General features: G+C 46.5%; 1 long non-coding RNA gene across 1 annotated transcript; it reads right to left on the reverse strand.

Annotated features, from left to right (window-relative positions):
* Window positions 1–4,430: 4,430 nt before the first annotated feature.
* Window positions 4,431–25,912, reverse strand: LOC140916838 (uncharacterized). The gene is made up of 3 exons (XR_012160667.2): window positions 25,771–25,912; window positions 5,756–6,131; window positions 4,431–4,632 (listed from the first exon to the last, which is right to left on the reverse strand). It is a non-coding gene; the product is annotated as an uncharacterized LOC140916838 (long non-coding RNA).
* Between the last annotated feature and the right edge of the window lie 46,177 nt (window positions 25,913–72,089).

Consider the following 72,089-nt stretch of genomic DNA (forward strand, 5'->3'; position numbering starts at 1 on the left):
AGAGGCCCCTGCAGCCTGGTCGCTGTGAGCTGTCCAGGCTGAGAGCCAGCTCTGAGGAGCTGGGGGAGCACGCCGGCACTGCGGGTTTGTCTGAGCGCGGCCCCTCACTGGCTTTACCAAGAGCGCAGCCATTCGCTTCCATAAAGAGCAGGTGAGTTCTCATTGTCCGTTATTCTGAGCTGTGCATCATCATCTCTCACAGGACTGGCCCCGTGTCAGCAAATAGAGACACAAGGTGGGGGAGGTAATATCTGTTACTGGGCCAACTTCAGGTCCCGACTGAAGAGGAGCTCGGTGTGGCTCGAAAGCTTGTCTCTCAGAAGTTGGTCTAATAAAAGCTATTACCTTCCTTACATTGCCTCTCTAATACCCTGGGGCCGACATGGCTACAACACTGCAAACAATATGTACGAGGAGTCGCATTAAGGCTACATAGCGTAAAAACCCCATATGGGAAAAAACCCTTGAGGAACAGAAATTACTGTACATCCCATTCCATCACCATAGGTAGTGTGTCTAGTGGTTAAAGCAGGGGACTGGGAGCAAGGACTCCAGTTGGGGGATGGGGGGGAAGAGGGTCTGTATCGAGTGGTGCTAGCAGTAATTCAGGAGTCCTAAGTTTTAACCTGAACTCTACCACTGATTTATGTGTGGCCATGGGTAAGTCACTTAACCACCTTTGCCTCAGTTTACCCATTTGCAAATGGCATATTATTATTTTTGTATGTATTATTGCAGGAGCCCTAGTTCCAGACCTGGACCCCACTGTGTTAGGTGCTGTACAAACACAGAATAAAGAGACAGGTTTCTGCCTAAAAAGAACTGCTTCTTTTCCTCACAGGCATGTTCTGACTATTCATAGAGAGCCCTGAGCTACTTCAATGAAAGGTGCAAATTGTGACTACCAAGTTTTATACTGAATTATTCACTCATTACTTGTAAAAATGCAAAAAGAATTTTTTTTTTTTAAAAAAAAGCATCTTAAACAGATGTTTAACCCCCCTGTTGAACTGAATATTTAAAAAGTAAAAGCTTGACTTCTCTGCTGAGGCCTGGCCTGCCAGAGCCCAGCCTGGAGTTTTATAGCCAATTTATAACACCCTGAAAATAGCGGTGGATAACAGAAATGCTGCCATAACCTGAAGCTGAAAGAGCAACTCACAGTATTCTTGCATTTTCACTGCTGCTCCCCCAGCCCCTGTGAGTCTCCCAGTAAAGAACCCATACGGCTGGCTCAGCATCCCCGGGAAATGGCAGGGGCCGAGGAGAGGTGAAAGAGGTTTGCACATATCGTATTACCTGCCCCCACACGCTCCCTAGGCTGTCATGGCCCCAGCGCATCCAGTGGTGTTTGCTGTCACAGACAGCCTGATAATGAGAGGAGGTCTGGTCACAGGGAGACCCCTATGTTCCAAATTGGCCGTCCTCCTCCACACGCCAAAAAAGAGGCAGAACTGTTCAGTTGGTTGTAAAAATTAATGAGTTCAGATACAGACTTGCTTTATTCCGGTCCAGCTGCGTAACCACGGCGATGCTGTCCGGCACACTAGACAGTGACATCAGCTCCACACCCCTGTACAATGCGACTCTGTTTGATCTCAGAAACAAGATCAGACTCCTGGGCTTTTGCACATCCTGCTTCCTACATATGTAAAATCATTTTGTTACCAGCCAGGAGAGTTCATGTGAACCCGTCTCGCTGTGCAGCTGAAGCAAACAGAACATGCCCCCGTCGGCACTTCTTTTACCAGATGGAGGTCTGGGGAGAGAATTCTGAGCTGCTACTTTGGCACAGACGGCGAACTCTTCAGGGCAGGAAGGAACTAGGTCTTCCTATGCATTTGTACAGCACCTAGTGCAATCGGGCCCTCAGCATGATGACTGGGGCCTCTGGGCACTACGGGAATATTAATGTTAAATAAGAATCATTGGTATTTCTTCATGCTTTATCCTCTGCTGCCCCTGGTGCTAACTGCTACAATGCCATGCCAGTCTCCCTTCAGATCCCTCTTTAGAGCTTCCCTCCGCTGGGAGGCCCACGAAACAGGAGCTAATAGCCGGTGTCTGGTGTGCGGCGACGGTTGCCGCAGATGCTGATCTGTTCACACATGAGCCGTGAGCAGCCCCACAGCCAGTGGGATAAAGTGGAGCCCGCTAAGTCTTGGCAGAATCGGGGCCTCAGCTCATAGGTCAGGGACAGTCATTCCATGCTCATAGAGTACCGAGCTCACCAGGGCCATGAGGATCTACACAACAGCAATAGCAATAATTACAGTTAATTAGCCCCAGTGACTGGCACGTTGCCAGCAGCCCAGCAGACTGTAATGTTTTTCTTTATGCCCAGGACACACCCTGCCCCCTGCTCATGTCTCTGTTGGTCTCCCAGAGGGAGCCCGGAAGGGTCAGAAAAAATTTAACCTCCCACCTCCAATAAATAACACACATATTTCAGTTCAAGTTTCCTCCATAGAGACTTCAGCAAGGGGAGTGGGTGAGGAATTACGGCCACACAGGTGCTGGACTGAGAACACCAGCTCATTTCCCATAGGACACCTACAGCTGTCACATGGTAACTGCTGGTTACTCTTCAACTGCAGCTGGATTTAAAGCAGCAATGCGGAGGGAAAAAGCTCCCCCCATCCCATCCCCAATCCCTTGAGTCATCCCAGCTCACTTGAGCCGTTATTTAGAATATATCACAGTGCTGACCAGGAGCATCATCCCTTTGAGTCCCTTCTCTCAGATTCCATTCTCCCCTTTTTTGATTAACCTCCTACAATGCAGGTTTATTGATTTTTTTTTATGTATGTATGGAAGTGTTGTTTACTACTTATCATAACACAGGAACTAGGGGTCACCAAATGAAATTAATAGGCAGCAGGTTTAAAACAAATAAAAGGAAGTATTTCTTCACACAACACACAGTCAACCTGTGGAACTCCTTGCCAGAGGATATGGTGAAGGCCAAGACCATAATAGGGTTGAAAAAGAACTAGATAAATTAATGGAGGATGGGCAGGGTTGGTGTCTCTAGCCCCTGTTTGCCAGAAGCTGGGACATGAGCGACAGGGGATGGATCACTTGATGATTACCTGTTCTGTTCATTCCCTCTGGGTCACCTGGCACAGGCCACTGTCGGAAGACAGGATACTGGGGCGAGATGGATCCTTGATCTGACCCAGTAGGGCCATTCTTATGTTCTTATGTTTAAAGTTTAACTAACCCCCCCCACCATCTAACTGTGCTGTCCCCACTACACCATTCACCCCTCTTCTTCTACCATAGTATTCAGGCTCAGAACCTGACAAACTGCAGGCGCTGCCATGTGAAACAATCTCAAAGTTCTGCAGCCATGCTATGTCTGTAAAGAAAGGAAACGGTACCTTGGCTGCTTTGTTCCAAACACTACAAAGCTGTGTGGGCACAGGGGCTGCCCTCATCCATTCCAGATTTCCAGGCCTTTTACATAGACCCCATGTGGGGCTCTTTCTTCTTTCCAAGGCACCCAACAGGAGTCTTAGTTACAAACCTAAAAGATGGATCCAAATATCTCCAGCAATTTGGGACATTAGACATTCAGATCCAGAACCAAATTGTGCAGTGCGAGCCCGTGTCTATGTGAATGGCAAGCCCAAGGAATTCTCACTCATACAGGGTTTGTTACTGTTATGAAAACCAGCCCAAGTCAGTAGGGAGCTTTTCTGAGGTGCCACAGAGCTCCCATGGGAATGTCATTGATGAACCTGCCAGGACGCATTGGTTCTCAATGAATTATTGTGAGACTTTGGGTGTTGTTGGAAATTGACCTGCAGGACAGTGACATGTGAACGTGCCTGAACCGAAACTGAATAAATGGTGCTGTTGGGCCCTGTCTCCGGAAACTAGTTGAGTTTGGTGCAATGCTGAAAACATGCTCTGGCTCAGAGTTCGGGGCAGTCTCCTGTGGGAAGTCCCTTCAAGACACACTCTGGCTGGATCCTATGGTACATCTTTAATGGGCTGTCTCATCCCCCTCAACTGCACAGACCCACACTGCAGCGGAATGCAATTTCAGACATAAACTTTGCATCTTGAGCTCCTTCATTAGGACTGGATGGGGCATCCATTGCACACATAGGTGAGCACATTCTCACGGTAATCAGTGGGACTGTTACCCGCACAAAATTCTCTGTCACTTGCACACTCTAGGGCACGCACCTCTACCTAGTTCCTAGGGCTCAAGGTGTAACCCTCTTAATTTAGACACTCTAACTTTACCTGGAGCCTGGAGGAGTAGAGCCCGGAGCCAACGGAGGGGTAAACCCCCATTCTTTCTGGACTCAGAGCAAACACCCATTCCCTCTGGACTCAGGTCTTAATCTTTTGAGGGTTTACAGGGTCTTTTACCAGTGAAAGAGCCTTACACAGTAATATCCTTAATATCCGTTTATTAACAATCACCAGAACAGAATGCACAGGTTACACATACAATGCTCACCACTCCCAATAAGGCAGATGAACTTTTCTTGATGGCCAGTCAGAATCAGGTCCATCTGGGGGACTCCAGGTTCTGCACGGTGTCATTGGCAGAGTGTTGAGGTCTGGCAGCTCTGATCTTGGGGCTGTGTCCTGGAGTTGGTTCCAAAGAACTTCCTTAAATTTGGACCCCAATTTATAAAGTGAAACTCGAGTCTTGCTTAGCGGTACTTTAACCAATCATTTTACTAAAATATTACTAACCAGTCCTAACATTGCAACAAAATTCTCTAACCAATCATACCCCACCACCTTAATTAATTTACACCCAGCAAAATTAATGATGTAACAGACAGAAACAATTGAGGAACCAGGGATCATACAGACAAACAATAGAGAAGTGAGGACCATAAAGATAAAACATTAAAGAAATGAGGATTTCACAATCACAACTATTGATAAGTGATTTCTTGTCAGACAGATGCTATCAAACTAAGTTTTCTTTAACCATCTTAAGATCTGTTTACTTATCTGGTGATGGCAGGTGCTATTAGGACGGGGTCTCCTTCTTAGCAGCCTGATATGAGATTTTAATGTAATTTAGATGGACTGTGAGGATGTGACTTCCTGCTTCTTGGTTTATGGCTGGTGCTCTCCCAATCTGGCTGCAGACAAAGGCCGTAGGCCTTACCATATGGCTACAGGAAAAGGCCTCATCCTTACAGGACTCCTTGTACAGGTAAATGCTTACCTCTGAGAGTGACAGTTGTATGATTCTGGCCTATCTGTATCGCTCCCAGGACTAGAGGGAGAAATGTACCAGACAGTTTTATTCTGTTCTAAACTACTTATTTAACTCATAGCTGCTAGGAGAATTACCCATAATGTTGCCCATAGAAATGACTATGACACTCTGTTGCTTGCTGTCAGCTCTGTTCATAGATTCATTATGGGTAGGGAACCACTTACAGAAACGGCAAATGTTTCCGTGCTGCAGGCCGCTCTGACTTCTCTAAAATCTGTTTTCTTTTGAAGCAAATTTTGACTTGGGTTTTGTGTTTTCTTAAAAAAAACAAACAAACCTCCAAAGTAACCACCCTCCAGACATTTGACTGTGAACAAGGCAAGCTGCCTTCCATTTTGAATGGATTTTCCGTTTGTTGGTTAGTAATGACCACAGCATTCCATTCTCTGGATTACTTTGAGAACAGGGATTTAAGGCCTAGCAAAGAAAACAGCCTCCCACGTCACAATTTTCCAATCCTGCCAAGTTTACAGCTAGCACACAAGGCGATCTTACCATCCATCATTTTGTGTCAGATCGGCCACCGGACCTGCAGCACCAATAATCCAAATGAGCATATCTGAGGAGAGCCCTTCGCTGCTCCGCCCTCACTTGTTTGAAAACCTCGCCTGAATAAACAAAATCTGAAAGGGCCAAGGCTGCCCAAAAGGAAACTGTAAACGATCCCATCTGTGAGTCTTGGCTAATATCTCCTCAGACGGAGAGACAAGGAGATTACAGGAAGAAGAGTCTCTCTTCGCTCAGGAGGAAATACTACTGCATTCTAGCATCCACGCTGCTCCACCTTCCATTCCTCCAGCGCCGAGCTTTCTTCAAGGAAGGTTCATTACGGGGGAACTGCAACATGAGCCTTCAAAGAGAGGGACACCATCTGAAAGGAGAAAAAACAACAACAACAAAAAATGACGCCAAACCAAACTGAACAAATTCAAGCTGAGGATACAAACATGGAGGCATCCAAAATTAGAGGCTAGTTTTGAAATTTTGGCTTAAAGGGAGTTGGCCAACTCGACAGTCAGGAATAGCAGCACTCAGGCCTCCAGACTCACCTTCCCTCACCCTTGCCCATTTCTAGAACAGCCCCTCCCTGGTGGTTCTGAGATGTGCATTGATCATCCCTCGCAGTGACATTTCAGAGCCAGAGCTGCCGTCGCACTTCCACCTTCCAGTTGCGGTGGCAAGAAATCTTGGCGCACGGTGACAGAGATGCTCTGGTGCTAATTACAGCTGTGCCAGACGTCAGAAGCAGTGGAAATTGTGAGGGCGCTTGTTCCTGTTAGATTTCCAGTTACATTCTACAGACATCAAAACTGGGGCTAATTAGTCATAGCACTTCAAAGAGCTTTAATGGCCTCAGGATGGGCCCCGCAACCCGACGCTGGAACTGAACAACAGACCTCTGGGCAGTTCGAAACACAGATCTGAGTTTTGGAGCTTGAGTCCAGCTATGTAATAACCAGAGCTGGATGAGCATCAGAAAATGTATTAATCAAATAAATTATCCTGGGACTAATTCTGTCAGCCAGTTAATTTATTCAGTGAATAATATTCAGCCAGCAATCTGCAGATGGGACACATACTGTACGTGACAGAAGCAACATTCATTGAAGAATTATTCTCTCAATGATTTTTAGCTAGCTCCAGTTACAATGAATTAAACTCCCACATGCCCTAGAGAAAGTATAGTGTTAGTATTTACAGTATTTTTCTACAGATGGGGAAACTGAGGCACAGCGGGGGGAAATAACTTGCCTAAGGACATAGAGAGACACAGCTGCTGGGATTGGAATTCAGGAACTCCTGGCTTCTGCTCCCTAACCTACTCTCAGCAAAACCACTGGTGAAATCCTGGCCCCATTGAACTCTATGGGAATTCTGTCATTGACGTCAATGGGGTCAGAATTTCACTCATTGTTTTTCGCTGGTTATAGTAAATTCCAGGGAGACACAGTATAACAAGTCACACCTCCACAAGTGTGTGTGAAATGGTGGAGCAGGGCTAAAGTTCTTTGTGGGGTGCCCATCACTAACTTTCATGGCTGGGATTTTCAAAAGGGAGTTAGGCCCCTGAGATTTGAGCACCTTGACTCCCCTAGGCTCCTTTGGAAATCACTTCCTACAGCTCTTAAGGTCAGAAGTGAACTGTGCTTGAACCAGCCCCTTGCTATGAAACGGGGCTACGGACGTTCGCTAGGACACTCTTTTTGTACCATTTGGAGTTCCGTGGAGGAAAAGCTGCTACTGTAAATAAGTTGAAGTATTTTTTACCATAATCATCACCACCACAAACTGGAGATGAAGAGACTTAGGGCCAGATTCGGCTGTTGACTTCACCAGTGTAAAACCAGAATAACTCCACTGAAGTCAGTGGAGTGACTGGATTTACACTCCTGTAACTCAGAAAAGAATTTGTTTCCTACAATCTTAATCTAGTACAACCACTGTCCAACATGGGACTGACCCCCCAGTGTTACCTCTTGCGTTCTGTCTAGTTCAGGCCATGGTTTGCAGGGCTAAGGACAATAAGAAGGCATTTTTAAAGTATATTAGGAACAAAAGAAATCCTAGCAATGGATAGGTCCATTATTGGACAGAGGTAGAAAATTGTTAATAATGACGCAGCAAAGGAAGAAATATTCAATAAATATTTCTGTTCTATATTTGGAAAGAATCAGGACGTGAAGTATTTCCAGCTTATTAGTAACTAAGGAGGATGTCAAACAACATCTACAAGGGATAAATATTTTTAAATCAGCATGTCTAGATAACTTGCACCCAAAGGTCTAAAAGAGTTGGCTGAGGAGATCCCTTGTCCACTGATGTTAATTTTGAATATATCTTAGAATACCAGGGAAATTGCAGAAGACTGGAAGAATGTTATTGTTGTGATAATATTCAGAAAGGGAAAGCAGGATGACACAGGTAACAATTGGTGCCAGGAAAAATAGAAAAGCTGATATGAGACTCAATTAATAACGAATTAAAGGATAGGAATATAATTTTTGCCAGTCAACATGGTTTTAATGAAAATAGTTCTTGTCAAACAAGCCTGATTTCAGTCCATGATGAGATTTGATGTCACTGACAAAGGAAACTGAATAGATGTAATAGACTTAGTCGAATGCCTTACAAAAGTCTAAGTACTGCAGGACATTCTGGTTAAAAAGGCAGCACTGTGCAATATCAACAGACCCCATTAAATGGATTAAGACCTGCTAATTTACAGATCTCAAAAAGTAGTCGTCAATGGGGATCAGCCTGGAACGGGGGTGTTTCGAGGAGAGTTCTGCAGGTTCATCAGGTCTAGGAGTAAATATCAAATCACAATGGAAGTTTGTGCATGACCCAAAGATTGGCTGATGGGTAAACAATGATGAGGACAGGGCAGTGATGCAGAATGAGGGTGATTAACTATTGGAGCAAACTCTTCAGGGAACTGGTGGATTCTACATCTCTTGATGTCTTCAAATCAGGCCTGGATGCCTTTTTTGGAAGATATTCTTTAGCCAGTCACAAGTTATTGGGCTCAATATTGGGGCACTGATGCAACCGATGCTGGGATACTGTGTCCAGTTGTGGCATCTGTAATTCAAGAAGGATGTTGATAAATTGGAGATGGTTCAGAGAAGAGCCCGAGAGTGATTAAAGCATTAGAAAGCCTGCTTTACAGTGATAGATGGAAGCAGCTCAATCTATTAGTGAGAAGGTTAAAGGGTGACTTGTTCACAGTCTGTAAGTACCTATGTGGGGACCAAATATTTAATAACGGGCTCTTCAGTCTAGCAGAGGAAAGTCTAACAAGATCCAATGGCTGGAAGTGGAAGCTAAATACATTCTGACTGGAAATACGATGTAAAATGTTAACAGGGAGGATAATTAACCCTTGGAACAAACTTACCAAGGGTCATGGTGGATTTTCCATCATTGAGCATTTTTCTATCAGGACTGGCTGTTTGTCTAAAAGATCTGCTGTGGGAATTTTTGGGGAAAGTTCCATGCCTTGTGATGCACAGAATGCCAGACTAGATCTAACGGTCCCTTCTGGCCTTAGACTTTATGAATTATGAGCTGCTAGTACCAGTGCACTCTCCTCAGTGGTAGGACAGCAAAAGCAGGGGATCTTCCCGTGTTAATTACAGTGCATAACAGAAGCTGGTCTCAAGGTCAAGCAGAAGGAAACGAGCGCTACTAATGGTCACTGGACAGCATTGGCTGTATGATGGCATTGGAGCGGGGTTTTCTGCTCCGTGTGTTTAGCTTGAACTAGAATATATTTACACCCCCCACCCAAAAAAAAAAAAAAAAAGCCCCACAGCACACCACGCTATATCTGGTGGGGACACACAGGGGAAGTCCAGCAGCAGTGCAGACAACGAACAAACTTTTCTATGCAGTGGCCACACTAACTATCAAAGGGCTGCGAGGGAAGGCCGTGCCTGCTCTGTGCTGGAGAAAAGCCCTTTTGTGCCAGAGATAAAAGGGAGATTGTTTGAGATTGGCTCATCCTGTTGGCTTATATCCCCTAATCTCCATAATGTGCCCATGCCAGGACTAACGTGGGAGCTGGCTGTCCTAGTGTTAGTCATGTCAGGTGGAAGCAGATCTCACCAGATCGCAGCAGCCAACCCCTGACTCTTATCACAGTTCTTAGGGAATTGGGGCTTCCTCTGGGGCCTGGCCATCTCTCACCTACGCAGAGTGCTAAGAAAACTAGAGGAGGGCTTGGATCAAAATGCTGGGCCTCACCTTTTCCCCTCCTTGGCACACTGCTCCTGAGCCAAGACCTCCTTCACTGGAGTGTTACAAGAGTTCCCTTCCGTGTCTGCTTCCTACTTGCCTACAAATCAGAGCCAGGTTTAGCTTCCCTGGCTCCCTATGGAGCACAGCCACGTGATGCCCCCAAGTCAGCTGGCCCTGCAGAGCAAACCAGGTCAGACCTAAGCTCCTGAAAACATTTGGTAACAGTTGTGCCTTTTCCCATTAAAATTTCATTACAGTGGGGACCTGCTAACTCTGCAAAATTGCAGGGACAGCTTTCAAATGTTGCCAGCATCACACGTCTTCCTGTAACACAACTACGTTGCTGTTTCGCATGACACTTTCCTTCATCTCCCCAATAGCCTGGTGCCTGCTGTGGTCACATCTGCAGCGTGTGTCCAACATGCCCCTGCTGTACAATCTTACCTTTGTTTTGTTGTGTATATTTTTTCCCTTTTCACCACAGGTCATGCAGACTCTGCAATGATAGCGCCTTGGGCAGTGACCTCACATGCTCTCACATGTTAAGCAGGATCAGGATAGGGATAGGGTACAGAGGGCCCTAGACAAATTAGAGGATTGGGCCAAAAGAAATCTGATGAGCTTCAACAAGGACAAGTGCAGAGTCCTGCACTTAGGACGGAAGAATCCCATGTACTGCTGCAGACTAGAGACCGAGTGGCTAGGAAGCAGTTCTGCAGAAAAGGACCTAGGGGTGACAGTGGACGAGAAGCTGGATATGAGTCAACTGTGTGCCCTTGTTGCCAAGAAGGCCAATGGCATTTTGGGCTGTATAAGTAGGGGCATTGCCAGCAGATCGAGGGACGTGATCATTCCCCTCTATTCAACATTGGTGAGGCCTCATCTGGAGTACTGTGTCCAGTTTTGGGCCCCACACTACAAGAAGGATGTGAAAAAATTGGAAAGCATCCAGCGGAAGGCAACAAAAATGGTTAGGGGTCTGGAGCACATGACTTATGAGGAGAGGCTGAGGGAACTGGGATTGTTTTGTCTGCGGAAGAGAAGAATGAGGGGAGATTTGATAGCTGCTTTCAACTACCTGAAAGGGGGTTCCAAAGAGGATGGCTCTAGACTGTTCTCAGTGGTACCAGATGACAGAACAAGGAGTAATGGTCTCAAGTTGCAGTGTGGGAGGTTTAGGTTGGATATTAGGAAAAACTTTTTCACTAGGAGGGTGGTGAAACACTGGAACGCGTTACCTAGGGAGGTGGTGGAATTTCCTTCCTGAGAGGTTTTTAAGGTCAGACTTGACAAAGCCCTGGCTGGGATGATTTAGTTGGGGATTGGTCCTGCTTTGAGGAGGGGGTTGGACTAGATGACCTCCTGAGGTCCCTTCCAACCTGGATATTCCGTGATTCTGTGATCAGACCTGGTCAGCGTATGGGTGGGAGACGCTCATGGACCTTGGCCGCCAGGGTGCCGCAGGAAGCAGTAGTGCTGTTTCCGTAGGTGACTCCAAGGCCCCAGTGAGGTGCTGCAGGAAGTGGGGTGGAGGGGCCGCTCTCCCGTCCCCGTCACTGCTTTGATTCCAGTCCCCCAGCATGGTGCTAAGGACTCTCGTACTCTGGCCATCCTCGTGGATTGGATGTTAAATCAAGGTCCTTGTCACGTCTGATCACTAAAGATCCCATGGCCCTTTCCATAAGAGCAGTAATAAGTAACGAGAACTAGTAATGATAATAATTGGTCATTAATAAGGGGCTTAGCCCTGGTATCCTGGCCAAACACCAGCTTGAGTAGCTGCATTCTGCCTCTTTAAATCCCCCTCCCGAAGAGTCAAATGGACACAAGCTTCTTCCTCGCATTCCATCCTGAACTGTTGTGTAGACTGCTGTCCTGTCCATGCGTACTGCACAGTCTGTACTGATTCCTAGAGCCCTGCAAATCTGCGGCTGCCTGCTTGATATCTGCGGCTATCCGGGCACCATGTTTGCAGATGGCAGATCGGATGAGGATACACATTTTGTGTCGGCGCAGGGCTCTACTGATTCCATGCACAGAACTTCCACTGTGTCCCATGATGTGGAGCAAAGAGAAAGGTACCCCGTTGCAGCTACTCGCTAGGCAAAGCTGCTGTTAAATGTCATTTACTTTTTGCAAATCCAAACAGAACCTGCCGGTCTGTCTCTACAGCCATTTTAAAAGAAATGTTCATGAAGTCAGTAACCCTCACCCCCATGTTAACTGAGCAGCGAAGGAGCCGTGGGTGGAGTGGACAGGCGGCACGGCTAGGCCTTGAATAATGAAAGCTAACACAGTTGCTTCAATGCACCCTGAATTAAAATGAAACTGTGTGTCACACTTGTTAAATATTGGGAGAAGGGATGTTGGAAAGGGCACTTCGGACACAGGCACCAAGCTGAGGAAACAAACAGGGTTTTATCAGGACCCGTGGGTTGTTGTCCTATCTCTGGAACGAAGCCAACTTTTGTCCTTAACTTCACCAACCAAGTGTGAAGAAACCTGGGGAAGGAAGTTTCTCGTGGTAGCGAAATGTGATTTGGGAGATGGCACCATTTGGACTGCCACCTCTCTGGCAGTCACTGACGTGGCACCCTGCCCAGCAGGGATGTTCACAAGCACAAATACGACTGTCCTGACCTTTGCTTCCCACACTTATGTCATCCTATGGCAGGGGTTATCAATTATTTTTTTTGTCAAAGTCCAAATTTCTTGGTCAAGGCATAGTCAAGGTCCAGACTCCAGAGAGAATAATACAAAAATAAAACAATAGTGATCATAAGTAAATAAAAAGATGTTGTGGTCTGTTCAAAAGTGCCTGGGGCTCTGGATTTGGCCCACGGTCCGCCTATTGACTACCCTGGCCCTATGGCCTTTGGAGTCAGGGATTTCTAAAGACTGATTTCCAGAGGGGCTCAGTGCCTGCATTTCTCACGGACTTCAAGGGGAGTTGTGAAGGCTCAGTGCTCCTCCATTGCTGCAAGAGGGTTAAATCATGATGATCGTTAGGGACAGGAGAATTAGTCCTCATAAAATAAGCTATATATGCCCACCCAATCCATTGAGGACTACAGAGGTTTCTGTGTGGTTCATTGCTTGTGGGTAGCCAGGGTGGGTATGTTCACATGCGTATCACTGGTACGAAACCAAGCACAGAATGTATGCCACCCATACACGCCTTCTGCCTGGAGAGCAGTTAGGCAATCACAATGCCTTAGTATGCCAAGACAGCTCAAGGTGCTCAAAGACGAATCCACATGTCTAGCCTGCAATGCCAAGCAGCTAGCTCAAAGTGGGGAGAGAGCTTGGAGCTGGGGAGCAGAGCTGAGTGGGAAATGGTTTTCCCATCCCAGGAGGATTTTTGAGATTTGAAAAGTCTCCCCAGCCTAAACTGTGATGAAATCTCCTAATCTCAAAATTGTTTATTAACCAAAAAATCTGGAAAAAAACCCAAAATTTGGATCGGGTCAATTGAAACGTTTTGTTTTGATGTTGACCTGCTCCCCCTTACTCCCCCCCCCAACTATGAATTAACTTAAATTTCTAAATGAAAAGTTGTTTTGAACCAAAATGGGATGTTTGGACAACTTTGAAACCCCCCCCCCCCAATCTTTTTCAGAACAGGAGAAGTCAAGGACCCTCAATCCCTTCTCGCAAACAGTTTTGGTTTCAAGAAACTGGCATTTTCCAATTAAAAAATATTTTCGCTGGAAATTTCCTGACCAGCTCTACCAGGGAGTCATTAGTTTAGATTTGCCAATGCAGGAATTTCTCAGGAATGACAAAGCAACTTCCAAAAAAAAATATTTTTTTTAACAAAGTTTTTGGCTGAAGCATAGTGTTTGGAAGCAAAAGGAGGCTCCGATAATGGTACCAGTTGCTTCCAGCAGGTTGTTTTGCCCCTTTGCGCCCTCAGAGTTCCCAAAAAGCAAATTAACTATGATATCAATGAGTTAGGCTTAAACCTTTGATTTACGGTCCTCCTCTGCAGGGGAAAAAAGGAACCTATTTATCCTTTCTAGGTTAGCTCATTTTTAATAGCATGCATGCAGTATTCGTGATAGAGGCAATGTCCTTCCAGATGAGCTCACACACACATGCCCTGTATACAATATAAGAATATAAGAATGGCCATTTTGGGTCAGACCAAAGGTCCATCAAGCCCAGTATCCTGTCTTCCGACAGAGGCCAGTGCCGGGTGCCCCAGAGGGAATGAACAGAACAGGGAATCATCAAGTGATCCATCCCCTGTCGACCATTCCCAGCTTCTGGCAAACAGAGACTAGGGACACCATCCCTGCCCATCCTGGCTAATAGCCATTGATGGACCTATCCTCCATGAACGTATCTAGTTCTTTTTTGAACCCTGTTATAGTCTTGGCCTTCACAACATCCTCTGGCAAAGAGTTCCCCATCTGCAAACCTGCCTCAGAGTTTTTAGAAGCCAGCACCAACCAACCAACAACAAGAAACTGCTGAGGGATTACATGAGGTGAAGGCTGGAAATCTGGTGGACCTTTCCCAATATTGTTTGTGCTGGCCCCTGACCACAATTCCTTCTACACACCCCACTCTGGCACTCACCCAACCACCCCCTTCCCCTTGGAAGAGCGAATGAAGAGGTAAGGAAGGAACTGGAGCCTGGTTTATTCCCACTTGTGCTTTCTTGCATGAGTTTGTGTCAGGCTTTCTTAAATGCCAAATGCAAAGATAAAAACAAGTGATGAGATCTCCAGGGAGAACAAAGGGGTTATTCACGGGGGACGAGTGAATCTCAGAATCACTGGGCCAGATACTCAGCTGGTGCTAACTGGGGTCACTGCACTGAAGTCAATATTGCTACACTGATTTACACCAACTGCGGATCAACCAGATTATTTGTATTCCTGTAGCCCCTAAAAGCCTTGACTGAGGTTGGACTCAGTTGTGGTAGGCCCCCTGGAGACCAGGGTTTGGTCTGTGTTTGTACAGTGCCCAGCATAATGGGGTGTGGCCTCTAGACCGTACTGCGGTAGAAACTAATATCAAGCGCATCCACACTGGAGGGTTGGTCCTGGGAATGGGCGACAGGGGATGGATCACTTGATGATTCCCTGTCCTTTTCATTCCCTCTGGGGCACCTGGCATTGGCCACTGTTGGAAGGCAGGATACTGGGCTGGATGGACCTCTGGTCTGACCCAGGATGGCCGTTCTTATGCTTTAACTATGGCAGTGTGACTAAAGCAGTACCAGCTGCATGTGTAGACAAGCCCTTAGAAGGTGCCTCATGTTGGTATTGCTTATTCCCCTTTCTGTATCATCTGTTTCTGTCTGGGATGGGGGAAAAGCTACACGGCCACGGACACAGACACACACCTTTATACCGGCATAAACTGGATTCGCTCTAGAGCTTTTACTGGTATAACTATTTTGATTTTTTTAAAAAAATCATATCCCTAAGCAAAAGTGTGATAACAGTAAAACGTTCCAGTGTCCACTGGGCCTTCCTATCATGGATCCCATCTTGGCCCTACTTACCTCCTGCCTGAAAGGCTCACTGACTTCCAGACATGAGCTCCAGGTGGGAGGTGGAGCAGATGGGAAGACATTTGCTGAGTTGAGGAGAAAACCAGGTGCCAGAGTGGGCAGAGACAGGTGTGCACGTGCCCAGGAATCTGGGGGGAGTCTGCAGGGGAGTTGGCAGCTGAGGGTGTGTCACGACTCCTGCAGGCAGGAAGTAAGGACAGGTCAACAGCTGGAGAGCTGGGCTGGGGCATTTTGAGGGGAGTTGGTTACAGGAAAAGGTCACTGGGATTGTTGAGGACGGGAGAGATCAGCAGATGTGGGGAGAGTCTGGCTGCAGGCAAGAGCACTGTGTTTGTCTTCAGTGCAACAATTTGCTTGGCCAGGTTGAGAATTTTGAAGGGCTCCTGATTGGAGAAGACCTGAACTGAGTTGGGAAATTATTACCACATTCTATGTCTGAACAGCTACATCAGCGCTAGCAGTAAGAAGGGGCAGGCGAATCCTGTGACATGCAAAGTTCTGCAGAACTCTCAGGGCCAGATCCTGATCTGGTGTAAATCAGCATCTCTCTGCTGAAGTCAGGGGAGCTGCTCAGGATCTGGCCCTCACACTATTTTTGGGGGTTGTAAACCTTGTTCCGAGTTTGCAAACCTGTCTACGTTTTCCATGGGCACTCGGGCAACAAGGACAGGTGCAGTGCTAGCTGGGCAGCCAGACAAGACAGATGAGAGACACTCATCACCCCAGAAAGCCAGTCTGGCACAAAAGGGTACCTACCATTCTGCGTAGAGCTGGGCGGAGAACCAAAATTCTGTTTCATGGAGGGTTCTGAGATAGCGATGGATTTGGGTTTTTTTTCTGATTAGGGATGAAACCTGAACATTTCAAAGTTCTCTGCAAAAAGAACATTCCAGAATTTTTGAGTTTCTTTTTTGTTTAGATCAATCAAAGCGTTTCATTTTGATGAAATCTAAACATTTTTCTTTTGTTTTTGACTTTTTTTTATATTTTATAATACAGAATATTAAAGAATGAAACATTTTGTTCCCAAAAATGGTCATTCAACACTGTCAGAACTTATTTCTCCTTTGTTTCTCTGATACAGAATTCTGGGGAAACACGTGATTTTGCAGGATGTTGATTTTGCCAGAACTGCAGTCTCAGATGGAAAATGGTTCTGTTGACGTTGTTCTCCCCAGCTATAATTCAGTGTACATCCTAAGCCAAAAGCACCCGGTTAAATTCCATGTCTATATGCTGAGCCAAAGGCATTACACCAAGGAAGAATTTAGCCCTCAGCAGTTGTTTTTCATTATACTTTTCCCACCTCCTCCTTTCTGGTCCTTCTTCCCTTCTCTCTCGGATCATCACCTCGTCTGTATACACTTGTATTTCTCTCCGTCCGTCTCCTTCATCTTCCACCTGGGTATATTTCCTTCTTCCCCTCCCCCTGAGCAGGGCACCAGCCCAATATCCTCTGAGCTGAGGTTCTGAAAGGAGATGAGTTGCGTTTCCCCAGCGAACAGGTCTGGCTGTGGTTATCAAGGATTCCCTTCTGGGTGCAATGTATGAAAAATCACAGAACGTCCTCACCTCCACCTCCTCTCCTCGTGCTTCTCACCTTCAACAATGGCTTCAAAAGCCCCCTTGAGAAGGAGGTTGGCCAGTGAGCTCATTCACAGCGAGCCATTTTCCTTTCACACTGATTGAAATGTTACTCCTCCAACTCCCCCTGAGCACAACTGGCTTCTCAGGGGCGGGCGTCTTGACAATGCACCTGCACCTCCTGGAGGAAATGCAGACTGCTCCTCGGCTCGCTTTATGGACGTTCTAAAGCAACTGGAGGTAAAAGGGTCTCCATTTCCATACCTAGGCCTCTACTCATTAGCTAAAGTGGAATAAATTCCTTTTATCTGCATACTTGTTTTCAAGGATAATAATGTCCTTTTGTCTGCGCCTCCTTTTACTGTTCCCAAGCTAGGGTAATTGCTGATCGTGGTTGAGTTAATACATATTTACAGCCATGTAAAGGTAGTGAAGGGCTCCTGTAGTTTTATTTGGGCCATTTTATTTAACCAGCTATAAAGTCATTAACAAGTTGTTCAGTGGTAGCTGTCCCTGGTATTTATCTTGTCCCCACGTCTTGGGAGGAATTTAGGGCAGGCAGATGGCTCGGTGACGCCACCCTCCCGCACCGGAGACTCCCAAAATGGGAATGGAAGGGCTGGCAAGGGCCACACTGAGCACTCACTTGCCTTTCACACTATTTTTTTTAATTCAAAGACAAGGCGGATTTCTCCTGTGAAAGGGCCCAGTACTTAGCAGGAATTCGGCATCACTCCGTGGCCACGCTCCAAGGAACACATTGCTATGACAGCCCACACACGTGGCGGAAGTGGTGCTTTCGAAAGCACGGCCAGCGAATTAAGGCTGGTTACCTCCTGATTCAATGCTCGGCAGTAGCCAAACATTAGGCTAACCCCTCAAGAGCTGAGGCAAACAGGCTCAGCCCCAGCTGCGGGACGGGAGGGAGAGCGGTTCCAGGCAGCTGAGAGTCAAACAACATCCAGACTGGAACAAAGAGGAGGGACCCCAAGGCAGACTGGGACTTAGGCCTCGTCTGTGCTCTGGAGATAACCCATTCCGGTGCTGCCGCAGGCTCGTCTGACACAGCTACGGAAAACACAGCTCAGGGCAGTCCATCGTTCCTGGCCAAACTGCGTCTCAGCTGCATTGGGCCATCCACACTTGCTGCCACGCTGCATCACTGTCTGTGTGGCAAGGCATTTTGGGAAAGCCAGGGAAGCTCTCCCATACTGCCCCAGCGTGAATTCCGACAGGAAGAACTCTTCACCCTAGGGGGAAACGTTGAAAGGAAAAACCAGCTTTGGAAAGATTTCAGGCCCGGATTTCTGCAGTGCAGTCTCCAATCTGACCTATCCTCTTACCTAAAAATCAACCCTTCCTGCGCCTTGATACCAGTGCCTAAAAACTCTGAGTGAGATGGGGCAGAATTAGAGCCAGGCAGATAATTTATTACAGACATTATCTGATTAATTTTGCCTTGTTTTCCTGCCATCCCAACTCAGATTAGTTTCTGCAGATGATTCTTGGGCCCTAGCTGGTTTGCCCACAGTTTGTTACAAGTGTGTAAAATGCAAGCTGTTTTGATTGGACACGAAGCTCCCATGGCACGGTTCTGTGGCCTGGGACTAGGACAGTGTAGTGCTGAGAATCAGGTTTGCAGAGCAAAATCTGGCAGTCAGGAATCCCCAGGAATATTCTGCAATGTTCACTTTGACTTGGCTGTTATGGTGAATGCTCCCGATGGCAAACTCCCACTTGCTAGACTTGGGGCTCTTTGGATTCAGTTATTATGCTTTTTCCAGGTGTCCCAAATCACTGTGCAAAGAGTGTGTGCGCTGAGAGATTAGTATGTGTAATCGGGGGAGGGGGGGAAATCTCCTCTTCATACAGTGGGCTAATTAACTCCCAGTTTAGATGCAGAATCATGATGAGCTATTGGCTGCAGGAATGTTATTCCCAAAGGGAAGCAAATACCTTGTCGGAGTGGTTAGCCCCATTCCCTGGCAGTGAATTCTCAGAGAAAATTCCACTCCATTCTCCTGCTGCTGGCTCCAGCTTAGCGTCTGTTCAACCTACTTCTCCTCTGCATGCATCTGAAAGAGCCATTCAGACAAAAGCTCCACATCTGAGTCTATTTGCCAAGTGTGCAGCTGGGTCAATTTGCAAAGACAAAGGAAAGCTCCTCTGTCAACAGGTCTTAGAGCTCAGGTAGCCTCAGTGAAGAGAGGGCAACAAGTCAAAGTACTTTCAGAAACTATCAAACCACACTTAAATCCCATCCAGCAGAAGAGGCTGGGGCAGCAGGAGGGATAAAGAGAAGCTCAGAGCAATGGCCTCGGCAGCAGGATTTGTAAGCCCACCAATTAGTGCTATTAAAAAAGATAATTAGATCTGCTCCATGGAAATGGAGGGAGGAGGCAAAATGCATTTTCCATTTAGTTTTATTTTAATGACTCTAAGTAGTGTCAGGAGATGCCAAAAATGCATTATTGAAAATATTAGCGGCTCTCTTGGAGGATGTGAGTTCATGGCAGTTCAAATGGGAGGTCGGGAAGGCAGCTCTTTATTACACCGGAGACTGTGTTTTTCTGCTCTCTATCATCAGCCAAATGATACGTTACAAGTAAAATAAATTGGAAGGGGTCAGATCGGGACAGGGAAATTCCACCTCCTGAACACCACCCTTCCCCACCTCCAGAAAGCTTTTATTTCCAGCAATTATTAACTTTATGGGACTGGCTTGTAGAATTTAATAGAAATGTGTAAGCTTTATAGATGCATCCTATTGAATTGCGTAGAGGATGATGTTCTTTGTGAGGATTCTGTAGGATGGACCAATCAAGCCTATAGATAGGATAGAATTCTACAGGGTTTTCACATGAGAGATTCAAGGGCAGAAGGAGGCGTTTCCTTAGAGATAACCCTTGTCTAAAGGAACAAGCACAGGGGTAGGAAACCAGAGCTTCTCAATTCTCTTCCCACCTCTCTCACTTACTGACCTTACAAACACTGTGCATTTTATAACTGTTATGCAGCTAGGGACTGACTGCCCCAGTCAAGTCAAAGGGAGTTTTGCCATTCCTTTCAGTGGGAGCGGGGTCAGGCCCTTAAGACTCACATTACCCCTGTGAAGTAGGTAAATATAAGAAAGGACGATGACACGATAGATGCCAGGAGCAATTCCAGAACCTTTACCATCTCAGTAAGAATTGGCTAGATAACAGTAGTTAATGTGTGTAAACCACTGAATATAGATTGACCTTCTCCCCATTACCCATAGCTTATCACCTGGCTATGTACGTCAGTGATTTCCATAACCACCACGTGCTGTGGGGCCATCATAGGCTTCTTACGGATGCCCAAGTACCAGGGGACAAGTTTATGAAGCACAAAGCACTCAGAGAGCTCTGACAAATAGCTCTCTCTTCACATCCTCTGCCCATCACTGTCTTTCACTGTCGAGGAGGTAGGCAAGGCCCTCTCACTCAGGAGAGCAAGAAAAATCATAGGGCCTGATGGCATCTTTCCAGAATTTCTTAAAAACTTTGGAGCCAAGGGATGGAAATGACTGGCAGCACTGTTCTCTAACAGCCATTCCTCCTGGTCCTTCCCAAGGATCTGGTGTGAGGCTATGGTCATTGTCAAGCCTGGGAAGCCAACCGGTAATTCCCCACCATATTGGCCCGTATCATTCCTCTGAACATCATCACGCAAGCTCATGGAGAGATATATTACTGTCAAGGATCATGCCGCCTGTAGGAGTAATGTTATGGAGTGAACAAGCCAACCAGGCTGCCACTGCACTCACAAACTTAACAACACACTGAGGCAGGATTCCAGGGAAACCTCAGGCCTGGGGCAGCCTTCATCAACTTATCTGCTGCCTATGACACTGTATGGAGGAACAACCTTCTCCTGAAAGCCAGCAATATTATCCCACCCAATGCAATGATGACATTCTTCCGAGACATTCTGACCAATCTTAGCTTTCACATTTTCCTTGGTGACCAGGGCAGCAAGCCACACACTCTCAGCGCTGGCCTACCACAGAGCAATCCTGTGTAATATCCACCCTAGAAGCAATCCTGTGTAATATCCACCCTAGCAACCTTCCTCGAACATCACCATGGAAATTTGGCTATGCTGGTGACATTTCTCTGACTGTACAGGCACAGGATTTATCTATTATAGAACAAATCCTAACCAAGGACCTTAGAACCATGGAGGAATATTTCTTATACTGGTATCTAAAACCACGCCCCCCCTCCCCCCGCCACGGCTGTGGCGTCAATATTCCGTCCAAACAATCGAAAGGCTAGGGCAGAAACTCATGTGAACTCCTGTGGTCAGAAGATAAGACATGATCCTAGCCCCAAATATCTTGGTTTGATATTCGACGGACACCTCACATACCACTGGCACCTGACAAATATCCACAACAAAATAAAATATGTGTAAATCTCATCCAGAAATGGACAGGAAAGACCTGGAGGACTGATGCAAAAACTCTGCAGATCTCCTCACTGGTCTTTGTCTACTCCACAGCAGAATACTGCTTTGTGTCTGGACACACAGTTCCCACACAGGGCTTGCTGACTCTCAACACCACCATGCAGATCATTACAGGCACAGTAAAACCAATGCCACAAATGTGGTTTTCCATACTGGTGCACATCCATGCACTCCAAATCCACCATGACGTGAGACTTCTTTGGAAGTTCCATTGTATTCAACGGAACAAGGATCTTCCAGTACAGGAAGACCTAAATAATACATCGAGATTCTGACTCAAAACTAGAAAACCGTTTTGGCTTGCAGTGTGAGAGCCCAAACACCCAGGGTTCTCCCCCAGAGGTCAATGGTGAGCAAGATGCAAGGATGCCAACATTCCAAACACACACTTCCTCAAGGACTCAACCAAATTTTAAAGAATCCTTATTGTGGTTACAGGGACAAACCATCCCGATGTGTAGAAAGAATAGTAAATATAGCAGGTGACCAGCTTGGCTTAACAGTGAAATCCTTGCTGATCTTAAACACAAAAAAGAGGCTTACAAGAAGTGGAAGATTGGACAAATGACCAGGGATGAGTATATAAATATTGCTCAGGCATGTAAGAATGAAATCAGGAAGGCTAAATGACACCTGCAGTTGCAGCTAGCGAGGGATGTTAAGAGTAACAAGAAGGGGTTCTTCACAGGTATGTTGGCAACAAAAAGAAAGCCAAGGAACTTGTGGGCCCCTTAGTGAATGAGGGAGGCAACCTAGTGACAGAGGATGTGGAAAAAGCTAATGTACTCAATGCTTTTTTTGCCTCTGTCTTCACAAACAAGGTCAGCCCCCAGACTGCTGCGCTGGGCAACACAGCATGGGGAGGAGGTGGCCAGCCCTCCGTGAAGGAAGAAGTGGTTCGGGACTATTTAGAAAAACTGGACACACACAAGTCCATGAGGCCGGATGCGTTGCATCCGAGAGCGCTAAAGGAGTTGGCGGCTGTGATTGCAGAGACATTGGCCATTATCTTTGAAAACTCATGGCGATCGGGGGAAGTCCCGGACGACTGGAAAAAGGCTAATGTAGTGCCCATCTTTAAAAAAGGGAAGGAGGAGGATCCTGGGAACTACAGGTGGGTCAGCCTCACCTCAGTCCCCGGAAAAATCATGGAGCAGGTCCTCAACGAATCAATTCTGAAGCATTTAGAGGAGAGGAAAGTGATCAGGAACAGTCAGCATGGATTCACCAAGGGAAAGTCATGCCTGACTAACCTAATTGCCTTCTATGATGACATAACTAGTTCTGTGGATGAAGGGAAAGCAGTGGACGTGTTATTCCTCAACTTTAGCAAAGCTTTTGACACGGTCTCCCACAGTATTCTTGTCAGCAAGTTAAGGAAGTATGGGCTGGATGGATGCACTACAAGGTGGGTAGAAAGTTGGCTAGATTGTCGGGCTCAACGGGTAGTGATCAATGGCTCCATGTCTAGTTGGCAGCCGGTATCTAGCGGAGTGCCACAAGGGTTGGTCCTGGGGCCGGTTTTGTTCAATATCTTCATTAATGATCTGGAGGATGGTGTGGATTGCACCCTCAGCAAGTTTGTGGATGATACTAAACTGGGAGGAGTGGTAGATACGCTGTAGGGTAGGGATAGGATACAGAGGGCCCTAGACAAATTGGAGGATTGGGCCAAAAGAAATCTGATGAGGTTCAACAAGGACAAGTGCAGAGTCCTGCACTTAGGATGGAAGAATCCAATGCATTGCTACAGACTAGGGACTGAATGGCTAGGCAGCAGTTCTGCAGAGAAGGACCTAGGGGTGACAGTGGATGAGAAGCTGGATATGAGTCAACAGTGTGCCCTTGTTGCCAAGAAGGCCAATGGCATTTTAGGGTGTATCTGTAGGGGCATAGCCAGCAGATCGAGGGACGTGATCGTTCCCCTCTATTCGACATTGGTGAGGCCTCATCTGGAGTACTGTGTCCAGTTTTGAGCCCCACACTACAAGAAGGATGTGGAGAAATTGGAGAGAGTCCAGCAAAGGGCAACAAAAATGATGCGGGGTCTGGAGCACATGACTTATGAGGAGAGGTTGAGGGAACTGGGGATGTTTAGTCTGCAGAAGAGAAGAATGAGGGGGGATTTGATAGCTGCTTTTAACTACCTGAAAGGTGGATCCAAAGAGGATGGATCTAGACTATTCTCAGTAATAGCAGATGACAGAACAAGGAGTAATGGTCTCAAGTTGCAGTGTGGGAGGTTTAGGTTGGATATTAGGAAAAACTTTTTCACTAGGAGGGTGGTGAAACACTGGAATGCGTTACCTAGGGAGGTGGTGGAATCTCCTTCCTTAGAGGTTTTTAAGGTCAGGCTTGACAAAGCCGTGGCTGGGATGATTTAGTTGGGATTGGTCCTGCTCTGGGCAGGGGGTTGGACTAGATGACCTCCAGAGGTCCCTTTCAACTCTGATATTCTATGATTCTATGAAATAACCCAGAGGTTTTCATTCCCACAGAAAACATGGTCCGCTTTGATTCACATCCGCACGTCACGTGGCAGGTGCGCCTGCCTTCTCCATAAAAGGGGCCTGTGACACAGTCCTGTTTGTGACTGCAGAAATGGACTTCGAATTATGGAACACCTCATTGATCAATGTCCCAAACAATCCAAACCCAATGGTATCTCTGCCATCCACTGCAGGTCATCTGAAGTAATTAACTGGATTGCCCATCGAGACTGGAACATTTAACATGGCTATTTCTAATACAAAAAAGGAAGAAGAAAAAAAACAAACTATCTTCAGTTTCTACAGGAGGAAGCGGAGTCTCAGTCAAGCTAGGACCAACGTTTTCAAAAGAAGGAGAATCAATGTTTTCTGACTCCTGGTTTGGATTGATGCAGAGTATCTATATAATTCTATACGCTGGTTTAAGAACTCCATAGACAGGATCTCATTCTCTCTTAAATTCTATAGGTGTTTAAAGTCATTGCTACAGAACCCTCTTTGTTTCATACTTTTTAAATTCTATGGACTTTTTCCACAAGGGAATTTAACAAGATCTTGGTCTTGCTGATGTATTTATAAAGTTTTCTGTGTGCTTAATAGTGCCACCAACATTTGAAATTAGTGTAAAAACTGAACATCTGAATCCGCGGGCACCCTCAGCCTTCAAAGCTTTGGGCTGAGAAAAGAAAATAAAGGAAAATTTGAATGTGTGAAACTATTGCAACTTTGAGGATTTCTAAACTTCTGAATCACTTTCCTTGAAACTTGGCTTGTGACTTAGATATCAAAAGATTCTCAAAACAATCTATGTTTGAGCAAAACCTATGGTATGAGCAAAACAGACTGGGTTTGAACATTGTAAAGTTATGCTTGGGCAAAATTCCTTTCAGGAAAAAATGGGTATGGGTTTTTTGTGTGTTCGAGTTTTTACAAAGGAAAACACACACAGAACTCAGAAACAGCTAAAAAGATTTTGCTGAAATTGCACAAAAAATTGCCTCTGGGCAGAGACCAGAAAACAACATATTTGGATGAAATTTGGATATTTTGAGTTAGATAAGCATTCACAAATTGAAACAACAAAAACTATTATTCTAGCCATCAGGCATGTCTAGTAAAGACATACAATTCAAACATATTCTAAGTTTGGAGAGGCAGAGCAAAGATTTGGGGAAGGTGAAATACGAATAAGGGAAAACAAGTAACGTTAAATTTTTTTAAATTTCATTAAATTTGATCCAAAATAAAATTCTGTCTAGCCCCTTTCTTCTTTCTTATATGTACTGTCAGGACACAGATGTATAAATATATGATGTTCTTACCAAATGCCATATTTTTTCTTTTAAAGTTAATCATATTTATTTTTATACCTGTCTAGCAATATAGCACGTGTAACACTAATATATACAATCATACCATACATATGTATTTTATACATAATGTACATTTTTATTTTCAGATAATAAATCACATGTATAAATCTTATTAATCATTTAAACAGCCCCCTTATAATACCGCTGGAAAGATTTTCCAACTCAAACACCTTTTAAGCTGCAATGACATCATGTCTGTCAGGACATTGTTATATAATGAAGATTGTAAGATATTTTCCCCTATAAAATCACTGCAATAAAGTTTGTTGTTATAGTCATTAAATTCAAGTTTTCTCCTCTTACCTTTTCCCCACTCTGGAGCCATCCATCATCAGGTTGAAAAAACCCACTCTTGCCAAGGTGAAATAGTTCGGGTCCAATCATGAAGTCTCCACCCTGGCAAAATGCCCATCAAGTTCAGCTGGAGTTATGTACAAGTCCTTTCTAAGTAATCTTTTAGGGGCCTTGACCTCACCTAAGCTGTAAGAACTAGCAGGGAGAGCAGGAGGAAGAAGTAGTTCCAAGCTGCATCTCGGATCTTGAACCTGAAAAAGAAAAAGGTTTCATCTCATGGAAGTGAACACCTTACCAGGAGCCACACTGACAACCTTTGTGCATGCAACACCCCGTACCGCACCATACCTCCAAGGAAGACAAGGTAGAGAAAGCTTCACTCTCTCAGAGCAATAGCATCAATGGACGTTTTGCCTGCATGAGAGTGTCAGGGCTTGGTCAGGATTGGGACCCCTACAAAGAGCCACTGTTTATGAACTTTTGTTACAAGTAGACAGCAGATGCTAATGGTTGGACAGTGGAAACCTCTGGCCTACAGAAACAAAGACCAAAAAACTCAGGGCATTCAGAAAGTGCCCATTTCATTCTAAGAGCTTAGAGCAGAGCTTCTCCAAAATAGCTGTGCCCTGTGCTGAGAAATTCGGGGTATCCTTGCATGGCATTCAGCATCAGTAGTCCCATCTCCTACAAACTACACTTCCTAGCAGGGCACAGCAGCCTGAGAAATAACTCTTGAAAATTGGAAGTGGAAACACTAACAGGGTTCAAAAAAGAACTAGATAAGTTCATGGACGATAGGTCCATCAATGGCTTTTAATCAGAATGGGTAGGGATGGTGTCCCTAGCCTCTGTTTGCCAGAAGCTGGGAATGAGCGACAGGGGATGGATCACTCGATGATTCCCTGTTCTGTTCATTCCCTCTGGGGCACCTGGCATTAGCTACTGTCGGAAGGCAGGATACTGGGCTGGATGGACCTTTGGTCTGGCCGTTCTTATGTGTCATGAATGAAAACGCAGATGCTCGCTGTGCCGCTGCATCTTTCTGACAAGCCTGAATAGCAATCAAAATTATTTCCTCCATCTGTGCATGAGCCCAGATTCTGCCCTCCATTATACCACTGTAGATGCAGAATACCCCCACGGACTCCTATGGGGTTGGTCCAGCTTCATGCTAGGACCAAAAACTGTGAGCAGAATTTCAAGCAATGTATGCTTTCCAATCACGTGTGGAGTAGCTGAGCCAGTTCTCCGCAACAGTTCCATCTCCATGTGACAAAGGCCGGGATGATTGTCCTAGACATGGTGATAATGAAAATAATAAGCAACAACAACAACAAGAGCCTAATTCCCAAAGTTGCTTGTCAAGTGCAAGTGGAGCAATGCTGTCTTGGCATCTGCTGCTGCTGGGACATCCAGGTGCAGCCAAGGGTCTAGTATGTTCCTGTAGGTGTTTGCACACCCCAGGAGCAAATGGCAGGTGTCCTTCTACCCAGGGAGGCTTAATTCATCTCAGCTAATTTTAGCAGTTGCTGTCCCAAATCTACAGGTATCACAGCAGCCTTGTCTGGACTGAGCCTCAGCCAGCTAGGCCCCAGCCAAGCCCCAGTTTAATTCAGACACTAGGAAAATTGCTTAGCTGGGCCAGCAGGTTCATGGAGCTGGGTGTCTTCAGCGAACTCATCATGACAATCGCAGAAGAGGGGAGAAAGGAAAGATCCTTCCAACTCCTAGAGAGCCCTCAGGCTGGACATTTCCCCTGGGATCTCTCCACTGAAAGGCGTAAAGCTACCCCAAGGTGAGCCTTCCCAGCTAGGGACAGCCAATCCAGTTTGTCCAGATCATTTTGAATTTTAATCCTATCCTCCAAAGCACTTGCAACCCCTCCCAGCTTGGTATTGTCCGCAAACTTTATAAGTGTGCTCTCTATGCCATTATCTAAATCACTGATGAAGATATGAAGCATTAGGGCTTGCATCATACATGGACATGAACCCTGGAACTTTGGGAGAAAGTTACATCTGAGTCCAAGTTCCATAGCTGATCCTTATCTCTGCAACAGGCTGACACAAAGCCAAAGCTCTGAACTTCCCCAGTGTTTGGGGCTCAGAACCAGATTTTGTGGCTTGGGCCCACAGGTTCCTGCATAAGCCAAACGTGCAGCCTTATTTCAGAGTTGGCCAAGCTTGGCATCTGTCCAACAGTCACTTTGGGGTGAGAGACAGTTAGTTCTCTCACTCACTTTGGGGTGAGACACAAAGTTCTCTCCCCATTTCTCCCATGTCAAACAGTTAACTTTGCTGAAAAGTGAACTTCACAAGCTTGCTGGGTTTGTCCTTTGTTTGGGCAGGAGGAGGCCAGGGAAGGGGGATGGAAATGGTTTGAATTTTTGACTTACAATTGTCCTTCCAAATTAACACACAAAGTCTATGGCAGGCCCTGGCTTACCCCAGCTGCAGAGTCGCCAGTAGCTTTGTTTCTCAAAGATCCCCTCACTGACATGAAGCCAATTAACAGAGAGACAAACGCACCTGCCTGAGTCTAATTACAGCCCATCTAAGGCTCACTCAGAGATTAGGACCCCACAGGGGCGCCACTCTCTTCCCCACAGGCCAATTCTAATGATGGGATTATCCCAGCAGGCGCTGTTTGGGGACATTATCACCTCTTATTTAGTCACAGAGGATTCCTGGGTTTCTTCTTACCCTGATTTTCTTACCCTCACTAAAACTGATGCACTTTCCAACCCAGAGAGAAAAGAACACAGTACTTACTGCACACGGAACAATTAAGCTATTAAGCTAACTTGGTTGATGAGTTCAGTTTTCTCCCTAATACATTTCTAACGACTTCATCCAATAAATCCAAAGTGCCAGCAACTGGGGGAGAATGCTTGTCACCATAATGTAAAGACGAGTGATTTATGTTTCTGGAGAGGACACAGACAACCTTGGGTGATTTATTAGTATCATTCACTATATCGCCCATCTCTTTAATTATTTGCTCTACAGGGAGCCTCAGAGATGCTCGTAAAGGTGGCTGGTTGTCAAGTCCAGATACTTACTGTTTGGCTTGGAATGATTTTTCCCCCTCCTATCTGCAGCTTCAGTGTTCTTGAAGGAAGCTCCAGTTTGACTTGCTTATGTTGGACCTGCTTCACCAAATGACATCGAGTGAGTATGCAGACTCGAAGCCACAGAAGTTCTGACAAGGTTAAATCCAAAAATCTGGATGCCCATCTATCCATCGGTTTTTATACAGCATGCGTCACCATGGCTACCTAGCACTTGTTATCTTATTGGATCCAAATCTCTGAAATGCCTCAGGCTCTTGTCCATCGCTGATAATGATGCTTTCCAGTGGGAACAGACAGCAAGAATTACAGTGGGGATGACAGCACGAACAACCTTTCTATCAAGGTTTGCCCAGGGTGTCAGCACACACACAGAAGTTTGGGAGCCAGCTTGCTAGCAGCCGTAGGGCCAGGCATGAAAGCAGTTTCTAGCATGTCTGCCCCAAGGGGACAGCACAACCACGAACTGATGAGGAAGATGGAGCATAGTAATACAAATAATCATTTGTACAATACAATACAGTACAATACAATCCAACACAACACAATAGCCATTGAAGAAAATGGGGGAAGGAAAGAAACGCCAATAGCTAAGAAATGGACAATGAATGTGATCCTTCCCAGAGGGGATAGAAAGGCAAAAATGACAAACCTGAGTCAGTCCATCCCTAGGGTAAGGGCGTCCCACACATTCCTCTTGGAGAATGATTCAGGCTGGGGTTTTCAAAGGAGCCCATGGGAATTAGGCACTCAGACCCCCCAGTCTAAGCACTCCTGAATTTCTGGGAAAGTTCACATCCAAATGCTGCTTCTGGACCTCTATATCTATAAGGGCCAGGGGCAAAACCCCAGATATAAGGCACCCACTGGCCTTTACAGTTTGGACCCATTTCTAGCTGAACACACGTTACATGCCTGTCCAACAGTTACTAATCAGGGGATGGGCAGACCAGTTTGGAGAAAATAGGATCCCACCTGAACATTTGTCCTAAATTCAGATCAACCCTTTCTGGAGGTTTGAGAAAGATAATTCTGCCCAACCTCTGAACTTCTAGTTCCCAGCCAGGCCTGGAAGGACAATCATTGGAATATCACAAATAAAGCTCTCCTCTACTCTTTCCAGGTGGCTCCCATGGCAGGTATGGCTGGAAATTAAGCATTCTTCTGAGATTTCCTGCCTGGATTTGCAGGGCTACAAGGTTTGGAAAAGCTCCGAAGAAACTTCCAAAGTTTCAATACTTGAACTGAACTCAAATTCCAAACTTCCCGAGGCTCACCAATTCCTCTAGTAAAATGAATGAAAACTACCTACAACGCACCTCTGTTACAGCTGCCAAACTCTGGATTCCTTTAACTCGAGGTTGTATGTGTGACACTCTGTACCTCAAAGTAGCACCTTGGAACCCTCATATTCACCAGGGGGATACGATTACGATATATCTTGTACAAAGCATACCCTATGAAGTATCATTTTAAAAATCTTGATCTGTTGAACATTAATATCCTGTTGGATTGTATGTACTGTCCTTGTATGTGAAGTTGTGAAGTATTGCTAGATGTGCTACTGAAATACGTCATGAGGTTGGGAACTCCCACAACCAGCCTTTCAGGTTCAAAAAAGGAATAACCATCAGTAGCCAGACAGCATTAATGGCTCATCAGAAAATGAATCGACTATCCCAGAGGCTCCTTAGAGAAGGCCTGTGGGGACTGCCTGATCCCCTCATCACAGCAAGGATCTTTCCAGCAAACTGGAAGAAAATATAAAGAAGGGGAAATGACATCATCACCTGGCCCTTCTCCTGTCTCCCCATCTCAACACCTGGAAGAAGGTCTGGAAGAAAAAGACTTTGAACTGAAGTCCAGCCTGTGTATTGAGGAACTGTAACCTGCTTGTACCATCTGTTAGGGTGAGAAAAGCTGTATGATTCAACTCTTGCTTAGACTGAAAATGTAGGACTTAGAATGCATGTTTCTATTTTTATTTCTTAAGGTAACTAGCTTTGACTTTTATGCCTAGCACTTATAATCCTTTAAAATCTATCTTTCTGTAGTTAATAAACTTATTTTAATGTTTTATCCTTATCAGTGTGTTTGTCTAAAGCGCTTGGTAAATCTGCTCAGATTACAAAGGCTGGGTCTTAACCCCTTTCCTGTGAAGAAGTGGCAAACTAAGTAATGCACTTAACCGGCCAGGCTTCTGACCAGTGCAAGATTGTACAGTCCTAGGGTGCAAGATGAGGGAGCTGGGGGGAACTGGCTGGAGCCTCCCTATTGATGGTTCACGAGTGGCTGGGAGATCATTCATGGAACTCAGCTGGGTGTATCCCTGCCTGGGGATGTCTGTGTAAGTGCAGGGCCTGCCAGAGTTTTGTGCCTTGACTCAGCATCAGTGTGTGAGAGGGACACCCCTGATTGGTGGGACAGAGGGCTCAGTGGTCCCACAGTTCAGGTTACACCCTGGGGATCCTGTCACCGGGGGGGAAATCCAATTGTGAAACGAGTGAAAGGAAATTAGAAGCAGTTTGAGGGTCAAGAGTGTATCAAAGAGCTGCTGAAAATTCTAGGTTGCTTGAGAAACTGACAGTACAAGTGGAACTGCTAGAGCAGGGCGTGGCTGTAGGATTGCCACCTGACTATGCAAAGGACACTGCCTCATCGGGCTGTTCTTCCTCTTTCCTGCACCATCAGTGCTGTAGCAAGAAATCTGGAGGCCCACTGTGAGAGGACCTATGGGGGGCCCCCTTTCCATTAGTAATAGTCCATTCCCAATTTAATCAAAGTATGCAAATAATAACCTATAGAAATCCACACCTAGTAAACTGGCTGCAAATACCTTCAAAGCTAAACACAAACATAAATAAAATGTCTGTTGCATTTTACTCGTCAGTGGCTAACTACTGAAAAAAGTATAAGGAGTTTTTTCTTGCCTGAGTAATGGAATGCTCTGTTGACAAATTCTTTTATCACGACTTGAAAGTCCAGCGTCTTGCAATTGTCAGTGTCTATGGACACTGCAGCCCATCCTATCAAATGTTCTTGAGACTTGGTCAACCTCAAATAATAAGTTTTTATTAACTTAAACTTTGAGCAACTTCTTTCTGTAGGCACCACAGAGACTGGAGTTGTGAGAAGCACTTGCAGAGCAATACACATGTTTGGGTTCACTGTGGACAAACTGCTCCTGGAAATGAACTGAAGTGTCTCAACTGCATCTGCAGGCTTCAGCAAAACACCAGAAGGATTCTTGAGTTCATGTGCCAGGTCATGCCTGTTTACATGCACGATATTGACATCAGAACTCGTCAGAGCCCATTCCAGGTTACCGAACACATTTTCCAGTTCACTCGTCGGAAAAAAGTTTGCAGTGTTTTTCACATTGTGCAGGAATCCAAACATGTTCACATGCTCTCATGAGAATTCAGAATGTTCTGCCAGCTTCATGAGAGCAGTGTCCATAGCAATATTGATGAAGTCCATCAATGGCTACTAGCCAGGATAGACAGGGATGGTGTCCCTAGCCTCTTTTGCCAGAAGCTGGGAGTGGGTGACAAGGGATGGATCACTTGATTCCCTGTTCTGTTCACTCCCTCTGGGGCACCTGGCACTGGCCACTGTCGGAAGGCAGGATACTGGGCTGGACGGACCTTTGGTCTGACCCAGTCTGGCCGCTCTTATCTTGTCAAATTTAAATCTCTTTTCTGCATCTCCAATGATTTGAACCTCTGCTTTGTTGCAGAACAGTTTCTTCTTTCTGCGGACTCATGTTTCAGCTAGCTCCACAGGCCCTGACATTTCCTTTGTGATCCGTTTAGCAATTAAAGTCTCTTCAAATCTATTTTTATGATAATTCTGTATTTGTCTGAATAACTTCAATTAATTTGCTATCATCAAGACCAAGCACTAAGCTCTGCATTTTTTTGCTTACTATATGAATTTTAAACAGTAAGTTCTGCCAAGCCACAAGTGAGATGATGAACTGAAATGAGGAGAGATCATCTGCCAGTGATCCAGCTTCTGCATGCTATTATCTTTTGTTGTTTCTCTCAATTTCAACAGAGCTGACTGCACACTTCGTGTCTGAAACCGCCAGACTTTGACACTTTCCAGTTTGCTCTCCTATCTTGTCTCCAAGTGAGGCTTTAATGTTATTTTCACACAGGATTTCAAAACCATCCACTTACTTGTTGAAGCTGTAAATATAGTGTACATTTGTTGAAGAACACCAAGAAAAGTTTTTGGCCAGTTTGAGGAATTTGCTGTGTCACTCAACACTAGATTTAAGGAATGTCATCTGCAAGGAACAAAAAATGCCTTTTTGTTCTTTTGAATTAAACAAGCTTGCACACCTTGATGCCGTCCTCTCATGTTAGCTCCATTTTCATATCTCTGTCTCCTGCTATTATCAAATGTCATACCATGTCTGGATAGCACTTCATCTGACAAAGCCTGTCTGGAAATTTCCTGCATATTCAGAAATGATAGGAAATGCTCTTCAGTGATGACTTCTGTCTCTTGGATCTTAATGTATCTCAAATTGACAGACATTTGTTTCTTGTAACCGATATCGGATGTGCAATCCAAAATAATGGAGTAATAGTTCCTCTTGGTTTTGTTGTTAATAACTCTACCTGTTACCTTTTGAGATAACTTCAAAATGACATAATTTTATATAGTAGGGCTAAAGTGATGGTGTCTTTCTTCTCCAGAGAAGAACTGACATAACATGTTCCTTCACCACAGACTCAAATTTAGCCAGTAACTCAACTTGGCCTACGAAGTTTAAATTTCCACACTCGTTAAGTGTTTCCATGGACCCATGAAAAGGTAGGTTCTGTTCAACTAAGTGAAGAGCAGTGGCCACAACTGTTTCAAATATACCTCACAAGTGTTGTCTCTCAATTTCAAGCAATGATTGTGAAGTCTGGTCAATTGCAGATTCAGATTTCAGACCTATTTCCAATTTGCTCCATTTCACCATATTTCGGATGTGAACATGCCTTTTCTCATGAGTTCTGAGAGTTCTGTGGATATACTGCCATTCCCCAAACCCACACCGATGAGACTATGGCTACCAACACTAAATCATTTGCAACAAAAACACAACACTGCATCCATTTTCCCAGAACATATGAGCCAGTGTAGTTGTACAGTTTCTCCATTTTTCAGTTTTCTTACATAATTTTCTTCTTCTGTTGTGACTTGGAAAACTTTTACCTTTAATTTGCAATGGTCAGTATTTCTCTAAGATTATTCTTGTTTTGTCATCTATGAGTTTGGGCCATGCTGAAGGATCACGGATGTTAAAAAGGGACACCGGAATTAGTAGAATGTCTCCTGAGCTGTGGCTGTTCTCTTCAAAGTGCAGTGATATTACAGCAGAACTGTCAGACAATGTTTCTTGCTCCTGATTTCTTCATGCAAGTTTAAGCGTTTTTCTTGATCAGTTTCCTGGACTGGTTCTACATTTGAAGAGGTGCCAGGAGTCAACAACCTCTCAAGTGCACCTTTATGTCTTTTAATCCGCTCCTTCTTTCTATTTTTTCCATCTGTGCCCTCTTGTTTACCCTTTCTCATCATAATACAATAACAAGAGAACATTCAACTAAATCGAAAGGCAACTTTTTAGGCTCCATCTGAGGCAAAGGCTGTGAGACCCCCCACCCTCCCTGATCTAGTGACCCTGGCTAGGGCCTCAGAGCACAGCAGTCCCTCCCATAAATAATAAAACCCCTCATTGGGTTTCATAGAATCATAGGACTGGAAGGGACCTTGAGAGGTCATCTAGTCCAGTCCCCTGTACTGAGGCAGAACTAAGTATTATCTAGACCATCCCTGACAGGTGTTTGTCTAACCTGCTCTTAAAAATCCCCAATGATGGAGATTCCACAACCTCCCTAGGCAATTTATTCCAGTGTTTAACCACCCTGACAGTTAGGAAGTTTTTCCTAATCTCCAGTCTAACCCCCTCGCTTGCTGCAATTTAAGCCCATTGCTTCTCGTCCTAGCCTCAGTGGTTAAGAAGAACAATTTTTCTCTCTCCTCCTTGTAACAACCTTTTATGTACTTGAAAACTGTTATCATGTCCCCTCTCAGTCTTCTCTTCTCCAGACTAAACAAACCCAGTTTTTTCAATCTTCCCCCATAGGTCATGTTTTCTAGACCTTTAATCATTTTTGTTGTTCTTTTCTGGACTTTCTCCAGTTTGTCCACATCTTTCCTGAAATGTGGCCATGCCATCTTTCCTGAAATATTTCCTGAAATATTCTGTTTACTTTGTACCTGCAGTAGCACTGGGAGTGTACAAAGGGCCATACAAATACCTAGTATCACAGAATTGCATGACCTTTAGTCTGCTCTGCACCAATTGAAATAGCCTTGACGCTAGGGACTGGATCTGAGGCCCCTGCAGCTGTGGGGTTCGCAGGGTAGGTTGCTACAGCACCGTGCACCATTTGGCTCACTCCTTTCGGTGACAGGGAGCTGTCAGTGGATCTCTGCTTTGCTGGAGAACTGTAGGAAGAGGCAGCTATGGAAGTCTGATGTAGGCAAGAGTGCTGATGCTGGTACCATCTCCACAGCAGATTCACAGTGAGATCTTGGGAAAATTTCAAAGGTCACCATATTCAGAAATGGCCACTGATTTGGTGGTGGTGGTGGTTGGGGGGCTTCTGGGACATCATTGGCCTGATTTTCTGAAGTGTGGAGCAACCCACAGCTCCCACAGAGGCTGAAAATTCCTGCCCACGGTGCCTCCAGCTGGGCATGCAAATCAGTGGCCACTTCTGAAATCAGAATGGTAGCCCTGTTAGTGCTGAAAATGTTTTTCTTAATCCTCCTACGCCTCAGTCTCCCCATCTGTAAAATGGGAGTGACCCCCTCCCACTTCCCCAGAGCCTTCTCGGGGCTCATTCATGCTTGGAAGACCTTTGGGATCTTAGGGGAAGCATGGGCATGCAAAGCCTGAATATTATTTGGTTTACTACAGTTCACGGGCTGGGCAGGTGACTCAAGGCTTAGAGGGCCTGGCAGCCTCTCCTCTTGCAGGAGACCTGAGCAGACATTCCAGAAGCTTACAGAATAGCTAGTGCACCAGACTAGACGCAGAAAGGAGATACTTCCCGAGCCATGGCCTGGCCGGTGAGACACCAAGACAGGGTCCCACATGGGCTGCACGTGCTCGGCAAGGCTCCAACAGACCAGCCGCAGTAGCCATGCTGTCTCTTCATTATCATCTGACTGGTGGGCTGAGCGAGGTGAAGGCTGCCACTTGTATTTTGTCCTGGGCCACAGAGACATTTCTGATGAAGGGCCCAATCCTGCAACTTGCCAGGTGGCAGCAACTCCCATTTATAGCCACTGGGATTTGAAGGAACACAGCCCCGTGCAGGAGCAGCTCAGCTCCCTGCAAGTTTGGGCCCTGAGCGCTCGGTCCATTGGGAAATGCCACACCCAGGCTGAGTGCGCATGGTTAGCCTGAAATGAGTTCTCCCATAGGCACCTGAAAAGGAGGGTTTACTTTCAAAGGTTATTGTTCCGCGCCTGCAGGCTGTGCGCATATGCTGCTTCATTAGACGCCGTCCCTGGCTCAAGGGTCTCACCGAGTTGTGGTTAAAGTGCTCGATCGACGACCAATAACAACCTCTGTTATAACAAATGACTTCAAAATAGCTTTTAGTTCCTTAAGTCTCCCCTTTACGGAAGCCAGCCTCTGCTCACATAACATTTCTCATTTTGATTTTTCTACAGTCAGCAGCATTATGGAGGGATCGCCTTTTGACAACCGAGACCTAGTCATACAAACAAAGAAGAATTTTTGTTTCTGAACAAAACAGTATTAAGGAGTTCTTTTTCCCCCATGAAGAAAGCACTATGAGTAGAGTTGGTTGGGAGTTTTTCAATGACACATTGTTTTCATGAAAAATTGCTGATTCATTGAAAAGAAAACTTCTTGTGAGAATTGGGTTAGTTTCAATAAATTTTGCTACACAAAAATTTTATGAAAAATGAAACATTTTGGTTTTCTATGTAAGCAGAATCTGAATGAGCTCTCACCTGACATCTAGTGGTGAGCTGTGGAAAAGGACTTCAGGAGCTGATCTCGTTTGCATGGACACACTCACCCTGCCTAGGTGCTCAGCATGATGGGATTGCCTAGAGGCCTTTGATCACACGGAGGGCTTGGAGGATATTTGTTGCAAGTTCCTTAATGCCAGACAGCAAAAGGGTGAAAAATACATCTGATGAAATGAGCTGTAGCTCACGAAAGCTTATGCTCAAATAAATTGGTTAGTCTCTAAGGTGCCACAAGTCCTCCTGTTCTTTTTGCCTATATACAGAGGTTGGAGAAATTATTACAGAGAGCCATCATGAGGGGAGCATTGGTTGTCTGGCAAATGGACCAGACTAGATTGGGTCAGATTGTGAGAGGAGTTCAATACAAGAACCCAACCCTACTCCACCTTCGATTAAGGGAATGACAAGAAAATCCACCGAGGTTCGAGAGGAGGAGAAGGAGAGGCAGGCAGCTGATGGGGTCTGGGAGGTTCAGTCACACCAGGCAACTGGCACAGCATCCATGTGAACACCCAAGGCACTTATGGTGAATCCCCAAGAGGAACTTACCCAACGTTGCAGGTCCTGACAGAGCTGGTTTTGTGTTGGATTGTTGAAAAGGAACCTGTAGATACTGAACCTGGCCTTTGTTGCTGCTGTTCCACCTGGCAGAAGGGTTGGTTACCTTTTCGTTTAGAAATTTAAGCAGATTATAGCAAATATTTTTTTTTTAAAAATTGAAAACTGGCCAGTAGCGAAACAAAACATTCACAAAGGATCTAAATGAAACATTTAGATTGACCTGAACCAATTTTTTTCTAGTTCACAAAACTTCAAATTTTTGACTTGCAGTCCCGATTCAGGAGGGAAAAATTTCTGACATCTCAAAAAAGCTCCAAATCTAACATTTTCTTTTTTAGCATGGATCATTAAACTGGATTGCTGTGGTTCTCAGATACACCTGAGAAAGCAGCTCTGCCCTATCAGTTCTTTTACTGGATAATAACATTGAACATTCAAGCCTTTTCTGCACCAGGAGGAATTTACAAATAATATTCCTACCCATACTAACCCCTGCTGACAGACTCCTGTCTCTACACACACCTCTTGACCATGGCTTCAGTTAGACTGGCTTTCAGCGGGAATAATTAAAATGATGGCAGAAAAGGGTGTGTCCACTGGAGTCTTGTTTACACCAGGTCTCACACCAGTGCTAAGAGCTGAACTGGTGGGCATGAGCCCCGGTGGGAATTTTATTTGTCTGATTTATGTAACATTTTCAAGATGTATTTTCATCATGGATGCAAAACTCTTTACAAAACAATCTACACAGGAATCACTGCGCCGAGTACTAGTTGGAATGTTGAAATGAGCCCGCACCAAACAGCCCTGAGGTCCTGGGGACGGTCTAGGGTGACCAGATAGCAAGTGTGAAAAATTGGGACAGGGGGTAGGGGGGTAATAGGAGTCTATATAAGAAAAAGCCCCAAATATCGGGACTGTCCCTATAAAATTGGGACATCTGGTCGCCCTAGGAGGGTCAGATATGGATCCACATTCTGCAGCTCCTTTTGAAACACAGCATCTCTTTAATAGTGCATAGCAGTGGCAGGCAACAGTTTGGGAGGGGAACTGTGGAGGACAATGCGTGAGCCTTAATTAGCTCCCCAGTCTGGACCTTGGTGGGGGTCCCATTTGAAAGGCAGGTTTCAGAGTAGCAGCCATGTTAGTCTGTATTCGCAAAAAGAAAAGGAGGACTTGTGGCACCTTAGAGACTAACACATTTATTTGAGCATAAGCTTGAAAGCTTATTTGAGCATAAGCTTGAAAATACAATGTATTTTCCACTGAATGCATCCGATGAAGTGAGCTGTAGCTCATGAAAGCTCATGCTCAAATAAATTGGTTCGTCTCTAAGGTGCCACAAGTCCTCCTTTTCTATTTGAAAGGCAGATGCTCCTCTAGCAACATATCCCTTCACAGTATTGTTGCCATCAACACCTCCATCTTCAGCAGCCTGGATTTTCTTTGGGAGTCACCCGCCCAAATGCACCCCAATCCCAACTCTGCTTAGCTGGCGAGAACTGACAGGAACATAGAATGAAGCTCCATTTTCTTCAAGGCCAGAATAAATGGCAACGTAATAGCAAAAAATCTTGTCAAGTGCAAGTTATTACAATGCTTGAACCTCTGCTGCTTTTATCCTTATCGTTTTGGAGAATACTGAGGTTATCAAACAAATTTAAGCAACCACATCCCTCCACCACCCGTGCTTTGAGACCAGTGCTAGGCGAGCTCTGGAAGAGTGCAGAGTACTTTTGTTATGTCATGTGACTACATTATATTTAATGAGAACAACAAGGGAAGAGTGAAGCATCCCAGTGCATGAGGCTGTATCCTTTTGGAAAGCAATATTAGAACTTGAGCAATGCAGCTGATTGTCTGAATAACTTGCAGCTACAGTACAAGGGAGATTAGTTACTATTTTATTCTCATGGACCTACACTTGTATTTCTTGTGCAGCCAAAATTCCCCTTGACTTTAGGCCCTATACATGCATATATTCTCTCCTAGTGCAAAGCACCATCGAAGCACATCACAGTGAACAGCAAACACAACACACAAGAGTCATTGGTCAGCAATCTTCCTGCACACTTTGGTCTTCACACAGCCTTAAGAAGTGCACCATACTGCTTCCCGTCCACTCAGCCACATCCTTGAACCACATTCGCCGCGGGCGCCTCCTGCCCTGGCATCTGGCTCCAGTCCCTGCAAAACTTGCTTTGGCAAACTTCCTCCGCGCATCCTATCCACATGTCCTGCAAACTCCAGCTTTCTTCCTCTGATTGTCCTGATGATATCAGGCATCATTCTCCTTATGCTGTAGATTTGGGCCATTACCTCCTCATTATTTGTGTGCAAAGTAGAACTAACATGCAGCAATCACCTGCAGCATTTCAACTAGAAGGCAACAAACCTCTTAAAATCCTGTTTCCTTAAGGTCCCAGTCTCACATGCATATAGCAAGATGCCAGAGACAAGAGACTGCGGCAATTTCATTGTACGCTTCCAAGTAATACCTTTCATTTATGGACCTAGGACAAGTCATTAACTAAACATGGCTAATTACATAGACCCTCCTCAACCTTTTACAAAGGGCTGTTGACAGGTCAAATTAGGGCTAAAGTTTAGGTTTTGTAAAATTAAACTTTTATAAAAACTTCTCTCGAAAGAAAGTCCCGTCCCTCTGATTTTGGTGAAAACAGATTTTGTGGAGATTTAAACATTCTCCTGCAGTGTTTGCAACTCATCTATTGCAGCATTGTGTGAGAGAAATTAACTAGTCTAGTCTAATTATCTGATGGGAGAGTAAATAATCAGTATTTATTGGTGAAAATAAATGAGGCTTTTAGAAATATTTCCATTTTAATAATTTAAGGTGTTGTTCTTACCACCACCAAGGCAACTTCTCTTTCTATTATGATGTGATCTGTAACCTGGCAGTGTCTCTTTAATCTTCGTGCAGACTTAATGATATATTTGTGATCGATTAATGTAGCTGCAATATACGTTTTTGAAGGGATGGGAGAGGGTACGGGGCTAATGTATTTTGATGAGATGTAAAAGCAGAGGCGATGAATTTATCGTTTAAATAATAATTAAAATGATATTTTCTAAAGACTGACAATTTTCCTTATGTAGAGAAAGAGGGAGAAAGACTCCTAGGTGAGAGCCACTGGGCACCTGGCGTAGGGCATCCTCCTGCTCCCCAGGAACCACTGGGCATTTTGCAAGGCGCACACTCTTCCTGCGCTCCTGGAAAGGGCTCAGATGCTGTGGTGACAGGGGCAGCGTAAGAACCTGAATAGAAAATCAGCATCGTCCCATGGACTCGAGTGGCGCTGGGCTCATCTACGCCAGCTGAGAAACTGAGCCTCGTGCAGAAGGGCCACGCGCGCAGGAATTAGCCCTGTGTGACATTCCCTGAAGCTCTTCAAACAAAACTCTCCTGTCCAGGCAGCTGCAACTCTGCCCGGTGTGGTACTTATTAGCTCAAATTATGATTAGAACCCCCTCCCCTCCAAAACTTGACTTGCTTGTTTAAATAATAATAATAATAATAATACAAAAGGATTAGGGGGAGCTCCCAGACATCTGTGCCTGGCCTAACTTCCCAGCATGTCAGACAAAGGCAGGAGTAAAGCAGAGGCACCCTCAGCCCAAAGGACAAAACCTCCCCAAACCCCTGAGGTGAAGTCAAAGGCATTGGCAGTACTTGACATGGCACTCAAGTTTGTTTACCAACTTTTCAGGGCCTCAGGACTCTCTCAGCGTAGATAAACCAGAGGAGACGTGAGTGAAAGCTATTTCCCCAGAACTCTGGGAACGCAGCAGACCATTACGGTGAGTCCAGTGCAAGGCAGGGTTATAGAACAAAGCAGACCAGCCTGGCTGTAAATACGATGCTGACCATAATGATAATGCCCTGTCTTCTTCACATCACAGGTTGCAGCCTCAGCTTTACAAAAACGAACAGGCCCCGTATCCCTGCTCTGAAAAGCTTTGGAAAAGACCTAGACAAAAGGAATGATCGGCTGAGAGAGGCTAAGGGCCCGGTTCACTCCTTCCAGCAGCGTGACCCTACTGGAATCAGTGGAGGGAGGAGAATCGGGCTGGGATCATTTCAGTTACCTACAGTCTGCTGCATCAATTTGATTCTACTGTGTTTGCTGTTTATTACTCAGGGGCAAACCCAGCCCCCTCTCTGTGGTGCGCAGGGCTGCTCTGAACTCACAGCGCTGCACGGAGCCCTCCTCTAGGCAAGCCCCCTGCCTGGCAGACGAGGGGACAGGATCCAGAGCAGAGGCTCCATTCCTAGCCTACCAGATGTGGGCTGGGATACTCAGCCTGTTTAACACACTTCTGCACTTGGGAGGGGATTCCTTCCCTTTCTCCCCAGTGTCAGGACTAGCGGCTGGGGCTGCCTTTGCCCCAGGTTAGTGCTGGGGGTGGGGGGAGGGCAGTGCACTCTAGAGGAAATGGTGCAGTGCCATGAGTAAACCCGAGCTGAGCAATTCACCACATGGCTCAGGCAAGACTCCCTGGGACCTGCCCAGCTCTGTGGGAGACTCACCCCAGGTGTCCGGGGTGGCAGGGTGGTTAGACATTTGAAGTCCAAACCCAGTTTTGTTGAAAGTTTCACTGATCAAAATTTCACCAGCAGGCAAGAAAAAATCTGGCTCTGTCTGGTCCAAAGCTCCTCCAGTCCTGACGAATCCCTCCGGCAGGTTAACAACACCGCGGACTCTCACTGGTTATTGGCTGCCAACACGACAGACCCTCAATGGCAGATCAAAACCTGAGGGCATGAAACTTCCGTGAGGGGCACACACAGTACAACCATGAGGGCACTCTGCAGCACCCCCTGGCAGCACGCGTGCGTGTTGGCACTTACAGCCTGTGCCCAGCTGGGTTCCCGTGGCCAGTTGTCGGCAATAGGCTGCAGGGAACAGTACGTGTGCCTGGCTCAAAGGCGAGTGTGTTGGTGTGAGGGGTATGTGCCCAGCAAGCAGCTGGTAGCTCTTGAAGGGGGATGCACTGCAAACAAGAGGTTAGTGTGGGGAGTTTGGGAGCTTGAGTTCAAATCCCAGCTGTGACACAGGTGTGCCGTGGGGTCTGGGACTAGGCACCGAGGCGCTCAGTGCCCCACCGTCCATGCTGTAAAATGGGGATAGTCTCACTTCTCAGGGGCACTGATGGGGCGATCGTGCCCTCCTGCTGAAAATGAGAGAAAATTCAGGAAGTGTAAACATGGTCTCACATGCGAAAAAGGGTCGGGCTCCCTCCCCTGTAGAATGTGGTTAGGGAGCTGTGTCTCCCACCCCCCCGCCCTCCCCGCACAGGCCACCCTCCCATCGCTCCGGGGCTCGGGGAGCTAGCCTGGGGCAGGAGCTGGCGGCCGCTGTGGAGGGACTCTGGGCTCCAGCGGGCGAGGGTGGGGGGTGGAAGGGGCGTGGCCTCAGACGGAAGGGGCGGGGCTGGGGGCTAGCCTCCCCCAGCCGGTGGCTCATGCGCAGCCCATGTTGGAGGGCCAGGATCCCTATTCCCTGCTCTCCTCTGCCTTTGGACCCATTCTTCCATTGCCCCCCTGCCGCCAGTGTGGGGACGGCTGAGCTGAACGACGCTGCTGCTGACAGCCCACCTGCCCCAGCCCTGGTCCCTGCCGCCTGGCTATACCCCTCCAAGTCACATGCAGCTTCTACATACGTGGGGTGTTGCCAACGCTCCTCCTCCAGCGTTAGGTGGGATTAGCAGACAGGCCTTCCCCGGCAGGCCCAAAGGCTGAAGGCGAAACAGGATGCTTATGTGGCAGATGTAAAGTGTTCTGTAAGTGCTGAGGGGAGTCCCGCAGGCCTTTCTTTCCTCCTCCCTAGTGTGCGACTGTAGAATACCCACCTTAGGCGCAGAGTGAACATGAATTAACGTAACCCACTGGCTAAGTGTCTTGCATCCCTCTCTAAGGCCTGGTGCACACAGAAGATAATAGCCTACTACCACTGACAGCTAGCAGAGTTACCCCGTCGGCTCAGGTGGTAGAGGCCTGTGCTCTTGGGACTGCTGGTCTAGGGATCTCTCCCTGCTGGTGCCCCACAGTGGAAGTGGTTGCTCCAGTAATTAAGGGGCACTGAACTCCACAGAACTGGCTCCGCTGAGTGGGTGTGCAATGGTGGGCAGGAAGCTAGAAGACAAATCTGTGCCCCACGAGGGCTGTGCTGACACAGAGACAGATGCCGGGGATTGGACAGCGCCCATGGACCTCGGCCCCCCACGGAGGGAGAGCGTCTCCTGCAGCCCTGATACTGTAGTAGTGGCTATCGAGCACCTCCACTGCTACTCCATGGCCTCTCAGGGCAGGCCCCCGTGCCACCGCTGTCCTGGCTTGGGTACAGGGCTTGCCCCTACATGACCGGAAATTGGTGTCAGCTCCTCAGGCCGAGGAGTGTCGGAGAGGAAAGTTTGGCCCACACCGTTCAGCCTCGTCACCACCCAGAGGTGCAGGAGCTCCACAGTGGTGCAAGGATGTGGCTGTGGCTGCCGAGAGCACAGGTCATCTGCCATCTTGGAAGTTGGGGCTCTGGCCTGCAGGGAGCAGCTCAGGATGTGGCTGGCTGCTGCTAACCCCGGGCTCTCCTGGTGTTTGAATGAAGGTGATTTAGCTGCTAAATACAATCTCTCTGTGACCTTAAGGACAAGCACAGCCCTCCTTTCCTGCTGTAACCTCTGCCAGTGTGAGCTACCACACCCCCTCCCTCTCCCTTTCAGCCATGCACACGGGGTAACTGTGCTGAGTATTGCCCCAGCTTTAGAGGTTTTCCCTCCATCACTGAAATGCTAAAATTGGTAGAATCCAGCAATTTTTATGTATATGTTCAATTTGGCTGAACAAAGTCAGTGTTGTTAGTTACCTAGCTCTGCTGCGTGCGGTTGGGTTCCTTATAAATGCATCCCTGTAGATAGCAAAACATCTCCAGATGAAACATAAAACTGGCAAATGGACAAGCCCTCACAACATTGACTTCATCTGCAATTATTTCATTCTTAAAGGGAAAGGCTGCTCCTTGCAGACAGTTCTCTGGAAATCAAAGGACCACAATGGGTTTATTTTGGAAGTATCTTGAAAAGGACAAGGTTTTACCACTCCCTTCCTTGGCTTTCCTGCAGTGTGTTGTGTGTAATGGTCCAGAGAAAATCAATTGGACACTGCATTTTAAGAGATAAGGGTTAAGATTTTACTCTGAGTAACCTGGCGACCCCAATCAATCTCTGTTCCCCAAACCTTCTGAAGATTCGATTCTCCAGTCAACAATTAAGCCCCAATGTCCAAGAATTGCAACAGCTGTTCCAATCAAAACACCTTTATTAACTATTTATTTTCTGATGCGTATCAAGAAGCCATTAGCCAACATATTTAAGGAGGAAAAATAGGTTACTGCTTAACTAACAAATCATTCCATCTAACCTTCAAGGCATTTCGTTGAGGGACCCTTTCAAGTTGATAAAAAACAGGTAAGTTATGAAGGTTCCCAAACGTCCCTTATGATTGATTTATGTTCTTTTTTACAAAGCTTACAAACAGCTTGCACCTGCCCAAGTAAAGAATAGCACCTTCCAATGCCTAATAGTCTATTAACCCCCAACCCCAAGTGCAGCAGTGTGTGGAGAATGATAAGATAGGGGCACAAACTTAGACAAACAAACAAACCCACTCCTTGAGGGAGCCTGTATCACCTGAGTCTCTTTGAACAACCGGCACAAACTGGTGTCATAATCACTCAAACACCAACTGAATTTTTATTTTAAAAAGGTCTTGAAATCTGGAAGGTTACAAATAAGTTAAATGTCTCCCGAACAAAAATAATTCAGAGACTGAACTTTGGCGCTGAAGCCCACACCTAGTTATAAAATGCATATTACTTACCAAGGGGGACTCCTTTATACAGTCTTCCTCCTCCATGGCAAAAATTATACCTGCAGGTGAGGATATGAAGCATCCATCGAAGTCAATGTGAACCAAAGGCCTGAATTAGGGTTGGTACACGGTCCAAAACAGGACCAATAGGTACACGGTCCAAATTAGGGTTGGTACACGGCCCATTTTTACTTTTCAAGCTAATGCATCAAATTCAAAGTTGGTCTCCCATTGTCCAAATACCACACACCAGAGAAACGGTACACATGGACTTACTCACCCACATAAGTGTTTGTAGAACTGAGGCCCTAGCCATTTGCCAAATGTCTGTATTATTTACATCCACATTAGAAACAAAAGAGAATTCATGAAGTATGTAACTAACTACTGTGTTATTTTAAATTGTGAATGACTGGTTGGAATGAGCAAACATCACCCAGCCAGATTTATCCAGGGGATAAAGATTGGGGTGAGCGTATCAAGGAGCTGAATGTCTTAACTCTGCTTCCTCCGTTGAAGTCGGGGGACAGTTATCACTGACTGCAACAGGAGCAGACTTAGGCCAACACTGTGCCTCTGAAAACCCAACCCCTAGTACAAATTATTTACTCATTTCTTTAAAAAATATCCATTGATGGCCTTTGGGCCCAAGCTTACTGCCAGGGAAGTCAGTGTCAAAACCCCCATTGATTTCAGTTGAACAAGGACGAGGCTGGGCATGCGCAGACATAAATGGCTAAGTCCTTTTGAGGCATTTCAGCCTCCACCACATGTGTTGCCCATCTGAGCCAAAAGACTTCACAGGTTTAACCACAAACACCACCACCCACAAACCACAAGTTCGAAAAAGGCTGGTGCTGCCCGTGGGTTCTGGGCTGTGTAATTCATGGATGTTTAGGAAGTTCCTGCGATGGAAAGGACTGCAGAAGTAAAAAAACTACGATTTAAAATGACAAATCAGTGCCATCTCCAGGTGCATCTATAAAGCCAGCCATGTGGAAAAGCAGCATGGTTCACTGGAAGGGAACTAGAACGGGAGTCAGGAGTCCTGGATTCTGTTCCTGGCTATGCTGGGTGACCTTAGGCAAAGAACTTTCCCTGTCTATGCCTCTGTTTCCCCTCCCAGCTGGTGGCTGTCTTGTACATCCAGACTGCAAACTCTATGGGGCAGGAATGGTCTCTTACTTAGACACGAGGGCCCCGTTTTCATTTGGGGCTCTAGACACTACTGTGATACAGCTAGACAGGAACAGAATGGCTAGGCTAAAATCACGTTAAATGAGCACACGTGGCACTAGCCTGGCCCCCTTGTAGGGCTGATGAACCTCCCCTGTCAGCTCCGCAGTTCAGACACGTGTTCCCTTTGACAGCGGACTCTCCAAACTGGTTCCCCATCACCCAGCGGAGATGCCTTATGCCTGTTGACTACTTACTGCTTTTTCCGTCACTGAGCTGTGAGGAATTTCTTCAGACCTTTATAAAAAGACACATTCCTCCAGGCCCCATCGGGGGCCATGGCATTTGGGACATTGCTCTGCAGCGTGGGCTCACACATTTTGTCCCTTTACAGGTAGGACTGGGGCTGGAATTCTAGGGGCTTGGTCAATAAGAGCAGCAGAGGAACCCACACGCACGGGGGAAATGTTTTGCTCTGGCCGTGGCATAGCATTGCAGATGCCAGTGGGGCAGAGACGATTGCTCATGAATGATAATAATTCCTCTAGCTCTTTTCATTCACGCACTGACTGAGGCTCAGGAAGCCCGGTGCGGTATGAATCGAACAAGGGATGCTGTGTGCGCGCTTGGGGATGGGAATGGGAGATAGCGCCACAGTGAGACGGAGAAAGAGAGATTTAGTAAGTGACAAAACCCGGTAAAATAAAGCACGATCGGCATTTGTTTCAAACGCCACTCAGGGGACGTTGCTGGAATTATTCCGGATGCAGTCCTTTGGGCAATTGCTTTTCTTATGGAAAAAAACGCAGTAAGCCTTCAGTTCCTGACCCAATGTGGGAAGAATTAGAAGGGTAGAGGCCCTGGGGTAAGGATATATGGTGTGAGAAGTAGCGACACACCTCCTGGCAAGGGGAAAGCATTCCACCCTCTGTGTAGTTGGAAATATTAGGTGCACATGGAAGGGCTGAATAAGCATCTTCAGATTGTTCATCTTGAAAAGGGAGCTTTTCATTCTGGCTGTTCTGAGGCACAGAGGAAATACGCTAATCAGCCTGAACATTCGTTAGCCCTAAGACAGAGGATCCAACCTCTGCTCATTTCCTCCAGATTTGCACAAGCGTGAGCAAGAGCAGAATTTGGCCCATGCAGACCAGTACTCTAGGATGCGATGGCATCTTCTCAAGTCACGGCTGTAACAACTGAGCTGGCCAGTCGGCATGTCAGAGACAGAAGAGATGTGGTGGCAGGATCAATGATGTGTCACTTCCTATAAGAATAATCAGGTGCTGGTCTTTTAAAACAAAATATTTCAATTTGGCCCATCTAGGACAAATAAAACTCCCAGTGTCACTTTTCTCCCAGCTTAGCACATTCATGATGGATCGAGCTCCCATCTGGATATGATTAAAAGCTTATTCCAGTGTCTGAAATGCTCTTTATGGAAGAAAAGTCTCCCCGTCACAGGCACAGCCCAGCCTGGCTCTATTACCCAGTCTGTGGCCATTTCTACTTGTGCCATTCGCACACACAACTTGTCTCCAGTTTTGATTGCACTGCAGGGGTGGCTGGGGAAAGTCACTGCATGTCTGAAAGCTTGGGAATTCAGCAGGCCTTACATAGAGTGGGGGGGAAAATAAAACCAAATTGGTGTGACATAATATACAACCACCAGAATGAGATCTGTGCACGCTGGCCCTCCCTTTGAAGTCAGTTGGAGATTTGCCATTGGCTTCAATTGGAGCAGGATTGAGCCCCTTGTAAGTAGGGGACTGAGGGTCATGGGCCCGCTGCCTTCGGGGGAGTCTCTGTCTGCAAGGGGTGAATTTGGCTTTATCGACCAGTACCTTGAGAAACACATTGCCTCCCTACACCCTCCCGCTTTGAAATAGCCTTTGCACCACAAGCAGGAATGGCGCTCGCATCGCTGACACCCCACCTGCCTGGCCCCCCAGAACACCTGCACCGAAAAAATCAACCAGCCACGCATCTGGGAAAAGCAACTCCCGAAGCAGAGTTTTGACTTTGTAAAGGGGGAAATTCCAGAGACTCCCGTAGTGACCGTAGTTAGTACATCAATTTTAGGTGGAAGGCACTCAGAGAGCAAGCTAACACCCTAAGGCAGACAGACAGACAGACATGTTCCGATAACCCTTTATGGGGAAAGTTCACCCCTCCAGCAGAAAGCCTGAGCAACGAGGCTCTTTGTGGGGGCACTAACATGGTTTTGGAAAGAGCCCGAGCTCCTCCCTGAACCAGCAGGCAGACCAAGGGCTGGAACTCCGACTCTTGGGTAGAATAGCAGGGCTGTACACCTCTCACACAGGCTGTTAGGACCCAGGGCTCTTTCAACGGCCTGCCCGGTCCCACTCCCACCCCTATATACGAGTGAGGCTGGGGCAGGATCCCTTTCTGCTGTGCTCACAGCCTCTGCACAGCTGCCCCTCCACCGCTTCCTCCCTTTCTAGCCACCGAGAGCCAAGTTTTCAGAAGATCTCAGCACCCAATGTGTACCCAACATGCAGAGCAATAGTGACAATCTGGCCCTGACTGTGGGCGTCGTGCTGTCTGGAAATCCTAGTGCCGAGAGGGGTTTTGCGTTTTGGTGCAGAGATGGCTCTGCATGGGGCATCTCATTCTATTTCATTAAAACGGACTGGATTTGACCAACTCGTTTCCTTTTCAACATTGCTGCACTTTGTTTCCTCTGGGACCTGACGCTGAGAATCAGCAAGTTGGTTTTGCTCTCAGACTCTCCTTCACTAGCATGACCACATGGTGTCTGGTTTGCAAACGCTGAGGGGCCATGTGTATTTATTTAGAAACTGCTGCTTCCATTTGAACAATGGGGTTAAAAAAGGCACAGAAGCCTTTCAATTGGCTGTAGGTTTACCTTTGTTTTATCATATCTAAATTGAGGGCCAGATTTGCCCTGCATGGGTTGTGTTCAATCCAAAACTCAAGGCAGGAAATGAAGGAGCCCTGAGAGCAGAGGGAAAGCCATTTGGACATATTTGGCATCCTTATGAGGGGGTCCCCTAGCAAAGAAACCAATGATTGGATGAGCCAGGGAGACTGAAATCCCTTGTCACCCGCAGGGGTATTCCAGCCTTTATGGAAGTGTCCTAAACAATCTACTAGGGATGAAACCAATCCGGTTCTACAGAAATGTAACAGGTAAAACTCTATACATTTAATAAAACATGAGCTCCTATCTATTGGTTTTTAAATGATTCTATAGAATTCTCAAGCAGGGTCATAATTTTCTGTCACGTTCTACAGGGCAGCCCAAGGGCCTGTTTCTCTCTGTGGGAGGCAATGCTAAGGCACCCTGACAGGGTGGAGGGGGTGGATAACACAAGGGTGACTGTTTTGTCGAATACACTCCTAAGCCTATAAATCCATGCTCAGGCAAAGCTCCCATTGAAACCACACGGGAGCTGTACCAGAGAAGGGACCATGGGATCCGGACCAAAAGGAGGACACTTCTTACGTTCCAGAAGGGACCATTGGATCATCTAGTCCAGTGATACTCAGACCTCAGTGGTTAGGAGCCAAATTAGTGATCCACATTACCCAAAAGAGTGTGAATTCATTGTTTCATTTACTATAGTCCTACATAGTCGTATTTAAACAGTATGACAGGGAAATATTTAGTTTATATATATACAAAATTCTCACAGCAAAATAACTGACCAAGTATTCTTATTTTATCAACTACAATTGGTTAATGACATAGTAAAAGCCTCCTGATTGGTTAATAATTAATTCAGACAGTGTTTTAATAGCATGTGCTGCAAAGAGCAGCAGGAGACACATGAAGGAGCCGCTCAGTCTGAGTATCACTGACTTAGCCTGACCTACTGCATAGCACAGGCTGAGAACCTCACCCCATATTCACTCTCCAGGCCATCAGCCCAGCACCTGCTATGAGCAGCAAGTGCAGGCAAATATCTGTAATAGGTCTGAAAAATCATATTCTTGTATTGACATGCCATGCAGCTGGGTAAGAGCTGCTTGGCTGATGCTCTGTACTGAGGAGCTGTCACGTGGCTCAAACCTCATCTCAACCCTCATGTGCAAAACTCGCAGAATAAGTCCAAGATTTTCACTTGAACCTAGAGGGACTTGATTGCCAGAAACAGAAGAAAACAAAAACCCAGCCCCCGACAGCTCTAGAAATAACCTTTTAGGGCCTGATCCCAGGCCCATTGAAGTGAATGGGATTTTTCTGTTGGCTGCAATGGGCACTGCATCAGGACCCTAGTATTCAGCCTGGTCTGTTGTGTACTGATATCATCTCTATCCCAGTTAAATGACTCTCCAGTCTGACAGCAATCGAGCGAGAGGCTGGTCCAGCCAGGAATGGGTGCCGCTGCTGTGGGGAAAGCAGGAGTTAAACAAACCCAAACCCAATGGAGAGATTAATTCCACGGAGAGCTAGCTTTTTGTTGAGCATGGCTTGTGCCTGTTTCCCATTTCAGGATGTCATTGCGCCAGATGTTCCCATCACAATGTGCGGCGGTTAACGATTCGATGACACGCACAAGCTGTAAGGGATTTGGTTATGCTACGAGGAAGCTGCAAAGTTTCTCAAACCAAGTGCGTCAGCTTTGATTGAATCCGGATGAGGTAGCGGCTCATTCCCCAGAGCCCAGCAGGATGAGGGCACTGGTGTTTTCCTCTGTGAAGTACCCGCAGCATGAGTGAGGGGTCTCCAACACCTATCGGTTACAGGTAAAAAGAGTAACAAAACTCCGCAGTGTAGGGACACCGGCTCAAGGGGGAGTTTATTTGCTTGGTTCTGGGGCTACAATAAACTTCCAGCCCATTCCAAACAGGAACCAACAAAGTCGACGAGGGTGGGGAGAAAGGGGCAGCTGCCCCAGGGATGGAGATTTAAAAGGGCCCAGGGCTCCTGGCCACCTCCACTACCGCAGCAGCGGCTGGAGCCCCGGGCAGCGCGGGCCAGGCGGTGCGGATGGCCTGGCTGGGGGAGTCTGACCCTCAGCCCCGCCCCTTCTGCCAGAGGCCCCGCACCTTCCAGGGGCCCGGTTCCGGGCCCCCGCACCGGTAAGTGCTTAATGTTACTTTCACCCCTGCCCAGAGCCCAAGCAAAAGGCCTCGGGGGATTGCAGGGCGGTGCTGAGACAGCACTTCCTCGCCCGCCCCCATGGCAGAGTTAATCCTGTCCATGGCAGCTATGTCAGCTGGAGACAGGCCACAACCCCTGCATCCCTACTCTCTGGGGTCTCTAATCGCAGAGCCATCAACCCCATTCCTGCCCAGTTCCAGCCCTGTGCTGGCCTCGACATGGCTGCCCAGCCCATGCCATGCAACGAAACCATGTAGTTCTGTGGTCTCCACCCAGGCATGACTGTCACCCGGGGGCTGCAGTACACGGCTGCTGGACTGGCCTGCGCTGGGGCTCCCTTAAAATCAGCAGGGTCTCTCACGAGTCTGTCACAGCAGTCAGGATATCTCCCCCCCCCCCCCCCCCATCCAGGACTCACGCAGGCCAAGTCTCCAGCTGATAATGCAGGTCAGATCCTGACGTCCCCTCCACCGAGGAAACCCTGAGGTAGGACTTGCAGCTTGGGCGGACGGCGGATTAGCCATGGGCACAGCAGTCCCATTGGCGGTGCAAGGCAAGGCGGAAATACGCCCTCTCCCTTTGCCCAGTTCCAACCCCTCAGCCTCTTCGGCCCAGGCTGCACGTCCAGCCGGCTCAGAAGCAAAGAAGAAAGGGCCTTTGGGCTGAAGGTGTTTTCCATCATAGTGAAAGCTGTGTCCAATTGTATTGTAGGAAGCAGCAGGTAGCTGTGAAAGGAAGGGTCACTCCTCTGAGCAGCTCAAGACCCTATTGTGCAGCCTTTCCCTGCAGGTGAAAGGTCAGCCCTCAGCCAGGGCACTGACCCTTCACCTTTCTGTTAAGATTGTCACAAGGTAAATTAATCAGATTTATGGCGTCAAGCTTGGGCAGCATCGTGATCCTTTCAGCCCTTTCTCCCCTCCAAACTTCTTCCATAAGAACAAGTTCTTTGTTTACCCTGCACTTACAATTTTACGTTATTTTTTGGGGGTGGGGAGATGGTCAAATGTGCCTGATAACCAAATAGAAACCCGCTTTGGTAAGTGCTTGCCCAGCAGGTGTGGGGTGTTTACTGAGAACACAGCTCAGTGCCTTAAAGCCGGTTTCAAACCTCCACTGTGTCACTTAACGGATTTATTTGTTGCATTCAATCAAATACATCCTAAAGTGGGACCAGTAGCTGAGGCTCATTTGAACGTTGAGATGCAATTTTCACACGGTGAGAATAAGCATGGAACTAAAACAGAACATTGAAAAAAGAGATTTCAGAAGAATAGACAAACCTTCCTGAATGTGAACACAAGGCACAGTTCACGCCCCTTTAACATATCGACCGCATGTGGGACCGTTTATACCGTTATTTTCCCTGGTCAGTCAGTCTGAAATGTCTTTGGTGCACTCAGCATTATTTGATTTTCTGAAGGGGACTGTAAAATGGCAGCTTCTGAAGCAGCATGGTGCTAACTTGAAGCGATCTCTCAGTGTGAGAGAGCGGGGAGGCCGTGCAGAGGTTACAGGTACTTTTCATCCAGCCAGGCAGGAGAGCTCCAACTTCCTGCTGCTAGAAATTTGTCTGCAAATTTTTCTCATTGAAAAGAGTGACGGGCCCGGGAGGCGTCGGTTGATACGATAACTTGATTAAGGCCAGTGGCCGATGACATAGAGTCGCAGAGCCAGCTCAATAGAATGTGTGTTCCCAGTAATTCCCCTCTCTTTGGGAGACTACAATGTGATTATATGGTGACTTTCCAGGCTCAGGACAGTGGTTAGGCACAAAGATTGTCAGATTCTTCACTGTCTCTCACTACACACATGTATATAAACTCAGGATTGGGTTTCTTGCTTAATGATTTTTTATGCACAAAACTAAATGCAAGACAATAAAGTGCAACATATACACTGATAGGGCAGGCAGAAAAAACCTCAGCCAGCTCCCTATGGCTCCAATTCAGCAAAGCACTTAACCACGTGCTTAAAGTAAAGCATGCATTTGAGTGCTCTGCGGAATCACAGCAGGGCAATCGACATGAAATGTATCAGTCTAACTCGCACAAAAATATAGACTAGATCTCCCTAAATCCTTTGTATTGATCATGTCACTGAAAGGAAACCCTTTCCAAGAGAGCTAGGTTTGTGAAGCCATCATACTTCTCTATGATGTTTAGCAATGCAGACGAGTTTGCGCATTAATCTTTTGCCCATTACATTTGCATATCATCCAAAGATTCCTTGCACATTGGTTTCATGCGAGTGGTGTCTCGTAGGATGAAAAATGGGGATTGTGTAGAAAGTACTTGATCCACCATTAAATGGAGCTGGTTTTCCCACAAAAGCTTGAACATTATGGCACTACCATATCACGTACGTTTAGGGCTTTATCTTGTATGGGCCTCTATGAGCAAGGCCCATCTCCACCTTCAGTAGCGCAAAGAATCAAAGAGGGGTCCAACTTACAAGCTTTCCATCTGGATCTGAACTTCACAGTAGTTCAAAGCACTTTGGATCCAGTGATCTGGTTCTTGCCCAGCTCTACAAAAGCATCAGCCAAAATTTTCAAAAGCACCTGAGGATTTGGGCCACCTCGATTCTCAGGTGCCCAACTCGAGATAGCCTCAAAGGTCCTTATGTTCAGAAAGCACTGAGCCAGTAAATCTAATTTTAGAATTACCTAATCGAAACATTAGGATTGCTGAAAATATTTGCAATTCACTGAGCAAACCCCCAGCACTCAAAGTTTGCACCTTCAATTTCTTTTTTGCACATGCGGACCAATTTTACAAAAAAGAAAAACAAAACAAAACCAAAACTCTGAAAAATTTCATAGCTGCAAAGGTCAAGAGGGACTTTATGATCATCTCAGGACCTCCTGCGTCACACGGGCCAGAGAACCTCCCCAGTAATTTCTGTATCAAGCCCGTAACTTCGGTTTGAGCTAGAGCACATCTTTTGGGCATTCAGAGAATTTTGTTCTAAAATAGGGACTTTTTTGTTTGGGGGGGAATGGGTGGATTTGATAAAACCATGGTTCTGTTTTAAAGAGAAGACTGAAATCTTCAAAATTTCAAATTTCAGCATTTTGTTCTCAAGATCAAGTTTTGCATTAAACCACGTAACATTTAGGAATACCACCTGCACCAGTGCAATCAATCTGTTTGCATTTCAGGGACACAACATTCCATGCAGCGAAATGGAGAATACTTTTAGTGAAAAAAATACTTGAGGATTTCAGGCCCACACTTCTGAGCAACATCTTTCCAATGTACATCAGCTGTGATTGTTTTCTCAGACGAAACAGACAGGACCAAACATTCCAGTAAATGAAGGAAAAGTTATGTGATTTTTTTGGCCACTGTCATTATTTTCATTTCCCTCCCAAACCCCTTCACTCCCCCCCACAAAAAAAAATTATTGAAAAAATACCGCAGCAGATGTCTGGCCTGTTTGATCTTGAGCCTGAATAGAAACGAAAAGGGATTCAAGTCTCTGATTATGGAAAAGAAGTAGAAGAAAGAAAAAAAATTCTAACAAGGAAGTCATGAAGGAGAAGTTTTGGCTTTGATCTCTCCATTGAACTTAGGGTTTTCTCTTCCCCTTGCAAAGCTCTGCTGTTGTGTCGCTGTTCTGTAGGATCACAGGGGCAATGTTTTACATGATCTGCTCAAAAGAAAGCAAGTCACTTTAGGCAAGATTTCCAGCCATCGGTTAAAAAAAAAACAAAGAAAATATGGATTTGATTTGTCTGTGGTGAACCCAGTTCTCAAGTCATTGACGCTATTTCGATTCCTACACGAAAGGTCTATTTCAGCTCTTAAGGAGCTTTATTAACAGGGTAGGAATGTTGGCTGGCTTGTTCATTTTAATTCCTAATTTACACATCCTCATGTTTGCACTACTGAAGGAAGTCTAGAGCTTAGGAAGCAGCAGTTAGAAATCAGAGAGATAACATTAAAGAGCATTAGGTGGCATTCAAATCCAGCCTACCCAAAAGGCTTAGTCATTTTTTAACAGTAAAAATAACCCTGGGAATTCTAAAGGCTCATTTACTATAAATTCCCACTCACATGGTCTCTGGGTATGTTAGAGAGACAGATTTCGGTTATTTGCATTATCTCAGACTCCTCTTGCCTCTTTGTCTAGATGGACTTATCATTTAAATCACACAAACTCACACAGCTCTCAGGATTATTGCTGAACTCCAAAGAGAATAACTAGAGATGGACGGAAACGAGAACCTTTTACTCAAATGCTTCTGAACTCTAGTGGTTCAGATAAAATGGAACCTAGATGCAAATCACTCTTTGCTGGGGGTTGCAAAGCAACTCACCCCCACCCCATTCTGTCCATGATAGTGATGGGCCACAACCCAAACCATCCATCCCCCGAACTTTCTGAATAAACAGAATCTCAACACAAACTCCCCTCTGGTTTTGATTTTTCAAAACCAAACCCTGAGTTTCTCAGTCCGTGTCTGAAATGCAGGTGTAATTAGAAGAAACACTTTGTGAAAATGGCACGTTCTTACTGGGTCCGATTTTCAAAAGGGCTCAGCACATCAGGTGCTGAACTAATGAAAATCTATCAATAAGCATCACAATGGAAGCCGCTGGGTGCTGGGCACTTCTGAAAATTTAGCCTTTGTTTAGGGACCTGAATGGGAGTCAAGCACTTCTGAAAACGTCGCCCCAGGATGCCACAGTCATTTCTTAGTCAGTTTTCAGACTCTACATGCATTTTAGATTGTTAGGGTTTTTTTGAGAAAATTAACTGAGGACTCATACCCATAGTGAACACAGCACATCTGCCTGAGCATTCAGTAAGGAGCTTCAAGGGGCTCCTGAATAATTCCAACAAGCCATGCATTTAAATAACATAGTCTGTTCTGCTGTTGCAAAATATCTGTCAGGATGGGACAGGGGCTGAAATTGTGCCTCCTTTTTCCTTGCACGCCTATGCAGGGACCAGGGACATCTGGCCCTCTAACATCTGATACAGGCATAGATATGTATTAATCTTCATCATCACTGAAGTGCAGCCACCTCTAGAGTGGAATTTGGCAGCCCCTGCACAGCAGTTAGCAGTGGAAGTGAATTCCGATTCTACTGGACTCTGAGGAGGGAATTTAGTAAGATTCAAAGAAGGATTGGACAGTTATGTGGAAGCAAGCAAGAGTTACAATAGTTACTGTGAGATAACAAGTGTTTTGGATGGGAGATGAAACTTCCTGCTTCAGGGCTGACACCAATCGCTAATGATTAGGAGCTAGAATGAGACTTCCGTACGTAGCAGATTATACATCTGTCTGTTGCCGGGCTCTTGCTCCTCCCTCTGAAGCAGCTGGTGCTGGCCACTGTCAGAGATAGGCGAGAGATGGGCCATGGGTCTGAGCCAGCCCGTTGTTCCTGTGTTCCTATGCAGGCAGGTAGAATGTAAATATCCCAGTTGATATTTGGCCAAGGCCGCAGAGCTAAAACCCTCCCTGTACGGGCTCTTCCATAACCCAGCCTCTGGGGCCTCCACTCTATCTCTGGCAGCAAAAGGAGGTCACCTCAGTCTGCACTCATTCACCACCCTCTCTGGTAAACAGGCTAATTATTAAAGGACCTCCCAATAGGCAACAAGCAGCCAGATACGGAGCCCTGGTGTACCCAGTGCACACGTAGGATCCGAGTCCTGCAATCCCTCTGCGCATGGAGCTCCCACTGGATGCAAGGATCAGGCTCTGGAAGTGTAAGATTTATGAAAGACTTCTGCCCAGCCCCTGTGGATTTTCATAGCCAGAGGACCTGGGCTCTGCCTGTTTGCCTGCAGGATGCACTTCTGAAGGCACTCAGTAGGCGTCCTTTCCTCCCTTGCTCACGCTTGACGCGCCCACAGGCCCCAGGGGTGATGATGCACAGCCCACATCCAAACACACACAGAGCAGTTGAAAACGTTTCTGAAAAATGCAGCTGTTTAAACTGACCTCACTTGAGGAACAATCCCAGCTTGTGCTCCTGAATCGCCCCTCCTTGTGCACTGCGAAGATGTGAGGGCGTAGCTCCCTGTGCAGAAAGCTCTGATCCTCCCGGCTCAGGAAATCTCCTTAGCCCTGCAAGGCCGAGCTGGCAACAGATCGATAATGGGATCATCTGCAGGGAAGTAACACCCATTCCTAATTTCCTTTTCTTCCAGAGTGTGGAAAACAAGCACAAATGAGTCAGAGCCACGCTGTGGCTGGAATTAACATCCCTGGAGAGCAGTTAGCAGAGCAGCTGATTAGTCCTGAGGGTGAGGATTTCACCCACCGCAGGGGCTGCCCTACAGCCACCATGTCAACTGTGTCTCTCCAAAAGGGCCAGGCAATTCTACAACAAAGGTCACACCTTGCAGGCCAGAAACCATTCCGCCATCCCTCGCGAGGTTTGCCTGTCACTTCGTGTGGATGCTCTTATTCTGGAACAAGAGTACTTTATCTTAATCCATGGTTAGATGACATTAATTTGGAATAAGGCATTCTTATTCTGGAATAAGAGCTTCCACATATGGAGTTAAGCAGAAATAGCTATTTTGCTTTCCACGGTCACCCTGCCTTATTCTGAGGTAATTTCATGTGTAGACAAGCCTTCACTGTTTGTCCATGCAGCGGGAACACTGAAATGAGAGAAGAGGGTGCTGTTTATATTCACTGCCATGGAAGAACATGCACTAAACAGAGTGGGGTGAAAAATTTCTGTCAGAATTTTTCCTTGAACTTGATGAAAAATGGCCGTTTTTGGAAATGAAAATGTGTATGGAAAATTATCTTGACATTTGAAATTTTGTACAGTATAACAACGGCAGAAATTTTTTTTTCATTTTTCCAATGGTAAATTTTTTCAGTTTTTGAAAACCAGAACATTTTTGTTTTTTCCTTCAAAACAAAACAAAGAGAAAATTTCAGGGAGTAAAAACAGCAAACTTTTTTTTCTTTGCATAAAAAACCTTTTTCCAACCGACTCTAGTGCTAAATAACTCCGTGCTAATCCACTGAGAACATTAGACCTCCAGGGACCCATGTTGTTTTTAAGACCGTCCGCAGACCTGAAGAAGAGCTCTGTGAAAGCTTGTACCTTCCACCAGCATAAGTTGGTCAATAAACTATCTTACCTCCCCTGCCTCGTCTCTCATTTCCAGTGCAGTCATCAGTCTATCTTTCTAGGCAACGAGCTGGCCCTCAGCTCTATGGTATCCTAGCCCCTGTGGGACTTTCCCCATGGACTTTAATGGGGCAGATCAGGCCCCAGCAGTTCCCAACTCTGTTTGCTCTGAGCTGCAGTGGCCTCTGTTTCTAGCTCATCTTGAGAAGTGGGTCAGCAGCTTTAAAGGGGCCAGTCATGGGCCTGCACCATCACACACAAAGGGGGTGATTCTGCCCCCAGATCAGTGTGACATTTTCACCGTCAGAGGATTTATTCCTGGTTTACTCTGTGGTAAGTGTGACCAGAATCCAACCCCTAGGGCTGCTCCCTCGGGCTTGCAGGGGCTGGCAGCAACACAAGCTTAGAGAAAAACCTGTGAACCTAGCCTCTTGGGTCTAAAAGCTGGGCTGAAAATCTCACCAGAACAATCTCCTTAAGGGGGTTTCCAGTCAGTCCTGCCTCCAGCCGGGCCAGGGATACCGCGGCAACAGTCTGTTTTGACCACCTCACCCTTGGCCCCCTGCTAGCAGCTTCAGCCAGGGCTGAGTGGGCCGATGCATACCTGCGCGCCTCTCTTGGCCCCAGAGGCGGACGCTCGGGAGGGGTCAGAGCAGGTGGGCAGGGTCGTGCCTGTTCCGTGGACAGAGGACCTCAGGCAGCCAGGCAGGCAGGTTGGCTCTTTCACAAGCACTGACTGCGCTCTGGAGAGTGAAAAATACGTCCCGATTTTTCCTCCTCCCTGATCTGCCAATGGGCACTCACCAGCTCAGGGCAATGTCGGCCTCTGCTCAGAGCCGGACACAGACCCTTGTCGGTACAGGCTCCCTGACTGGCAGACAATCGTCTCAGTGACTCACTACCTTGTCATTTCCTGTGTGTTGGTTTCCAGTATGGTTGCTTGAAGCCGCAACACATGGAAAGCCTGGCTGAGCGCAGGCAGTATCATTTCTCCTGGGGCCGGCCCCTCTTTAATGTGGGTGATCTGAGGGCTGTGTACATGCAGCCCTGAAACAATGCCCTGTAATTGCCTGGAAGAACAACTGGTTGTGAAGCTGGGCAGCGGCACATGTGAAACTTTCATGGCAGCAGTTGCTTTAAAAATCAAAGCATATGTTTCTGCTGCTTCCAGTGGCTCAATGTGTTTCTCATTCTGGAGTCTCCTTTCCGAGGAATAACAATAAAATGCTTCACTTCTATTGTCCCTTCGAGCTAAGGTTCTCAAAGCATTTTGCAAACGTGGATGACTGCCGTCTCACAGCATCTCTGTGAAACACCTGTGCAGTTCATTATCCCCATTTTACAGGTAGGGAAACGACAACCCAGAGAAATCAAGTCATTTGACCAAAGCCACACGGACAGTTTGTGGCAGAGCCAGGGACAGAATGCAGCTCTCCTGCCTCCCAGCCTTGTGCCTTAACCACAAGCTCCTCTCAGGTTTTAAATCATAGCATCTTTGCTGTGTGAAATTCTGTTACAAAACCCCCAAGCTCCCTGGGTTACAGGGATAGTCACAGACTTGAAACCTCAGCCTTTTGAGCAAACTCAGGCTGAGCTCTGAGCGAAGGAAGAAAGAAATCTTTTCCTTTACAACTCCATGGAGAAAAACTGAAATTTAAAGAGACTCGTCACATAAAACCCAACCCAGCCTACCCAGGAATCCCCCACAAAAGGGCATTGTGCTACTGCATGATAAATAGAGGCCCTGATCTCGTAAGGACTCCATGTGCTGGACTGCATTTAACTCAGGATTGCCTAGACAATTGGGCTCAGGTAGTGAAACTGGACTACAGTTTCACTCCTGAAAGTTATGAGTTTTTGTTGGGGTTGTTGTTATACAGATATACAAAGAATGGTGAAAAGTAAATCAAATACCCTAGATTCTTTCATTTTGAATAATCAAAGGTGTGGATAGTTACAAAAATTATATATATATATATATATGATAGGGCTGTTATCTTGTCAATGTGTCCATTAGGGAGAGAGGTTATTTGTAAACAGCAAATTTATCCCAAGCCACTGGTGTAATGCTGTGTGCCTGTCTCAGTTGTCTTGTTCTTAGTTTAAGCCTAGACGCTTGGTCACTCTAAACGGAGATTTTCCAAGACATGAGGACAGGGAAGCATCCAACTCCTACTGAACTTGGGCAGGGCTGTGATTGGGCCTGCAAATGTACCTAATTATAAACTCAACTGGTAAAAAGTTGGAGAGGTTCACGAACTGTCCCAGGGAGCCATTATATAAAACTGTTTCAGAAAAGATGTGCGAAGGAGACACAAAGACAGAATGAAGTTAAACAGAAAGGGTCTAGTCATACCACTCCAGGACTGTGTTAAGATTATGGCTGGTAAACAAGAGGTGCAGAAGACTAGAAATCAACGAACCAAAATGAGTGTGTCTGAAATTAGGCCTAATTGGTGGACAAAATAGTGAGAGGATGGATTATTCTGCCCCTTGCCTGTTTGGGGCCTTTAAAGAGAGACTTTGGTGGAGAACACAAGAACTTTTACCCTCATTGCGACTGCAGTGGAAGGACTGTTGCCATGATACCACACCGTGCTGTGGACATGCTTGACCGTCATCACTGCATCAGTAAGGACTCCAACCTGATCAATGTGAGATCCTGCTCTGCTTTTCCCCTCCCTCGTGTGCTCATTTCTGCACCGGACTTTCATAGAATCACAGAATGTCAGGGTTGGAAGGGACCTCAGGAGGTCATCTAGTCCAACCCCCTGCTCAAAGCAGGACCGATCCCCAATTAAATCATCCCAGCCAGGGCTTCATCAAGCCTGACCTTAAAAACTCCTAAGGAAGGAGATTCCACCACCACCCTAGGTAACGCATTCCAGTGTTTCACCACCCTCCTAGTGAAAAAGATTTTCCTAATATCCAACCTAATTCTCCCCCACTGCAACTTGAGACCATTACTCCTCGTTCTGTCATCTGCTACCACTGAGAACAGTCTAGATCCATCCTCTTTGGAACCCCCTTTCAGGTAGTTGAAAGCAGCTATCAAGTCCCCCCTCATTCTTCTCTTCCGCAGACTAAACATCCCCAGTTCCCTCAGCCTCTCCTCATAAGTCATGTGTTCCAGTCCCCTAATCATTTTTGTTGCCCTCTGCTGGATGTTTTCCAGTTTTTCCACATCCTTCTTGTAGTGTGGGGCCCAAAACTGGACACAGTACTCCTGATGAGGCCTCACCAATGTCAAATAGAGGGGGATGATCACGTCCCTCGATCTGCTGGCAATGCCCCTACTTATACAGCCCAAAATGCCATGGCCTTCTTGGCAACAAGGGCACACTGTTGACTCATATCCAGCTTCTTGTCCACTGTAACCCCTAGGTCCTTTTCTGCAGAACTGCTGCCTAGCCATTTGGTCCCTAGTCTGTAGCGGTGCATGGGATTCTTCCATCCTAAGTGCAGGACTCTGCACTTGTCCTTGTTGAACCTCATCAGATTTCTTTTGGCCCAATCCTCTAATTTGTCTAGGGCCCTCTGTACCCTATCCCTACCCTCCAGTGTATTTAACTCTCCTCCAAGTTCAGTGTCATCTGCAAACTTGCTGAGGGTGCAATCCACACCATCCTCCAGATCATTAATGAAGATATTGAACAAAACTGGCCCGAGGACCTACCCTTGGAGCACTCCACTTGATACCAGCTGCCAACTAGACATGGAGCCATTGATCACTACCCGTTGAGCCCGGCAATCTAGCCAGCTTTCTATCCACCTTATTGTCCATTCATCCAGCCCATACTTCTTTAACTTGCTGGCAAGAATACTGAGGGAAATTGTGTCAAAAGCTTTGCTAAAGTCACGGAACAACACGTCCACTGCTTTCCCCTCATCCACAGAGGCAGTTATCTCATCATAGAAGGCAATTAGATTAGTCAGGCATGACTTTCCCTTGGTAAATCCATGCTGACTGTTCCTGATCACTTTCCTCTCCTCTGCGTGCTTCAGAATTGATTCCTTGAGGACCTGCTCCATGATTTTTCCAGGGACTGAGGTGAGGCTGACTGGCCTGTAGTTCCCAGGATCCTCCTTCTTCCCTTTTTTAAAGATGGGCACTACATTAGCCTTTTTCCAGTTGTCCGGGAGCTCTCCCGATCGCCATGAGTTTTCAAAGATAATAGCCAATGGCTCTGCAATCACATCCGCCAACTCCTTTAGCACTCTTGGATGCAGCGCATCCAGCCCCATGGACTTGTGCTCGTCCAGCTTTTCTAAATAGTTCCAAACCACTTCTTTCTTCACAGAGGGCTGTTTACCTCCTCCCCATGCTGTGCTGCCCAGTGCAGCAGTCTGGGAGCTGACCTTGTTTGTGAAGACAGAGGCAAAAAAAGCATTGAGTAGATTAGCTTTTTCCACATCCTCTGTCATTAGGTTGCCTCCCTCATTTAGTAAGGGGCCCACACTTTCCTTGGCTTTCTTCTTGTTGCCAACATACCTGAAGAAACCCTTCTTGTTACTCTTAACATCTCTTGCTAGCTGCAACTCCAGGTGTGATTTGGCCTTCTTGATTTCACTCCTGCATCCCCGAGCAATATTTTTATACTCTTCCCTGAACATTTGTCCAATCTTCCACTTCTTGTAAGCTTCTTTTTTGTGTTTAAGATCAGCAAGGATTTCACTGGTAAGCCAAGCTGGTCACCTGCCATATTTACTATTCTTTCTACACATCGGGATGGTTTGTCCCTGTAATCTCAATAAGGATTCTTTAAAATACAGCCAGCTCTCCTGGACTCCTTTTCCCCTCATCTTATTCTCCCAGAGGATCCTGCCCATCAATTCCCTGAGGGAGTCAAAGTTTGCTTTTCTGAAGTCCAGGGTCGGTATTCTGCTGCTCTCCTTTCTTCCTTGTGTCAGGATCCTGAACTCGACCATCTCATGGTCACTGCCTCCCAGGTTCCCATCCACTTTAGCTTCCCCTACTAATTCTTCCCGGTTTGTGAGCAGCAGGTCAAGAAGAGCTCTGCCCCTAGTTGGTTCCTCCAGCACTTGCACCAGGAAATTGTCCCCTACCTTTTCCAAAAACTTCCTGGATTGCCTGTGCACTGCTGTATTGCTCTCCCAGCAGATATCAGGGTGATTGAAGTCTCCCATGAGAACCAGGGCCTGTGATCTAGTAACTTCCGTTAGTTGCCAGAAGAAAGCCTCGTCCATCTCATCCCCCTGGTCCGGTGGTCTATAGCAGACTCTTACCATGACATCACCCTTGTTGCTCACACTTCTAAACTTAATCCAGAGACTCTCAGGTTTTTCTACAGTTTCATACTTGAGCTCTGAGCAATCATACTCCTCCCTTACATACAGTGCAGCTCCCCCACCTTTTCTGCCCTGCCTGTCCTTCCTGAATAGCTTATAACCATCCATGACAGTACTCCAGTCATGTGAGTTATCCCATCAAGTTTCTGTTATTCCAATCACATCATAATTCCTTGACTGTGCCAGGACTTCCAGTTCTCCCTACTTGTTTCCCAGGCTTCTTGCAGACTTTCCACCTGTCCAATCAATCTCTCTCTTTCAGCTTTTCACCTTATCCTGAAATCCATGACACCCACGTGGTGAGACGAGACAGCCCATCCAGCTCTGCCCAACCTGAGAAGGACCTGTGTATTGAGAGGGGCTTCACCAGCACCACCAGATGATGTCCCTGACCCAGAAGGCGAACCATGATCCAGAGCAACAGCTGTGGTGGCCAGTCTGTCAGCCCAACGCATCCGTCCATGACTCAGCTTGCCGTATCCTGAGAACATCAACAAAAGCCGTATTTCCCCCATCTTTGCTATCCTACCTCTTCTCTCCCATCTGTATCTGTCTGGTTTGTCTAAGGCAGGAAAGTGTCAATCTCAGTTCAGACTGAACAACAGAAATAACCCTTTCTCCCCCACCAAACAGGACTGTTTGACTGAAGAATCTTTAACCAATATCCACTGCCTCCAGAAAGGACCTGGATAGAGTTTCATTGTTTGCTTTGCATAAACAATCACTTTCACTTTCAATGCTCTTTACCTCTTTTTGGCTCTTTTCCTTGTGTGTTTCAACCACTAACTTCCGAATTGTTGGTCTGAGTTTTATAGCGAGTTTGCCATGGGACTAAGCAGGCTGAGCTCTCGGTGTATCAACTCCCTCTATTTAATGTTGAGCAGGGGCCGGGTTAGGTTAACATCTTTGGCCCATTTGTTCCATCTAATTAATACAATGGTCCTTAACTCCCATTTGTGCCTTTGACAACTTCCCCCATAATCTCTAAACCAGAGCATCAAATATGGTGGCAGCTGCAGGAGGACTTTTCCTCACATGCCTGACGTATTTAGTATCAGAATCTAAGCTTTCATTTAATACAAAAAGGAAGTTTCTAGCCTTCGTGGCTACAGCATTAACTGTCCAAATGTGGCCTGAGTGGGACAGATGCAGGGATGTCTGCCTGAGTCTGCAGACAGCCTGAGTCAATGGCTCAGAAGGATGATCTCCCCCTGTCTCGTGCTACTCTGACTGGAGTGTCAGCTCTAAAGCGCAATGACGACTCTTCAGCCACTAACGACTCAGCCACTGCCATTTTGGTGGAGGGAAGGAGGGAGGGGTGGGATCAGAGCTCACTGGGGTGGGAATTGGGAGCTGTGGTAGGGGAGGGATTGTGGAGAACAGAGCGGAGGGACCCTCAAAGAGAGAAGGTAGATGGAGGGACACAGAAAAAGGAGGGAGGTGAAGGCAGAGAAACACAGGGCAGGAACAGCGGTGCCTAACGGGAGTGGAATCATAGAATCATAGAATATCAGGGTTGGAAGGGACCCCAGAAGGTCATCTAGTCCAACCCCCTGCTCAAAGCAGGACCAATTCCCAGTTAAATCATCCCAGCCAGGGCTTTGTCAAGCCTGACCTTAAAAACCTCTAAGGAAGGAGATTCTACCACCTCCCTAGGTAACGCATTCCAGTGTTTCACCACCCTCTTAGTGAAAAAGTTTTTCCTAATATTCAATCTAAACCTCCCCCACTGCAACTTGAGACCATTACTCCTCGTTCTGTCATCTGCTACCATTGAGAACAGTCTAGAGCCATCCTCTTTGGAACCCCCTTTCAGGTAGTTGAAAGCAGCTATCAAATCCCCCCTCATTCTTCTCTTCTGCAGGCTAAACAATCCCAGCTCCCTCAGCCTCTCCTCATAACTCATGTGTTCCAGTCCCCTAATCATTTTTGTTGCCCTTCGCTGGACTCTCTCCAATTTATCCACATCCTTCTTGAAGTGTGGGGCCCAAAACTGGACACAGTACTCCAGATGAGGCCTCACCAATGTCGAATAGAGGGGAACGATCACGTCCCTCGATCTGCTCGCTATGCCCCTACTTATACATCCCAAAATGCCATTGGCCTTCTTGGCAACAAGGGCACACTGCTGACTCATATCCAGCTTCTCGTCCACTGTCACCCCTAGGTCCTTTTCCGCAGAACTGCTGCCTAGCCATTCGGTCCCTAGTCTGTAGCTGTGCATTGGGTTCTTCCGTCCTAAGTGCAGGACCCTGCACTTATCCTTATTGAACCTCATCAGATTCCTTTTGGCCCAATCTTCCAATTGGTCTAGGTCCTTCTGTATCCTATCCCTCCCCTCCAGCGTATCTACCACTCCTCCCAGTTTAGTATCATCCGCAAATTTGCTGAGAGTGCAATCCACACCATCCTCCAGATCATTTATGAAGATATTGAATAAAACCGGCCCCAGGACCGACCCTTGGGGCACTCCACTTGATACCGGCTGCCAACTAGACATGGAGCCATTGATCACTACCCGTTGAGCCCGACAATCTAGCCAGCTTTCTACCCACCTTATAGTGCATTCATCCAGCCCATACTTCCTTAACTTGCTGACAAGAATACTGTGGGAGACCGTGTCAAAAGCTTTGCTAAAGTCAAGAAACATTGGAGGATCTCACTGAGCGAAGCATGCATCAGTGAGCACTGAAACCAACCATCACTAACCGCTATGGACTAAACAAAGGCCGTATCCCCCTTTGATCTTTGTGCAGACCTCCCATGGACACCAGTGGGTGTCCCCTGTGCATGGTGGGGAGCACAGACTCCTGAATTTATACCCATGCTCAGAGGCCCGAATTAAAGATGGAATTCAGCCCTCCCCTCTGAATGTGCTTGGTGCCCCCGCTGCAAGTGAACTTAGCGGTGAAGGAGCTGGGGGGAGAAGGATGTAATCCAGCCCTGGGAAGAGGGCCTGCACAGGGCAAATACATCAGTTATGTCCCCCTTCAGCTCTGTTGGAGGAGGTAGCTAAGGCTTTTGCCCTCCATACTGGGGTGAATTTGGCCCACAGGATTGGTGATTCCATTGCAATTTTTAATGGGACAATCCCAACTGAAAAGAAAAAAGTACAAAAAACTCGCCTCTTAAATGTATCTAGGAACTCATGCACTGCCAGGTCAGAACACGCCAGCTGCCCAGCTAGCCCCAAAGTCTGGATATTACAAGACTGAGGCCTCGGCCCTGCAATCTGATCCATGTGGTGAACCCCGAGATGCACTGAAGTCAGTGGGGTTCTGCAGAGATGACAGGGTCTGAGTGGGTCAGGTGGCAGGACTGGGGCTGCTACCAGGAAGAATCAGCAATTTCCAGTTCAAAGTTCTTACAGCAAATTTTATAAAGGAAAAGTCTCCCCGAGTTAGTTATTAAACGGTTCCTTTCTCTGCAGTGACTTATTACTCAGGTTCTCTCTCCCACCCGAAGAGATTTTCCCTTGGATTTACTCTACCATACCCGAGACTTCGAGACACATTTTAAATGAAACACTTGTTCCGAGCATGTACAAGGAAAAAACCTGTTTTTCTAGCTGCGGAAACCACAGCAAAGTTCGAACAGCTGCCCCATGTACCTGGCAGTGTGATTTAGGAAAAGGCTTTGCAAGAAAAATGAGACCTGCTGAGCCGGGCATACTGAATCCAGGTTCCCACTGAAATGCGAGAAAGAATTTTCCTCTTTTCTTTCCTCTACACTTTCCCTCATCTACTGTGGTGATCAAGGTGCCATTGCCGAGTTTCCCTCATGCCAGTATTTTTCTTCTTCCTTTCTGATTTTTTCCTTCTTTGTTTTTAGACCATTCCCCTTTATTTTACTGCTGTCAGGTGCAGGGAAAACAATGTTCCTCACTCCTATACACACCTCTCAGATAGCTGAGCAAGGTTATGGATCTAGTCTAATGTATACGCTACGGAAAAGTTCAATAGAATGTAACAGGATGGAATCTGCTGGAATTCCTCCAAAAGCATACAAAAATGAATACAAAAGTAGGTCCTTTCTACATAGTTTTTCCAACAATGGACAGACTTGAACACAGAATGGGATCCCTGCTATAGAATTCTACCGGGTTTTTCCCTACAGAAAGGTCAGCACCCTCTGCAGACTTTTCCACAGTGATTAACCCCCCAGCTCGGGGTTACAACGATCTCTGCTTGAGCTGTGCAAGTATTTTGGAACCTAAAATCATGGAAAACCTACCTGGTTTCAGGTTTTTTTTAGAAACTCAAAACTCAGCTGAGGTATTTCCTAAAAGTTCACTTACCTTTCAGATGAACCCTAGGCCTCAAACCCAAAGTCCGCCAATACTGCAGATCCTCTAGTTTCACATGGCTTGATCCTGAAACCATAAAATACCCAGGGTCACCCAACAGTGGGCTCAGAACTGTGATCTCACTTACATTACTGGAGTTTTGGTCAATGATTTTAGTGGAAAGAAGATTGGTCTTTCAGGGTGAAATTCCCCCTTGCGCAGGGTGAGACTGTATTTCAGTTCCACTCAAGCTCTGTTTTAAGGACACAAATGATGCACACACCAGGCTGTGGCTCTCTGCACAGTGGGGAAGATAACTGAGAGAACACAACCTGCATTTAATGCAAAACAAAGCCCTGCTTCATTCCAGCAAGAGAAAAGCACAGAGACTCTAGTCACCACCCAGGGGCACCCACCACTGGCAAACAACAGAAAACTTCCTTTGGGGCTGAGCCTCCCCAAAAGGACAAGAAATGGGGATGTATGTAAAATGCCGTCCACCTGGGGAAAGTTTGGCTCAACTGGGAGAGCTGCTGCATGTGTGATTATAAGTGTCCAGTTTCAGAGCTGGCAGCTGTGGATGGACAGGGGAATACGTGGCATAGCTTTCCCTTTAGCTAGGAAAACATGAGCGCTTAAAACATTGACTCAGCCTTGTGCGTGGGGGGAAGCATGTGTTAACATTACAGGAGAAAAGGCTTATAAACTCAAACTAGCTTAACCCCCCAAATGATGAAAACCTCAATTTCCAAGGCTTTAGTTCCTCCATAATATCTAACCAAGCCATCAGGCTCCCGAATCAAGCTGGTTTGGTTGGATGAGCAAGATAAGTCAGGGCATCATTCTCATTTTGAGAAGTTTAAGCAGCAGCCTGGGGTTGTGGGCCACCTTCGTTATCATCCGAGAAGATGCCAATCTCTCTCATAAACCAACCACCCTGCCACCTGTGCAAAACATCTACATGTCAAAGTGGCTTTGTCTGTTTAAACAAGGCCTCTGGAGAACGGTTTATTCACTGCATAATGGGCCATTTTCCCTTTTCTTTTCTCGTGGTTGCATGAGTAATTTCCGCCCTGCAAGGATTGCAAAGATTTGTCCTGGTAGAGGCAAAGTGGGCCATTTTGTGCTCTCTCTCTCATCTTAGCTTTCCATTTACCATTAGGACTGTTTGTCACTTTTAACGGCCTTTCTTTTCTTTCCCCCATGCAATGGCAGCTCAACAAAATCGCTGTGTTCCAAATAATTCCATTCTCCATATTTACTGGCCCTTCAAATAGGGCAAAGAAACGTTCTTCTCAAAACTATTTGTGGCATCGGGATTTCTGAGCAGCTGCCCCACTGTGACTTCCTAGCTGTATGTCTACCCTCATTAGAGACCACGACTGGCTGCAGCCATCACAAGATAATGCTCATGAACATCACCACTGAAGTGACCAGCTCTAACAATTGTCCTGGCCTCTTCCAAGATGATTTTGAATCATTATTCAAACACCTTGCTGACAAGTGTTAGCGTGGTCTAGTAGATAGAGCAGACGACTGGGACTCAGTAGACCTGGGTTTATTCCTGGCTCTGCTAATGGCCTGCTGGGGGACCTTGGACAAGTCACTTCCCCTCTGTACCTCAGTTTCCCCATCTGTAAAATGGGAATAGTGACACCGACCTGCTTTGTAAAGCACTTTGCGATCCATTGATAAGAAGTGCTGTAGAAAAGACAGGTATCATTATTATTGTAACTTCTCACTACAAACTCTACAAACTACTTCTTTGTCCACCCAGAATAAACATTTAATCCTCTCGGGGTCCAAATCCATTCCCCACCAACCTTTGTAGGCACTAACCTGAGCTGAGTTGAATGCTTGTAAAACGTGAGTAACAAAGGCGTGAAAACAGTCACAGCAACATTCTCGTCAGAAAACGGGCGGGAGCGTGGAATGAAGCAATGAATGAAGCAATGAAGCAGGCTTGGCCTCCTGCACAGGAGTGAACTCCCCCTGAGTGAATCATTTCCCTCGCTCTTTGCCCAGCTCTACTCATGAGACATCCCTAGTTTTCTCACTTGGACATCCAGGCCAAACTCCTGATCCAGCTGTTAGAGACACGACCTCACAGCCGGTGGGTCGTTGGCAACAAGTGTCCCACAGGAACCGTGAGCAATGTTACTGTGGGAAGTTGTTAACCCCCAGCAAGGCTAGCTGTGGTGCTAAGGTCAGTGAGAAAACAGGTGTGATGCTGGCAAACCCAGTGCCAGCTCATGCCAAGGCCCCCATGCCCCAAAGGAATGCTGACACACACAAAGCTGAAATCAGTCTGGCGAACCTGTGTGTTAGCATTTATAACAGACATTAGAATGATAAGAATGTGTTTAGATATTATGGAATGCTTGTGAGTTGCTACCTGCATTAATCTCACTTATAACATCTGTATCCCATAGTGTCAGGTAATATTTGAGTGTTCGCATTGTAAGCCTCTGTAACTGTGCAAATCACCAAACAGGAGAGAGGCATTAACTAGTGCAAAATGCTGGTCCCCAACTGAAGGAGTTACATCCTGCCTGACAAGACAGGCCCATTGACACCAGATGGACTAGAGTGGGATGTTAAAAAAGACAACAGACTTTGTTGTTTATGCTCCCCTCACCCCAATGAAGATGAGTCTTGCAAGTGGATTCCTCCCATCGGCTGAGTTTGCAACTCAGAACACAAGTGGGGGAGATGAAATAAAACCTCTAACACGGAGGAACTGTATGCCATTGCTGCTTAGACTCCAGGGGCATGGTTTTTAGGCATAAGCCAGGAATCCCCAGCTGTTTAGCCTGGGTTAGCCCTAAAGGACATACAGAGCCTGATTATGATAGAAACTTCTAGTACTTTTTGAAACTTAAGATTGTAGCTCATTTGTGTATGTACGTTTACCTGCTTTAACCTTGGAAATAATGCTGTTTCCTTTTCCTAGTTAATACATCTTTAGATGGTTTATTATAGGATTGGCTACAGAGGTTGCCTTTTGGGGTGAGATCTAAAGTGTAATTGACCAGTCCTTTGGGACTGGGAATAACCTGACTATTGCTGTGATCCTTGGTGTCAGGGACCATCTGTCACAAAGGCAGGCTCACCTGGGTGTCAAGGCACATTGGAATACCTGAGGGGACTGTCTGTGACTCCATGTATAGGCTGTTATAGCATCTGAGGAGTTTACACTTGCTAAGTTGTTGGTGAAATCTAAGTGTAGAACTCACAGCCAAAGTGGGCTTTGTGCCCTGGTTCCCACAGTTGGCCGGAGCTTAGTAGCTATGCCCTGGAGCTGCTGCAGGACAGTTTGACACCAGGCTTGGCTAACAGTGGCACGCCCTTTCCAAACAGCCTGGCCAAGCGGCATCAGACTCCACCCAAGTGGTGGGAGCAGTTCTGAAAACTGAAAACGGCAGGCTTGGAAACTAGGTGACTTGTTGGAGGGGCACGATAGGTCAAGTGACTCCCACCCCCAGCAGCTGGCCCGGGTGGAGAGAGGAAGGGGCAGGGCCAGAGTCTCTTCCAGCCATGCTGCCTGCATCCAGGCTGAGTGGGAGAGCTCCTGGCTGCGGCATGCCCCTCGCCCACGCTCAGTGTCTGGGAACAGCGGCCGAGTGAGCTGGAGCCCCCCAGCACCCTCTCTGGCATGCTCAGGTAACGTGGGGTGGGGAGGGGGCAGGGAGACATGGGGGCCCCAGGCTGGGGTGGGAAGGAGGTCACGTGTCCTCCTCTTCAGCTGTTTTGTCTGG

Source organism: Lepidochelys kempii, chromosome 9 (genome assembly GCF_965140285.1).
Source record: "Lepidochelys kempii isolate rLepKem1 chromosome 9, rLepKem1.hap1, whole genome shotgun sequence".
Lineage (NCBI taxonomy): Eukaryota > Metazoa > Chordata > Testudines > Cheloniidae > Lepidochelys > Lepidochelys kempii.